The sequence below is a fragment of the Gossypium hirsutum genome, chromosome D05, assembly GCF_007990345.1.
Source record: "Gossypium hirsutum isolate 1008001.06 chromosome D05, Gossypium_hirsutum_v2.1, whole genome shotgun sequence".
Lineage (NCBI taxonomy): Eukaryota > Viridiplantae > Streptophyta > Magnoliopsida > Malvales > Malvaceae > Gossypium > Gossypium hirsutum.
Window position 1 is genome coordinate 52,978,936 of NC_053441.1, and position 72,089 is coordinate 53,051,024.

The 72,089-nt window shown below is 34.4% G+C and overlaps 2 protein-coding genes and 1 non-coding gene across 3 annotated transcripts; 2 read left to right on the forward strand and 1 right to left on the reverse strand.

The window, feature by feature from the left end:
- Nucleotides 1-3,811: 3,811 nt before the first annotated feature.
- On the reverse strand, nucleotides 3,812-6,565 carry LOC107902950 (receptor-like protein 6). Its single transcript, XM_016829049.2, has one exon. It carries the CDS (start codon nucleotides 6,563-6,565, stop codon nucleotides 3,812-3,814), a length of 2,754 nt encoding a protein of 917 aa, XP_016684538.2.
- A 5,808-nt stretch (nucleotides 6,566-12,373) lies between these two features.
- On the forward strand, nucleotides 12,374-12,480 carry LOC121218007 (small nucleolar RNA R71). The gene has a single exon (XR_005914280.1). It is a non-coding gene; the product is annotated as a small nucleolar RNA R71 (small nucleolar RNA).
- A 14,893-nt stretch (nucleotides 12,481-27,373) lies between these two features.
- LOC107903829 (photosystem II 10 kDa polypeptide, chloroplastic) lies at nucleotides 27,374-29,569 on the forward strand. Its single transcript, XM_041092145.1, has 5 exons — nucleotides 27,374-27,798; nucleotides 28,755-28,813; nucleotides 29,003-29,058; nucleotides 29,201-29,253; nucleotides 29,350-29,569. Exons 1-5 carry the CDS (start codon nucleotides 27,642-27,644, stop codon nucleotides 29,442-29,444), a joined length of 420 nt encoding a protein of 139 aa, XP_040948079.1. The 5' UTR covers nucleotides 27,374-27,641; the 3' UTR covers nucleotides 29,445-29,569.
- Nucleotides 29,570-72,089: the final 42,520 nt, after the last annotated feature.

The window sequence follows — 72,089 nt, forward strand, 5'->3', positions numbered from 1 at the left end:
TTTATTTACTTGTGATGTTTAAAGTGTGACTCGTATACTTCCATGTAAGTAAAAGCTTGAGTTCAAATAGATAAGGAATCGAAAGCTTATGTGTTGGGTATACAACATTTGTAGTATGTAACGTCATTCACAAGAGTGGAATTCATAGCTTGAGATGTGGGTAAATGATATCCTCTCATTGGCATTACATGGTTGATGAAAAGTAAATATGGTCACGGGTCGTTCGTCTTTGTGATGAATGACTTGATTACTATTTGATAGTAATTGACTTTTCATGAAGGAAGATGTTATAGTTACCATGAGATAAAATATGATCATATTGGGAGAACAGATTTATCCCAAACAGATTGAGTTGCTTTCATAATGGTATGCCATTGGGGAGAGCTCAGTCACGATACTATAGTGTAATGACTTCGTGACTAAATGAGTTTATAATTAATAAACGAAAAGCTGGAACTTAATTATAAATCATTTGAGCCCTAATCACATATGTCTAATCTATCTCTCTGCTAGCTCATTCAAACCAAAATTTAATTGCATGTTGAATGAAATGAACAAAAATAGACAGAAATGGTAAAAATGGAGAAATGACAAACATTTGGAAATGAATGTGATTTTCTCCAAAATGAAATGAAAATGATGCGGAAATGAATTTATGGTTTTCGAATTAAATGAAGTTCGAAAATAAAAATAAATCATTTGGTATAATGAATCCGTTGAATATAGAAATATTAAATATATTCTCTTATAGATTATTTTACAATAAAGTCATGATGATTTTAACGGAATTAGAATTGGGTTGAAAAAATTATTTAATTAGGAAATTAATTTATTTAAATTAATTTAAGATTTTATTTTGGGAAATAGAAAAACAAGTATTGGGTTGGATCGAATTATAAAGTACCGGGTTAAATTCATGAAGTACTTGTAATTGGACCTGATATTGGAAAGGTCCAAAAGCCCGTCATGTTTAAAGTAAGGGACAACAAACCCTAGATTGTTTAACTAGGGTTGTCACCCCACCTAATCCTAGTTAGACTAGGAGTTCGTTTTTCTATTTGAAATAGACTTCTACAATTCAACAATGGTTTTACCTCTTCTCCCTATCAATAGATGGCACTTGTAGGGCGAAATATACAACTTTAAATGTTGTTATTCTACCTGAAAATAGTAAGAGTTTATTCTCTAAGTATTAATTCTATTTTCTGAAATAATAATTTTGTCGGTTTCCATTGAGAGAAGTTTTTCTTTCACATTGAAAGTAAAGAAAACTATTTTTGGTTTTGTGTTTGATTCGAATCGTTCGAATCCACACTCAAAGTAGCTAATGGTACAAAAATAGTGAAGGTCGTTCGGTTAAAAGTTAGAAACGACAATGATCCATCTAGCCAAAAACACAGATGCGATTTCAGTAAATGGTTTATTGTTATATATATCACAAACCAGCTTAATTTTAAAAATTTTTATTTTCCACTATACAAGAAAATCATTTTCAAACTGGATTTGTTTCCAACACTCCTAACCACTAATTATTCTAGAAATTCATGCGATGTCTGTTCCCAATTATCCATTTATATCCTTGATTCAACACACTACAAATCTTCAAGAGGCCATGCCAAGTAGATGACACATTCGCCTTCAAATCGACCTCCATAAAGGAGTATTACGTATGCATTTTTTCTTGAAATCTTGACACCAAAGTGCATTGTGGTTCACATGTAAGCGCCAATTAGCCTTGGCGAGCATTGCAAAATTAGTAAGTCTCGTTTTCCTCAACCCCAAACCACCTATACTTTCTTGACCAAGTGCTTATAAATACTACTGCTCTTCAGTTTCTACCTAAATTGAAAGTTTTTAATCTACCTCATCTCTACTCAGATCACCATCCCATTCTCTTTAATACGGATGCTGGTTGTGTCCCACCAACAGATAAAAGATCCTTTTGCTTTGAAGCGGCATGGTTGACTCATGCATATTTTTCAAGGGTTTTTTAGTAGGGTTGGTCTTCTACGGCTACTTCGATGGAGAGTGCAATCAACGGGGTCACTGATGTAGTTAAATTATGGAAGGACTCTGCTTTTGGTAATATCTTTCGATGAAAACGTACTTTAATTCTTCGTTTGCAAAGTTGAGCTAGGAATGAATACCAAAAAATGCTAAATCAGGAGGAGCTTTTATGACTACAAAAGTCTCGGTTGGATTGGATAGTACATCGTAAGAGTAATATAAAAATTTTTCATCTGACAACCATTATCCGTCGTAATAGATGCAGGGTGACTGGCTTTTTTATTGAGAATCAACGGGTTACAAACCAAGCAACAATTCATTGCCATGTGGTTGGATTGTTTGAAAAGCTTTTTCAGGCAATGAAAAAGCTTATGCTTACGATTACATTCAATTTTTATTATTACGAACATTATTATCTGAACTAATATAATCTTTTATATGGTACAGCTAAATAAAAAAAAATATAATAATAATTTAAAAATAATGTGATGCAGTATCCATATTAGGATCACATGTGAACCATCCAGACTGAGATTATCTAGCCACAGATTATGTTGGAATCCAGTTTATGCTAGTCATCCAATAGTGCATATATAGGGACTGTTATGTTTTCGTATATCTCAAAATTTGTTTCCTCTTCACAAATGGTGCTATTATCCTATAGTTGCACCATTCGTCAAACTTTACCCACTTCCCAATATATTTGGTCAATGTAGGTATATCAACGTTTGTAATCTACCAACTTTTTCCTGTTGTGGAACCGACCGATGCATCGGTTCGGATTATGGCAAATAATCATTCAATCGAATTTTATAATTTTTAAAATTTTATAAATTATTAATAATTTATTTAAATAAAATTGGACAACTAGTCTAATAGAGAATTGATGACTCAACTGATTCAACTACTGATCGATTTCAAAAACATTGCATAAAAACGAAATTATCTAGATCAAATTTCACTAGTTTAGAACCATAAATTGATTGAATTTTTAAAAAAAAATTATAAAGCATATCATTTTAGAAAAAGGATCGTTTCTGTCCCTTTCTAATAGGAGAATGACAAATTAGATTCTTCCCCCTGATTTTTAGTATTTTTAGTTAGATTTGAATTTTTTCAGGAAGAAAAAGCTGAAAATCAAGAAGAAAAAGCTGAAAATTAAGAAGAAAAATCTGATTTGTTATTCTCTTATTGGAAATGGATGGGATGACATGGAATTACAGTTTTATACAATCTTCTCTCATCGTTTTATATACTTTTTTAGTTTTTATTAATTCAAAAATAAATGTTGATTTTTATATAAAATATATTAAAAATTAATATGAATAATACAAAAACAACTAGATTGGAGTTTAGAGTTTGATTCTAATTCATCTTGGATAATAATATAATGTTTTTTTTTGCTCAAATAATATAATGTGTATGGTTGTTCAGTTTTTGGTTTATATCATACTAAAAGTGTGTTTAGATGGGTGGTGCATTTACTTGTATTTTACTGTAAATATAGCGGTAGCAGTGAAATTAAATTTTATAACAATACTGTAGTGCGAGACAAAAAATAAACTAAAAGCACCAAACTGCACCTTAACTCCCATCCAATTGAATCTTAAAAGTAGGTTGTATGGCTTTGGAATGAATATTTTTGTTTACTGCAATAATTAAAATCCAAATTTTACGGTAATGTGGAGAAACAAGACAAGTTTAAATTTTTATTGAAAATCATGCATGAAACTTCGCTGAGAACTAGAATATATGGAAAATATTATGGAAAAGGTGCTGGAAACAAACCCTATATCATCCACTGCTAATTCTTTCTCCTTCCATTTCGACGGATCCTTCTTCTCTTTTGTGGGTTTCGCTTGATCATCTTCACTAGCCAACGAGGTCTCCCAGTTGTGAAAACTATGTATCCCATACTCAATCCAAGCACTAGTCCACTTCCATAACCCATTGCTGCAATTTTCCAAATACTTGTTTCAGATTCATCAGCAACTGTTGATGGAGGTGATTCTGGTTCCTGATCGTTGCCACATTTCTTTGACAATGGAAATCCACATAGTCCGGAGTTGCCATCGAAGGAATCATTTGAGAAAGTATCGAAATGATTAGCTAATGGTATATGCCCCTCAAGATTGTTATTAGAAAGATTCAATGCTCCAAGAAATGTCAAGTCAGTTAACTGCACTGGAATTCTTCCTTGAAGCTTGTTTGACGAGAGATCCAATGATTCAAGTGCTGCCATTTTTCCAAGTGATGGTGGGATATTACCTGCTAAGCTATTGTGTGAGAAGTTGAGCACTATGACTGAGTTGAGTTCTCCAAGTTCTTTAGGAATCGACTCCTTGAAATGGTTGCTTGAAAAATCAATAACTGTGAAAGAAGTTAAAATTCTCTCAAGTTTGAAATCCGACCCTTTCATTGTTACAATTACAGAGTCTTGATAATAATATTCTCCCATGTACTTTGGACCACTTTTGTCTACCTGAATATCTTTCATTGATTTTAAATTTTCAAATAGCTCTGGTGGGATGTGACCAGTGAACTCATTTTGAGAGAGATCAATCATTCGAAGGCTACTGAAGGTAAATGATCCATTGAAATTTTGCGTGTCACCATGGAATCTATTAGATCGAAGGACAAGAACTTGCAGATTAGGAAGCGTACCTAACCAATAAGGAAATGTATCATTTATGTTGTTGTTGCCCAAATCTAAAACTTCCAAACTGTAGCAGTTCGTTAATGATTGTGGAATTGATCCTTCAAGTTGGTTGTCATTGAGGTTAAGTGTTCTCAATGAACTATATCTGACGTATGTTGTTGGAATTTTTCCGCAAAAGTAATTCGTTCTCAAATCCATAACTGTGAGACGTCTAAAATTGCCAAGACAGTCTGGAACAATCCCACCCAACTTATTCTTGGATAAGTCAAGTACAACAAGAGAACTCGAATTGCAAATAGTAGGAGGTATTTCTCCAACCAACTCATTGTCTGAGATTAAGAAATAAAGCAATGACTGTGGTAAAGCTGGAAGTGGTCCTTGAAGTGAATTTGAACGAAGATCGAGAGCTGATAGATGCTTCCCAGGAACTTGCTCTATGCCAGTCATGAAGTTCATATACAAGTTCAAAGTAATCAAGCTCTCCCATCCTTCGGCTTCCCATTTTGTAATGGAACCATGAATTTGGTTATTAGAAAGATCTAAAACTTGCAAGTACTTGGATGCATTCAAGAAGCTTGGGAAACGTTGCATGTTGCAAGAAGAGAAATGAAACTCAATTACCATGGGCAGGGTAGAATTGGAACCATTATTGCAGCTAGTTAATGATAGTAAGCTGTTATGTGAAAGATCAAGTAAACTTAGATTCCTAAGCTTCACAAGCTCGGATGACTTGATATTGCCACTCAAGTTATTTGATGAAATGTAAAGATCAATAAGGTTCACAAGGTCAAAGAAAGAACCTGGAATTGGTCCTTGGATTTCATTCTCTGACAAATCGACATATTGGACTAGATTAGGCTCTTGCATTGGGTCAATGGGACCATTAAGTTTGTTAGAGTTGAGGTCCAACCAATTCAAAGATGGTAGACTAAACAACCAACCTGGTACTCTGCCATTAAGCAAGTTTGCATTTAAGTGGAGTTCTCTTAGATATGGAAGTCCACGTACGTTGTTGGGAAGGGTACCCTGAAGGAAATTGGAAGAGAAGTCCATGAAAGTAAGGCCGGTGAGGTTAAATGTTGATGATGGCAAGAACCCACTGAAATTGTTATGGGAAAAATCCATGGAACTTAGATCGTTTAAGTTCCCAAAAACATCTGGAATTTGCCCTTGGAACATGTTGCCTGAGATATCCAAGAAGGTGATTTTTGTGAGGTTTCCAAGTGTTGAAGGGATTGACCCCATAAAATCACAACCTCGAAGGTTAAGTGTTTTCAAGTGTTTAAGGTTTCCAATTGAGTCTGGCAACTCTTTTGAAAACCTCGTCTGTGAAACATCCAACACTCTAAGGGGACTACTCCAATTTTTTTCAGGTGGATGACCAATGAGATCGACGTTAAACTGAAGAATGATATTTTCAAGATATGGAAATTGTAAAATTTCAGCTGGAAATTTTCCTTGCAGATGACAGGCAAAGAGACTCAGATGCTTCATTGAGACAGTCAAGTTAAGGAAAGAATAGGGTACAACCAAAGACAAATCCATAAGGTCAAGGATCATATTTTCTAATTTTGTAAGGTTATGGACAAGCATGTTAAAATCATGGCTCCTAAACAAAAGATGATTCAGACCGAGATCAAGCGAAACTAGTTCTGACAAAAGAGAGATTTCAGGTGGGACAAAACCAGTGAGTCCTATGCCAGAGAGATTGAGATATGTTAGACTTTTCAACTTACTAAACTCATACGGGATTTCAGAGTCGTCGAAATCATTGCCGGCAAGGTTGAGCCATTGGAGGTTTTGAAGTGAGAAGAGGGCACTGTTTGATTGGAGAGAACCAACCAGACCACTCCAACTGAGATCAAGGCCAATCACGTTTCCTTCCTTGTGATCACACATCACACCATCCCATTTGCAACAGTCAGTACCTTCATCCCAAGATTTTGTCTTAAAAGTTATGTTTTGAAAAGGATAGGTTTTATCAAGGGAAATGGAGAGGTTGCTCTTGAATCTTAGTAATGAAGAACTCTGTTCGGGGCGACATAAATGCGATGGAGGAAGAGATAAAGAAAGGGATAACAATGGGGAATTGAAGAAGGAAAAAAGGAAGAAGAGGACTAAATATAACCACATTGACCAACAACCCATGCTTCTTTTATGAACCCAAAAGAAGATACACAAGAAATTGGTTATGGAGTTGCTTATATAAGTTTCAACAGGAAGCATTTACCATCAAAGCAAGTCACTCCCAATTTGTTCCACTTATCAACTCGTTGATTACCCTTTTTTTCTCTCTCTCTTTTACTTGTACACATCCATCAATGGCCGGCAATTTAGCTAATCACTACCAATCTGAGAAGTTAGTTGGTTGTCTTTTTGCCTAGATTTTTCCCTCTAGATTACTTGCAAGTTCTCCTTACTGACCATAAAGGAATATGAAATTATGCACGAAGCTGTTACACAAACTTTTTGTTAAAATAATATAAACAAAACTTGATAATTTTATTTGTATTAAATTTATATTTGATGTATTGAGAATATATAAACTTATATATTATTAATGGTCACATAATATCCAATAAAATTATTTGCGGAAATGTGGAAATGTAAATGAAATGAATACCCTTTTTCTTGTTATAAGAAAAGAATAGAGTATTAAGATTTCAACATTCAATGAGCTGGGTTTTGTTTTACTTGTTGAGTATGATTGTATAAGCCAACATAATAAGGTCAAATTTTCACACAAAATAGAAAATTAATTATCAAAATTTTCCAATGGCTGAGACTTAAAAGCCCATGTAGCCAGTTTTTTTAATAAAAAAAAACACAACAAATAATTCAGGGATTTTATCACAATTATATAAACAACCTCCCCACATTTAAGATGTACATTGTCCTCAATGTACAAACAAATATAAACACATAATAAACACAATATCATAAGAGAGGGAGAAAACTGAAATTACATTGAATATGAATGAAATCGCCATAATAGTGAAAACTAGAATTGTAGGCAAAATCTAAATGTAGTGCATGGTTCCGAGCAAACTAATAAAAACATAAACACAAATAATGAAGAAGATTAAGAGGTTACAAATTCAAATAAAAGCAACCATCAAAATAAAAACTTGGTTCAAAAGAAAATAAACTAAAGAAGCCTAAAAAAATAAAAACAAAACACTGAAAAATAAAAAAGAAAAAGAAAAAGAAAACTACAAGAACATAAAGAAAGCATATAAAACAAAACAAATCAACAATCGTCATCGTGCAATACGTCGGATTCGTGAAGTGCAGGCTTAGTAGATAAAATACAGAGATGCTGATAGATCTGTTGTAAAGTAGCATCAATACTATCGAATCACTCAAAACAATGCTGCTCAAAACAAGTAAACCTTTCGGAGAGGTCCGTTAGTGTAACAGTAGTGGCAAGAGTAGGGTGACTTAGAGGTGGATGATGAGGTGGATCATCATAGTGAAAAAAAACATCATCAAAGAAGTCTTCATGCTCATCATGAGGGTCAATATGAGACAATCTGTATCTAGGAGGACCCACTCCATGCTTTTGCTTGATCATCCTCATATGACTCATAATAGATAATCCCTGTGGGACCATCTGTCCAACCAATATGAAGGAGGAGGACAGCTCCAGAGTATCAAGGAGGCCAAAATGGCGTGCTAGACAAGTCACATAAGGGCCTAAGTAGATAGGACCCTTCCTACTACACTCTGTCTGGTGGCTACAAGCAAGGGCGATGAAGTAAACAAGATCAAAGATGCATCACGCCACCATGCTCCAAAGGAAGTACGCATCGAATGTACCAATAACCCCGGTGCTCTCCCTCCGACTAGCCACCGTGTGGGCCAAGATTGCATGGATATAGCGTAAGGCTCGAAGTAGTGAAGTCACCTTCGATCGACTCGGGTCATAATAGATGTGTTAGTATAAGGTAAGGAAGTCCTCGGCATTCATGAACTCCTTAGAATAGAGTCCAAGGGAAACTCTAAATTCTGTGACGCTCAGATAACGAGTCATACCACCTAGTCAAAAGAAAATAGTACGCGACTCATCGTGGCTCGACATCACATGTTGCAGAATGAATGTCGAACAAAAATCTAGTGTCAGCTTCGAGTAGGTAGGCTCGACGATAGAGAAGAAACAGTCCCATAGATATGCAGCAATCAGTGTTCATACACTATCAGTCAAGTGGATCTGATCTAGGGCCGTCTAATCAATACAATGACCCAATCCCAACGGTTGTTGTTTGAGATGCTGATATAGGTCCTCGTGAGGACTCTGTGAAAACCATAGAGAAGGATGACGTGCATCGAAAGATGGGCCCGAGAAGGAGGTTGCATCCGGAGTTTTTCGTTTTTTTGAAGCAAGTATGCCACACTTAGTCTTATCGCGTTTGTTTGTCATTGTATTGGAAAGAACAGATAACCAAACAACTATTTTAGCATCAAAGAAAAAGCATGGATCGACACGATGAACTTAGCCATATCGAATATCGAAGCTAACGAAAGTTAAAATCTAAGAACATGAATCTTAAAAATAATAATTGAATGCAAGCTTAAAATAAAGTAAGCAGTAATAACAAAATAATAATAATACTAGAAATAATAATTAGAATAGAACCGAATAATAGTAATAACTAACAAAGAGGAACATAACTAAAATAATTAATAATAATAATAATAACAATAAGAACAGTAAGAATAACATTACAGGTAATAGTAATAACCATAATAATAAGAATAATAATAAGGACTAAAAATAAAATAAAATAAAATAAAATAAACAAAAATAAAATAAAAGTAAGGAGGGGCAAACGGTGAGGAACCGATGGAGGGCGATGGCGGTGACCGGAGTTATGGCAAAGGAAAGGACGACGGGGAAAAGTCGGCGATGGGGACGTGCGAGATAGGGAATAGGCTTGGCGAAGGGAAAGAACGATGGAGATGAGGGTGTTCGCGCGGATGGCAGCTGGAGTTGTCCATGAAGAGGAGAAAAGGAAATGGGAGATTGGGGGTGTTGGTTGGGGTTTTAGGATAAAAAAGGGACACGATCGTGTTCAAGCCTGTATTGGGCTACACGGCTGCGTCCCACACCCGTGTGATGCTCCTTCAGCCCATTTTTCATTTAAAATTTAAGCCTAGTGTTAACAAGGCCTGCGACACACTCGTGTGTCTAGAACGTGTGTCACACATGGCTATGTGCCAGGCCGTGTGTGATCATCCTTTGCTTCTCCCACGCTCGTGTATGAGGCTATGTCAGACACATGGTCTCACGAACACCCGTGTGACAAGCTGTGTGTCACACACGGCCGTGTCAATAGCCTGTGTAACTCACTATTTCTTAAAATTAAATTGAAAATCTATTCTTGTATTCACACAGCCATGGACACACCCGTGTATCTAAGTCATGTGTGCCACACGACCGTGTTACAATCTAAATTGGAAAAATTAAGTCCCAAGACACGCCAGTGTGTCTAGGCTGTGTCTTCAAACTATGTAAGTCTTTGTTAATATGTGTCACAAAAAGTTTGAAAAAACAATAGCTCCAGTATGTACACAGCCTGGGACACGCCCGTGTGTCCAGGCCGTGTGGCTCAATTTTTTTATAGAAAATTAACATGTAATAAAATTAAAAGAATTAAAAAATATAAACACTTGGGTTGCCTTCCGATAAACGCTTATTTAGAGTTTAAGCTCGACTTTACCTTTTAGGCTAACGGTTACGGTGGAGCTTGGAGCCGAAGTTTCTCTGTATCATTTTCAGTTTTATCACCGAAATAAGGTTTGAGTTGAGTACTATTTACCTTAAATGTACCAAATTCAGAATGTGTTACCCAACTATATCGTATACAAAAGTGTTTAGTACCACAAACGAGTTCGATCCTCTTAACTCAAGTTTCGAAGGGAAAATTCGTGGATCCGATTTGTCTAGCAGTACTTTGTCCCTAACCTTAAATTGGTTTGTTCTCATCACATGCACATGCACATGCACATCATGGTATTGCTTTGTTTCTTCATCGTGTTTTCTTGGTTTCTCCTCAACATGCACTTGTCATTCATCTAGTTCGTTGAGTTGCACCATTCGCTCTTCATTTGTTGCTCGATTTCTGTCACCTTGACTGAAACCTGGCTCCAACACGTTTTCATGAGGAATTTCCTGCAAAGAATGTTGAGCCACATGCTTACTAACATTAACAGAACGATTAGTGTCATCTCGCTTACTAGAGACTCTTACAAAATCCCGTGCTTGAAGAGTAAACTTTTCGTCACCTACACGAAGAACAAGTTCACCAGTACCAACATCGATAATAGTTCTAATAGTGGCTAAAAATGGTCGACATAAGATCATAGGTACCTCACTATCCTCATCCATGTCTAAAACAACAAAATCAATAGAGAATATAAATTTATCGATTTTCACAAGTACATCCTCAATAATACATCCTAGTGTGTTTACGTTTCCCAAGACCAAGTTGTTTAAATATTTTGTAAGACATGACATTTATACTAACCCCTAAATCAGCCAAAGCCTTTTCAATATTTAAGCTACTAATGAGACAAGGAATAGTGAAACTCCCTATATCTTTAAGTTTGTTGGGTAGTTTGTTTTATAAAATGACTGAGCAAACTGTATTTAGCTCCACATTCGATGAGTCATCTAACTTCATTTTATTTGTTAACAGCTCCCTTAAGAACTTGACGTAATTTGGCATCTACGAAAAAGCTTCAACAAACGGTAAGTTAATTTGTAATATTTTAAAGAGTTTAAGAAATTTACCAAATTGTCGTTCCGGTGGTCTCTCTTCAACGTGTTTGGATATGAAATTGAAGGTTTGTATTCTCTAACAATCAATTTTTTTCTCTTTTTTATCTTTTTCAACCTCATCATTCTTTATCACAACTTCTTGCTTCAATTTCTGTTCAAGCTTGACTAGCCCTTCCACATCTTGAACAGTAATTGCGTGGAGCTGTTCCATTGGGTTAGTTTCATTATTGCTAGGCAAGCTACCTTGTGGTCTTTTTGGGACTAATTTAGTAAGCTGTCCTTTTTTATTTTCAAGTCCTTGAATTGATGCTTGTTGATTTTTCAGTGCTGCCTCAGTGTTTTGGAAAACGAGTTTCTGACATCGAGATAAATTTTGCCAACATCTCTTCAAGGTTTAGCTTCTTCTCTTGCTAATAAGATTGTTGAAAATCCAGAGGGGGTTGTGTTCTCTGATTTCCTTGAACACCGTAAGAAAAATTGGGATGGTTCCTCCAACATGTATTATAGTTATTACTATAAGGGTTATTTTGAGGTCTAGAATTGTTACCCATATAGTTGACTTGTTCATTCTTCGTGCTAAAACCAAAAGGTAAACATTCTGAATTAATTATTACACCTCCTTTTGCATTGCATTGCATCACTAGATTCACCTTCGTAGAAAAATATAGACCGTCAATTTTCTTATTTAATGCTTTCACTTGACTCGACAATATAGTAACTGCATCTAGATTAAAAATACCAGCTACTTTCATCGGCTTTATTTTCATGACTTTCTAATGATAATTATTTAGTGACATCTCCTCAATAAACTCATAAGTCGCCTCAGGTGTTTTGTTATTCAATGTTCTAGCAGTTGTTGCATCAATTAACTACCTAGTTGAGGGATTCAAACTGTTGTAGAAGGTTTGAATTGCAACCATAAAGGTAACCCATGATGAGGACACCTTCTCAATAGATCATTGTATCTCTCTCATGCATCATATAATGTCTCCAAGTCGATTTGGGTAAAAGAAGAGATGTCGTTCCTCAACTTAGCTATTTTAGCCAGTGAGAAATACTTCAAGAGAAACTTATTGGACATTTGAGCTCATGTAGTAATAGAACCACATGGTAAAGAATTTAAACATTGTTTTGTCTTGCTCCTCAATGAGAATGGGAAAAATCGTAAGTGAATAGTGTCATTGGTGGCACTATTAATCTTGAAACTGCCACAAATCTCTAGAAAATTGGCTAGGTGAGTATTTGGATATTTATCTTGCAAACCATTGAACTAAACATACTGTTGTACCATCTGAATAGTGTTCAACTTCAGTTTGAAATTGTTTGCAGCAATAGTAGGTCTCACAATACTTGATTCAGCCCCAATCAGAGTGGGCTTGGCATAATCGTACATAGTACGAGGAACAAGATCTGTAGGAGGAAGCTGAATATTTTGATTATCACCTATCTCCACAGTAATATTGTTGTCCTCTTGTTCGTCTACTATATTTTTTTGACTTTGCCTTGCTTCTTTAACCTCTTTACGATTTTTGCGAGCAATACTTTCAATCTCACGGTTAAAAAGCAATGGTCCCGACAGGTTTCCTCTAGTCATAAACTAAAAGAACCTGCCAAAAGCAAACAAAAGAAAAATTAAAATGTAAAAATTAAATTAAAAATAAAAAAATGGATTAATTAATAGAAATAAAATTTTCCTAATATTTCAGTCCCTGGTAACGGTGCCAAAAAATTGATAGTCACAAAACTAACTAAAAATACGACAAAGGCAAGTGCACCTATCGATAAATAGTATAGCTACGGTGAGTAAAGATATCGTATCAACTAGGACTAAAAGTACTAGTAATTACCGTTTTCCTATTATTTAGCCGACAAATTGGAGTGATTGGTTTAAACTAAAATCTACTAAATTAATTAAGTAAAGAACTCAACAAAGAATAAATTAGGAATTTAATTGAATAATATCCAAGAAGCTAAACAATACCAAGGAAAGAATCCTCCTAGACTTCATCTATCATTATGAATCTGAATTAAACGATTTGCTCAATTGGTATCTTGATCCGTAGAAATCCCTAAATTATGTTAATATACCTTTCAAGACTAAGAGCAACTGACTCTAAGTTAATTAATTGAAATTTCTTTCTAATTAAAACTCATATTATCACATTAACTCAATTTATGGATTCCCCTATTAGATTTGATTCTAATTCGATAGATTTATGTAATCCTATTTCTAGGATTGCATGAAACTATACTCAATTATGCTAGATCTACTCTTAAATAAGGACTTTTCCTCCTCTGATTTAAGCAAATTAAACATGAATTAATATTCAGAAAATATTAAAACAAGAAATAATCACACATAACTAAGAACAAGATTCAAGTATTTATCGCGTAAAACAGAAATCAAATATTAGAATTCATCATAGGGTTTATCTTCCCTGGGTATCTAGAGAATTAGTTCATTATTGTAAATAAAAACATCTCAAAGTTAATATAACCCAAAGAGATAAAGAAACTCATAAAAAACTTCAAAAAGATTAAAAAGAGGTATTAAATCTTGATGGAAATTTACTTTAGAGTCGACTTCAATGATATTCTTCAAGTTGTTTTCTTCAATACTTTTTTATGGCTCCCTATTCTCTTCTTCAATTTGGTATTTATAGGTCTTAGAAAGCCCAAAAAGAGTATAAATTGTGTTTTTCCACGTGTTTGGAATGTGACTTGTGAAATCGACATGGTCTGGCACATGGCCATGTGTATAGCCCGTGTGGCTCACACAGCCATGTGTTCAGCCCGTGTGGGAAGGCCCAGCCCGTGTGCCTCATGAAATCTACTCCAATTGTTCAATGTTCGCTCTTTTTTGGCTCTTTTTTCTCCTAAATGCTCTTCTAAGTATAGAAACATGAGGTTAAAAGATTCAGAGCATAAATTTCTCCAATTTGCATAAATGACCATCCAAAAACACATCAAGAATGAGATTAAAAGACGTTAATTTTATCACTTATCATAGGTCACGAATCTAGTTAATATTAGTTGTCAGTTACAGATGTAGATATACCGAAAACAACATTCAGAAATTGATAAGAGTAGTATGATTTTCTAGTTATGCTTTTTGAATTAACTAATTCCTCACATCATTTGAAGATCCGATGAATTGGATTCCCTTTAGTAACATTTTGACGGATTCATAAATATTCTATATTTATCTAATGAAATAGATTGTATTTTTCTGAATAATCCTAACTTAAAGTTAAAACGAGACATTCTAACTGAAGATCTCAGTAGAAGTGTTGAACCAGGTCATTCTACTAATATCATCGAAGATAATAGTTAGAGTATATTTCAATGCTCGGATGTCAATAATTGGAATAGTCTTGTTATGTATCAAACTTTTAGCTTTCAAGAGGGGATAAATAGTGATAGGAGTGTATATAGTGGAAGACCAAGTTTAGCATTACGTAACAGTTCTCATTACTGAGATGATATTGAATTATGTCAGCTTAGTTATTACAGACTCAAGAGCAAAATCGTTATTCTTCAGAGAATTTATGGGATGCAAAGAAAAGACTCGAATTTGTTAGCTAAACAAGAGCTGATTCAGAATGATCAGATCACCAATTTCAGTATGGATTGTGATAATAGTCTATATTTTTGAAATTGAATGTAGGAGCTAAATAGCTTAAAGATGGTACGAGATATATTACATAAGGTTCTTAGTGGTGTTTAATTAATTTAAACCAGGCAGCAATAGCATGTGAAATAACTTAAGATAAAGTTACTAACGATTGAGAATAAAATGTGGAAATTTCAAAATTTGTACCGAGATGTCCAATATGTCAACAAGTCAAAGATGGGTATCAAGTATTGTATGGAATATTATGGTTTGTTATGAACTTTGAATGGACTAAGAATGAATCATGATAGATTCTGTGTTTGGATTACTTTTGACAGTGAGAAAAAAAGACCTGATCTGAATTGTTACTATCATATTGATGAAATCGACTCATTTTGTTCTGTCATGGCACAAACAGGTAGAAAATCGAAATGAGAAAATCAGGTTCTTAAAAACATAATACAGAGATATATCATCCAAGTCAAGGACAATTGAGGAAATGTTTACCATGGGTTAAATTCATTTTTGATAACTACCATCAGTCTTGTATTAAAATGATGTCATTTGAAACTTTTCACGAATGGGATGTAGAAGCCTATTATGCTAGACAAATAGAGTGACAACTAGTTAATTGGGACCGAGTAACTGGAATTCTTATCATATGAGAAATTTGGAGGACGAAATTTTCTTAAGGGGTAGAGTTGTAATAACCCATTTTCAATAGCATAGGAAACAGTGGTTTCAGGGCCATAAATTCGATGAGTGAATTTGTAAATATTGTTATTGTAACACCCCAATCCCAACCTGGACGTTATGGCCGAATCTGACGATGTCAAAGGGTAGTGCTTTTCGAAAACTATGTCATCACTAAATTCCTTTTCCTATTTAACCATTTTTTCATTACCTTATGTTAATTTCAAATCGTATCGTTTGTTTCCAAAACATTATTCATTTACAAATCGTTATTCAATTTCAAAACGTTTTTTATTGCAGAAGCTTTTAAACAGTTTGCGTATTTGTGGTATTTTTGATAAAACATTAATTTCATTTGAAAACCCGAGTTCTACCTAACACTAGCAGCTTAAATCATAAAACCGTATAAAAACAAAATTTAAACCAAAATCCATAAAGGCCATAAGTACAGCAAAATACTCCCAAATAAAAGGTAATAAATAGTGTAAATGAATTCGTGTGGCCACCAATGAGTCCTCCCCTGCACTCATCCGCCTATATCTGGGGATTAGCTGTACAGATTAAATAGAAGGGGTGAGTTTATGTAAACTTAGTGTGTAATCCCCATACAAATGAACAGACAGTAAATAGATAATCACAGTTTGGGCTTAAGCCCTTTTCAGCATCAGTATCAGTCCAGTTTGGGCCTTAGCCCATCTCAGTACAGTCATACAGTAGGGCTTTAGCCCATCACAGTATCACTAACAATAACAGATATGCAATCACAAAAAAATCCTACCCTTCCAGCCTCTACACACCATCTCCATCCAACCCTTCACTCCATGTGGGGATATAATCAACCCACCCAACCCTACACTCTATGGTAGTACCGGAAGCAGCACAAATTAGTAATTTGCAACTAAGCTGCCAGTATGTTAGGCTTAAGAGCCTTTTAGTACACTTCCTCCATATATAATAATCCCCAACCCAATGTAATGTAATATACAGATATGGCATGCTATAACATAATATCATGCATGTAAATTGAGCATACAGTATCAAATCAGTGGGACATCATCAGGCTTAACCATATCAGTCATACAGTAATTTCAGTCAATTAGTGGTCTAGATAAGCTTCCCGACCCTACAGTAGGTTCACAGTCGACTTGGGCGACCCGTGCAACCTTATTAGTCAAATAGTGAAAATGGGCCTACGAGCCCATGAAGTTCACCCGTGTGGCCCACATGACCTAAATTGGCCTTGGCCTCGTGATCCATTTTAGTGTAACCCATGCTAGATAACTATTCATATGTGTTTCCACTATTTACTTATATAATCCTTCAAAGCTGTCTACTTGAGTCATTGTTACAAAATTATTTGTATCTTAAGCTACAGAATTCTGAATTAAGATCCATGGATTTCCCTAAAACTAGACTCACATATCTTCTTACCATAAAATTTTTAGAATTTTTGGTTTAGCCAGTAAGTACAGTTTATTCTTTAAATTTTCCCCTACTCTGCTATTTGACAGTTTCGACCTTTCTATACTAAGAATTAATTATCTTCTCGTACAGATTTTGGACGATGTTCCTGTTTGTATATATTGAAAATAGACTCATTCAAGATTTTAAACATATAAAATATAACCCATAATTATTTTTATACAATATTTAATAATTTTTGGAAGTCAAGACAGGGGATTCCAAAATCATTCTGACCCTGTCTCACTAAAACTCCATTATCTCATAATATGAAATTATTTTGCTTACTTAGTTTCTTTTTTGAGAAACTAGACTCAAATATCTTTAGTCCCATATTTTTTTCACCCTCTAGCTCGATTCCTATAATTTATGGTGATTTTTTAAAATTATCCCACTGCTACTGTCTAAACAGCAAGCAATATTAGTTTTTGCCGAATCCTTTATTTTTGTGTTTCGGGTACACACCTGGTATCGATTGATGCTACAACAATCCCCGAGTACTCCAGATCCTATAATTGACCAATTCCACTCAATTTATCACTTAATCAATCGAACTAAAACTAAATCTGAAATGAGAAACGCATCCCTTAAACGATGAAAAGCTTACCCCAGTACGTCGAAATAGTTGGTTACACAATAGCTCGATGAGACCTTTAATCCACGCAAGATGCTGATGCCAAACGTCACAAACCCCCAAATCAAAGTTAGAAAAAAAATCATAAGTTAAAGAGAGCAAAAACTCTACTTACCAGAACGTGCGACGAAAATTAACCCAACGCAATAAAGGTGTGGTAGCCAACAAAAAAACGGAAATAGAAAGAATAATGGAAAGAAAAAATTCAGGTTTGACAATAGAAAAACAAAAGGTGAAGAAGAAAGGGAGAAGAGATGGCGTCAGAAAGGTGGGGAGTTTTGAGAAAATCAAAATTTTACAAAAAGGAAATGATAATGCTCAGAAAACCTAATAACCCCAAAATCCACTCCCCTAAATTCTCTCTACCAAACTCCCACTACTCAGATTTCTAGTACAACTCAAACTCTCCAACTGACGAAGAAATAAAAATATATTTGTCCTTACACTCACGTAGGGATTCGAACTCCTGACCCTCTACAAACCAACACTCCCCTTAACCACCAGACCAGCAGGCACATTCTAGTAAGTACTTACAAATTTTTAATTAAAAGCATACTACCCAGAAATAGGGGTTAAGTCAGAAAATACTAGAATTTGCCAAAGTCAGGGCTTGAACTCAAGACCTCCTAGACTCACCCAAATCACTTAACCACAAATGCCAGTACACAATTGTGTCACATTTTCACAATAAAAAAGTAAGAATTTTGGGGCGTTACAGTTATTCAATATTTACAAGTCAAATATAGTACTATAATAAATTTTTATTTGATAGTTTATGTTATTTAAATGAGTAATTAAGTTCAAGTGGTAAATCTTTAAAGTTAAGTAGTTTTTGAAAAAGAGGTATCAGGACATCATTTCTATAAACCGAGCTCGTAAATATTTTATTAAATATTTATGGAGTGTTATTAGGGTCATATTAAAATTTGGATAAGAAATTTTAATGTTTAGATAGTTAATTAAAGAAAAAGGACTAAATTGTAAAAGTTACAAAAGTTTATCGCTATAGACTTATTTGTATTAAATGGGTGAAAAAGCATGAAGTAAGGGCCTTAAGTAGTAAATTTACCAAATTTAACTATAGTGGATGATCATGGGTTGGCATTTGATGAAATTTTCTTTAATTTTAAAGGTTAATTTGGTAATTGGGTAAATTAAAAATAAAATAAAAGATGATAAGTGAAATATCATCATCTTCAACCTTTTTTTTGGTGTTTACAAAATCAAATGAAGCCATAGCTATGGAGAGCTTTCGACCAAGTTTGATTTCCATTTCATGGTATGCAATTTTACCCATTTTTTCATAATTTTTATGTTTTTGAGTTCGTATTAGCTTAACCTAGCTAGCCCGAGGATTAATTCATAAAACTGCCATGAATAAATATTATGAATGTGTTTTGAAACTAATTGGTAGAATATTAAGCTTGGTTGTTAGATAAACATATTTTGTTAAAGGATTTTTAATGATTTTGAAAGTTAGGGATTAAAATGTTTAAAGAGTAAAATTCATGGGATTTAATGTGAAATATTGATAAAAATGGACAGGATACAAAGCCTAATAAATTCGTCTAGCATGTTTGGTAACTAAAATTGGTACATTTGCAGGTTATGAGTTTAGGGACTAAATTGCATAAAAGGAAAAATATTGGGGAAATTTTGTAAATTGACATTAAAATGGGTTATAGACTTGAATTAATTATTTAAAATTATTTGAATTGTTTAATTAAAAGAATTATATTATTTAGTTCAAGAGATGCTACTATTGGATTTAAATCAAAGAAAAAACTATAGTTTTAGATTAGTTGTCGAATCCATTTTAGTAACCATTTCAGTTAAGGTAAGTTCGTAGTCCTTGAACTCGAACTCTATTTATTTATGTAGTTTAACCAATTTATCTATTACATGGATATTTAATTATATTCATATACGTAATTTGTTTATTTTGGATTGAATGAAGAAATATTAAATTGTGTATGTATATATGATCATGGAATGGATCAAAGATTGTCTTATAGTTATTTGTTGCAAACGATTGAATTATAAAATAATGAAATTTGGATTTTGCAATTGCGTATGTGAACGTTGGTTTATATGACTAGCGCTGCATGCAAATCTTTGTCGATTTATTCAACTACAGCTGGGCACACAATTAATATTGTCAGTTAATTTGACTAGCTCTAGGTGCAAATCTTTGTCAATTTATTCGACTAGTGCTGGGCACATAATTAATATCATCAGTTAATATGTGTAGTGCTAGGCGTAAATCTTTGTCAATTTATTCGACTAGTGTTGGGCACACAATTAATATTGTCAGTTAATCTGACTATCATTTTGTGCAAATCTTTGTCAATTTATTCGACTAGTGCAGGGCACATCTAATGTCAGTTTATTTGACTAGTGCTGGGCGCAAAACTTTGTTACAGTTTATCCATCAAGCACCGAGTGCCAATAACATGTTGGTCAATATTAATAATGTTTAATCGATCCCTTGAATTTGGTTGGTAAATGAGAGATAGCTTGAATTGTATATGGAATGTTCTTGAGGAACCTATGGTACATTATGTGGTAATAACCATTACAAGTTAGGTATTTGAATTAATGGATTATTAAACACAAATGTAGTTATTTGAGTTATGAAATTATTTAGTATTTGATCATTCTTTTTGTGTGCAGGTTAGGTACCTATATTTTGACTATCGACTCAGTATCCAACAACATTCCCTAACTCAACGTTGGTGATGTATTTCTTTTTGTGTCTTGGCATGTACCTAGGATGATAATGTTTGAGTCAAGATCTTTTGGTCTATAGTTGAATTGAGTGAAGGTTTCTTATATTGAATGTCATGTAGACTTTTGAATTATACTTTGCCTTGGAACAAATGCTTGTATATAGTTCGTGAATTAAATAAGTATGTTTCATGAGCTTGATTCTTTTGGATGTATATAATTGTTGATGTGAATAGGCAAATATTATGTTCAATGGCAACTTAATGAGAATGGTTATATTTGGCTATTTTGGTGGATGTTTGGGTAGGAAAATGTGGTTAAGGTCATATGTTCTTTTAACTTGTTTATTTGAATGATTAATCTTTGTTTGAGGTGCCTTCGAATGACATATTGGTTAGGTATAGGATGGACAAAATATTAGCATGTGATTGATGATTTGAATGTTATTTTGAACCTAGGAAATTATCTAGATATGATATGTCTTTTTGTACAAGGAATGATGTATATAATGGCTTTATTTAAGGGTTAAATACGCTGCACACAGCTTGGGACATGACCCACTCACACAGACGTGTGTCTTATTGTCTTAAGGTACAGGTTTCACACAGCCCGTGACAGGGTCATGTGTCTTAAAAAGGTTTGTTACAAGTCTGAGACACAGCCAGTGACACAGTCGTGTGACCCAACATCGAATGTACACATGAGTAGGCACATGGCTTATGACACGACCGTGTGACCTTAATTCGAATATCCACATGGGTAGACACACGGGCATGGACATAGTCGTGTGTTTAGACTTCGAATGTCCATACGGTCTGGGCCGTGACACATGGTTTGGCCATACGGGTGTGTGTCCCCTATTTTTAAAATTTTCAACTTTTTCCTAATTTTTCTATTTTGTTTTGAATTGAACCCAGAATGTTCTCAAACTATTTTTAGGGCCTCGTAAGCTCATATTAAGGCCCGTAATTGTATATTTATTATAAATGGAATGTGATTTGATTATTTGTAATTATAGTTGAATATTTTTTAGTTAGTAATGTTAAAGGTTAAAATGTTAACGTAATACTCCAGAATTCAATTCGGTGACAAATACAGGTTAGGGGTGTTACACAACATCTGGCTTAACAAATTCTGTAACTTGACTTTCTTACAGACTTAGACACTACCAACTTATACTTACATTGCTACTATTCAATCTTATTCATTTTCAAGATTAACATCGGTTCCAGAATCTAGAATCTCAATAATATCCCTTATCGTACTAGGACTAAGTCTTTATAAACTTTCTACCTTAGTAAGCATAATAGTTATTTACAAATTATAATTTGAAACTTTATCACATATACACTAATTTATTACTTGAGGGGTGGCCTCTAAGGGTGCCCCTCTACATGCATGGTATGGATATAACATCGTTTGCACGAGCTTGCCAGTGTCTGGCTAGGTCTCTCCACACAACCCTTGACCCTGCAGACAAGGCAAAACAATCGTAAGTTCAGATGCATTTAGTGAGACTCTGTACAATAGTACTCATAGAAAACTAATAATTTTTCGGGTAAATTAGATTTAATGTGTCGAGATAGAACTCCCTAAGTAACTTATGGGATTCTACAGGTTTGACATGGCTTTGCCGATGTCTTTATGTGTTTTTAAGTAACTGCAGGTGGACATGTCGACTAGTGTAACTGTAATCATACTTTTCCACACACCCTTTATCTAGGACTTGACCCTGCCTGACTTCAGTTCATATTTCCAATTCTACCTTTTTTATTTGGCTCATCATAAGGTAACCATATATACGAATACCTTAATTGGTGATTGCAATTGATGGGCTATTAGATGTCTCATCATAATTGTGGGTTTCCTACCGTGCTCCCCTCATTCCACACTAAACTCGACATAAATCTGTTGGTTTACCCCCCAACAATGAGTTTCTTATGAACATAACTTGTGTGTGAATCCCTCTTTAGGGGAAGGCCCATTACTGATGTCCTCATTGGAAGCCTTGAATATGAGATTTAATTGGTGGATAGGTACCTCTCTTTCTTAGCGAACTCATGCCTACAAGTTAGTCCCTTAGGACTTCCCTATTTCAGACCATTCTACCAAGATGTTTCCAATAACAAATAGTTTCCCTTGCGGACTACCTCTTCCTTAAGTTGATTCTTGGTGGACTTCTACGTTTATTAGTCCCAGGTGGACTATCCCGTGCCAAAAAGTCTTAACGAATATCTTATTTCTTTGTAACTCCCTAGCAGACTTTATTGATCATTTAGTTCCGGGTTGATGTTCCCTTCAACGTAGTCCTTTGGCGGGCTACCCACTTTTCTAGCTAACTTTTTGTCGATTTCCAGTTAAAATTTCAAATATGATAATTCATTTCATAAATGCTTATCTAATGATGGTTCTACGTCAACTCTAACAGAATTTTAATGGAAAATACTTACTCACAATTACCTTGAAGGAAATACCCCTTCCTTTCACATATACGCGTTTAAAACGCTTCTACCAATTCCTTTTTTTTTTCTCATTTTGGCATATGCTCTATTTAGTACGCTAACTCATGTTTCTAGATGAACCATAGTCATCTTATCAAATTACTCGCCACGAGATTCATATAGTAACCTCCCTTTTTATACCTTGTTAGGCTTCTCTGTTCCCTATCTTGGCGGTCTCTATCTTTTCCATACTGAGTACTTGTTCGCCACTGGATGCTGCCATGGCTAACCATGGACTTTTGATTTCGAAGAATCTGTAAACGTCATTTGAGGTGTCGCCCCTTTTGAGGTGTCGCTCCGTAGGACTTGTACACTATTTAAATGGTGTTGCCCTGAAGGACCAGTCAATAATTGTCATCATGGTGTCGCTCCATAGAGTTGATAGAGCGTCGTCATAGTATCGCTTTAGCGAGCGAGTAGATAACTATTCCTTGATGCCGCCACATTCCCTTGTATCCCATAACACTCTACCCATTCCTCCCTTATGCCAATTTCTCCTATCTTCATCTACCCCGTCACGGTAATTCCCTCCCTACTCCATATTTCAAAAAAAAAAGTGTAATTCATGCATAACATTCTAGATACTATTACACTAAACAGTGGACCACACTTTGACACAACAATACACTATTTTATCATATAGAACATACTTGCAGACTTTCATGAATTCATACAACCTTAAACATGCATATCATGCTCATCCACTATGATCATATATGACCATAAATTTTAAGTAGAACTCAAAACAGATGTAGACACAAATCACACAAGCAGCACTCATCCATCAATCATCCAAAAGTATAGTACAGAGACACGTTAAATCCTTCGTACTCGCAAGCTTAGCTTTCCAAATGTCAAAGCCTTCATCGTCTTGACAGCTAAACACGACAACCCAAAATATACCAGTTAAATTGAAGGTATTCAAACCTTAAACCTTAAAGCATTTTGATTTGATTTTCAAATTATTCATTTGATTCTTTATTATATTAATCATATGAATAGATTTACACTGTAGGTCTTATATTAATTATATGAATAAATTATATTTGTAGGTCATTTAACTATATTTAAGTTTCTTTTTAGTCACCTAATTATAAAATGTTACAAAATGATCATCTAATTAATTATGTTTAGATTTTTTTGGTCTAGTTTCGTTAACTTCTACTAAGTAATTGAGGTTGATGTAACAATTTTAAAATTAATATTGTGAAAATAGAATGTCAACAATGACAATGAATAGCAAAGAAAGAGAGAAAAATAGAACACACAGAATTTTACGTGAAAATCCTTTTGGGAAAAACCACGAGCAAAAGAGAAGAAAATTCATTATGTCGAATTCGAATGATATAAGAGGAGAGACGATTACGTCTATTTATAGGTTTAAAAACCTTATTCTAATCAAAGTCAAATAGAAGTAATGCAGTAAGATTAAAACACATTACTCAATCAACATCAAATAAAGGAAGTAAACCCCCGGTTGCGACCCCTGCACCTCCAACCCTTGGCCTTCACTCTCGTAGATCCCCCATCTCGCCACTTGTATTTGTTTTAACAAGAATTTGCGTCACACAACTTCTAACAAATATAATAACAAATTTAACATTCAATACTGCAAATGATCATTATTCTAAAAAAAACTTAACCTTCAATACTGCAAATGATCTCAATTTTGTTTTGATTCTAAATTAACTTGGCTTTTTTTTCTTTCTTAAACAAAAAAAAAGTCAATTTTCTTTTTTAAGTAACCCAACAAAAATTTGAATCCTACAAATTTAAAATGCTAGAAGCCATTCGTATCACCTCAATTACTAGAAAACCAAATTTGCTTTGGCAGAAAAAAAAAAGGTTGGCAAAGTTGATGTTTTCTGTAGGAGAAAATGATAGATGGCGGTGGAATATTGACTTGATCCGTTTGATTGGGAGGTTAATCAATGGAATGACTTCTAACGGTGTGTTGCAAAGTTACTCCTCGAGTAAAGCGGAGTGTGATGGAGTGAGTTGGGTTGAAATTAGTTACAAGAGTTATACCGTTAAATCTTTTATTGCCATGTCAAATGAGGGTTGTTGGGCTAGAGTTGGATCGTGGAAACAGACGTAGACCAATTTGGCTCCATTTAAAGTCAATATTTTTGTGTGATTAACTAGGGTGCGGTAAAAGTAATATGAGTATTATTGTACTAAGTGTTGGATTATATTTTATTTCTTTTATTTTAAAATTGGTAAATTAGTCTTTATATATTCAATCAAATAGTAAATTAGTTCTTTTTATTAAAAATCGCATCCATTCCTACAGTTGAAAACTAACATGCATGACAGAATAATTATACAATTAGATATAACATATAACGTATATCTCATTCTGATGCACACGAACTAAATTTTAGTTGCAAAAATAGATGAAACTTTAAATAGAATAACTAGTTTACTCTTTAATTTTAGCAGAGAAAACAAAATTTAATCTAGCTATTAGTGTAGACACCTTTCCGGTACTTTTACCATTAGGGTGTATTAATTGGGGATAAGACGGGTTGTTCTTACTGTAGTAATGCATCATTTTTCTCTTTAGTTTTTTTCACGTGGTGCTATATATGAGGGAAGTGTTGCTTGTTTTGGCAGGTTGCATTGGTTGTGCCTCCTAATCCTCTTATTCTTTTCAAGCATGGCAATGTGCCTTAGCACCCAATGATTCAATTGGGTATTGTTATATAGGGACGATATTCTCTACAATAAAAAAGTTTTGATAAATCCCAAGTTCTTGATTTGTGTAAGCAGAGGTTGGCTTGGTGGGTTAATAATCGTTAATGCAAAATGGAATGAGGCAAGTCGTTGAGGATGCCTGTGTTATCTTTGTTGGTTCAATTTGGAGATATACAAAATAAAATGATTGTGGAGTGTGGTGATAATAGTGATGTTGTTGAATGGTTGCGTGAAATCAAAGCTCCAGGCATCAGGTCAAATGAATGTAGTGTTGTCCATGTTCCAACAAGTGTAAATACTACAGTAGATTGACTCGCAAAAGGATGAGCTATGAAGATTAATTCTGATGCTATATAGTATTTGTGTATATTTGGCTATATAATGTGTTTTCTGGTGGCTTTGGATGCTAGGCTGTTAGTTTTGGTTATTTCATCTGCTGGATGGTTTATTTTGCTCTAACCATGCTGTTGCCCTGTCCTGTGTTGAAGTAGGTTGAAGGCTGTTTTGATTTTCTCTTGTTGATTTGGGCAACCTTAGTGGTCCTGTTACTTTTATTTTGCACATTTTCGTATATTATGACTATTAAAAATTTATTTTCATCCCAGCAATTGGATATTTAAGTTGGTATTTAAAATTCACTTGGACTGCCACTTTGACTGCTGTTAGGAGTAATGGAGTTTACCGATAGAGTGACTACTTCGTAATAAAATTATAATATAACTGAATAAAACATAACATTTTAAATATAAGTGATTAAAATATAATTTAAGATAAATAAAAGTGACTATTTTTACAGTTTACCCTTTGATTTATATAAATATATTTAAAGAAAAAAAATCCTGAGCCTTAGACTTAGTGCTCCTTTGGATTGAGGCAGTGAGGTAGTGAGGCACGTTTGAAAGAAAAAGATGGTGCCAAACTCACTGCATTTGTGTTTGGTTGAGGTATCAGTGCAGTGAGGTTGCTTTTCAACCACACTGATCAGCTGATTTTCAGCTGGAGCAAATAGCAGCAGTTAGAGGCTTTCAGTGCAGTTGACATTATAACAGACCAAAATAGCCTTCCATCATCCTTACTGTGAATTACACGTTTATCTGTTTTATTATTATTCTTTTTCGGCATAATAACCTTTTTAGTCCTCCAACTTTAGAAGAAAATTTATTTGAGTATTTTAATTTATAGTTTTTGTTAAATCATTCTAAAATAGATAAAAAATTAGCATTTGTTAATTTTATTTGACAGAAACATGAAGAAATTGTATTGTAGATAGATTTTTAAGCAATAAATGTGAACCAATGGTTCTTGCAGATTTTTCATTCTATTATATATCAATTCTAATCTGATGTCCTTAATAGTCATTTTTCATTCTCACCTCACCGCTACAGCTGCGTTTGAATCCAAACACACACTCCACCATTGTTTCTAATCTCACCGCTACAGTACCCAATCTCACCGCTACAATAACTAATCTTACCGCCACCGCTGTTTTTAACCTCATCGGAGGTAAACACACCGCCCATCCAAACTAGCCCTTAGATTGTGGTGCCAGAATAATCTGAATATACGTACACCAAAGAAAAAAATCTGAAGAAGTTGTGAAGACAAAATAAGGAAATAATACAAGTGGACGTGGCAACAAATGGTAAAGGGGTTGAGCCAATGAAATCGTGTTAATCCTGATAATGTTGTCAGCTTGTGGACGTTCATATCCAGATATCAACCACATATGCATCTCCGCGTGTCAACGCCACAAACACTATCTTCAGATTCTCTATCCTATTATTATCTTCATTTACATATAGAAAGCACAGGCAAACCCACTGTTTTAGAGTTGCAGAAGAACTAATTCCCCAAAATTTGTTTCAGTAATGGCTGCCTCAGTTATGGCTTCTTCAGTTACCCTCAAGCCTTCATTCAATGTTGAGAAACCTGGTGTAAGAGGGGTTCCTTCCCTTGCTAGGTCCCCTTCTTCTTTCAAGGTTGAAGCCAGTGGTGGCAAGAAGATCAAGACCGACAAGCCTTACGGTATTTATTGCAGCTTTTTTTTTTTCGATCTGAAGTTATGGAAATTAGATCTTGAGCATTGAATAACAAATCCAATATGACAAATAGGATTTGTTTATAAAGAGTGATGATGATCCTTAGCGTGTCAATTTTTAACTAGAATTTTTACTATTAGTTAATTTTAGACGGAACCGATCATCCTATATATAAATTAGCTTAGGATATGTCTGACCGGAACTATGGGTAAACTAATTTATATTTTTGGTCATTTAACTTTAAAAATTATAAAATAATTATTGAATTATCTGAAAGTTTTCATTTAAGTCATTTAACTATTAAAATTAATATTATATGGTCATTTTTTTAACCGTTTGCACTAATCAAAGGCTATCTTTCTTTCTTTCTTTTTTTTTCTATAATTTAATTTTTTTCATAAAATATCTTTAAATATCATGAATCTATAAATTAAAATTTAAACAGTTTTCTTTACATAAATCACGGTCTCATTTAAAAAGGTGTTAAACTTTAAAATATAAGCCTCTTTACAAAAAGTAACAATTAAGGATTGACAATATATATGTGAAAGTTATTCAAGTTTAATTTAAAAAAAATATAAAATTTTAACAACTTCGATTAGCCAACATCTTGAGTTCAAGTATTTTAGTACTTAAATTTTGAGTAACTTATAAGCATAATCATTTTTTTTTTACAATTCCTAAATTATAAACACACTTCATCCAACATTTAATTCATTTGAATCAACAACTTCCAAATTGATGCAAAAACCAACTGTTCCAACTAAACTAATAACATGAGATTCAAGTTTTTTGTTTTACTATATAAATGGAGCCAACCGACCCAAACTTATTTTGAATTGGACTTGAATTGAAATTACAGTCTGTCAAATTTAAGCTCAATCTTATTATGAAATGATTTAACTATAAATTTTTAATATTGGATCGTGAATGTTTTCATAGGAATCAATGGTGGTATGAGCTTGAGGGATGGTGTTGATGCCTCTGGAAGGAAGGGTAAGGTTGGTATCGTTTACATTTCTTTGTTTTCCTTTCTAGCTTCATTCGGACAAAAAAACAGTTCAAAAAACATACGAATAAATTCAAAATTTATTGTTTTTCCTTATATTTTTGCACAAATTTTTTGATAATAATTTATATTGTGTATATCTAGATTGAAGTTGAGAATTTCTCCTTGAAATTTGATGTAGGGAAAGGGTGTTTACCAATATGTTGACAAATATGGTGCTAACGTCGATGGGTACAGGTAATGGTCTTAGAGAATTTATTGGTTTACAAGTTAAGAGACTTAACGGTACATGTAAATTAATTTCGTTTTCTTTTATAAGCTATGGTTACCAGTTGAACTGCAGTCCTAATATAATTTTTTTGTGATGATTGAAACACAGTCCTATCTACAACACCAACGACTGGTCTCCCAGTGGTGATGTTTATGTTGGCGGTACGTGTATATTAAAACAACTCAACTTTGGTTTATATATTAAAAACACTAAATTTGGTAAATATGTGATTTAATTTTAAACATGGTCGCATGCAGGTACTACCGGATTGGCAATCTGGGCGGTTACCCTAGCTGGAATTCTTGCCGGTGGTGCACTTCTTGTTTACAATACAAGTGCTTTGGCACAGTAGATGTCTCTAAAGTGATCCTTGCACTTGGTTGCATTATAGGCTGTCCGATGTAATTGTTGTAATCAAAGAACCATCCAACAACTACTTTGCATATCTTTATGTAGAATATTTTGCCTTGGACTGAATTGAGACCTTTGTATTATAACTTAATAATGTGCTTTGTTTTGTTCTTTAAAAAAACAAAAACAAAATTGGCTGAAATATCTTTGTGCACGTCATGAATATGATATATAACTAACATGGAGAAGGGAACTATGTCTAGTGCATAATAACTAGTAGTTTAAAAGAAAAATGGAAAGACATCAAATTCAACTCTCACCTCCACAATTGGAGGAAAAAAAAATCTTACATTGGGGTCGAGGTTGGGAGAATGGCATCATTGGATTCTGCTGCTCCCTCCACTGCTCTATCCACCGGGGAGAAGGAGAAGTCCTTTGTAGCACAATAAGGGTGAATGTCAATGTTGAGTTTTTGACAACAACCAAGTATCAAAAAAAAAAAAAAAGGTGTTGAAAGAAGAAAAATAGAAGCTAAAATGATTCAGATGAGAGGAAAAACTGAAAATTTTCTCATTTCCATTTTTATTCAAAATACATTACTTAAAACAGCTCCCTTAATCTTGGGACAATACAAACATTGATTGTGCTTTTGTATAAGCGGTAAAATCAGCTTAATGATAACCTAAGCACCGACTAAATCAGCTAAATAAGTGACTTTCCTTAATAATAACAAAATTACATTCCAACTAACATAATTAACTTGTTACATACACAACTAACTAAGTCATAAAACAAAAAATAAAAGGCTTCATGTTGTTGCATTGCAAGCCAACTTTCAACACTCCTTGGCTTCTATGCAGTAAACTCCAATACTGTTCCTTAAACACTCAAACCTTGCATTAGCGAGTGGCTTGGTTAAAATGTTTGCAAGCTGAACCTCCAAACTGTAATGAATCAAATTGACTTCCCTTGATAGTTCTACCTCCCTTGCAAAATGATACTTGACCTTGAAGTGTTTGGTCTTTCCATGAAACACAGGATTTTTGGCAATAGCAACAGCTAACTGGTTGTCCACCTTGATTTCTGTTGCTTCCCCTTGATCATCATTCAAGTCACTCAAAAGCTTTCTAAGCCAAATGGCTTGATTAACAACAGTAGCAACTGCAATGTACTTTGCTTCTACAGTGGATTGTGCTAAAAAACTCCTGAGTCTAAGGTAAAAAGGTTACCTGATGTGCTCTTCATATCATCAATAGAACCTGCCCAACCACTGTCTGAGTAACCAACCAGCTTCAATTCTTCAGCTTTCTCAAATTTCACCCCAAGGTTGAGAGTTCCTTTGACATATCTTAGAACTCTTTTAACTGCTTTGAAGTGAGCAGTATTGCTGTAGTGCATAAACCTGGATAAAAGGTTTACTGCGAACATAAGATCAGGCCTTGTTGCTATCAAATATAACAGAAAACCTACAAGACTTCTATAACCCTTCTCATCCACTCTTTCATAATCACTCTTGCTGGAAAGCTTTTCACCTTGTGCCACAAGAGTACTAGCAGGTTTGTAGTTTGTCATGCAAAACTTGCTTAAGATCTTCAAAGAAAATGCATGTTGGCTTATAAAAAGGCGATGCTCATTCTGATTCACTTTCATGCCAAGAAAGTAAGTCATCAAGCCTAGATCAGCCATCTCAAAAACATCTTACATCTATTTTTTGAACTCTTCAATCAGTTCGCTTTTGCTACTAGTAACCAACAAATCATCCACATATAAGGATATAATCAATAAGGTCTCATTCTCAGCCCTTTTGACATAAAGAGTAGGTTCACTGACACTTTTCTCAAATCCAAGTTTTGACAGATATGTGTCAATTCTATCATACCAAGCCCTTGGAGCCTATTTTAGGCCATATAATGCCTTTTTAAGCTTGTAAACCGTATGTTATTCACCAAATACTTTGAACCCATCTGGCTGCTCAACAAAGATTTCCTCCTTGAGAAAACCATTCAAGAAGGTAGATTTGATATTCAGCTGGTGTGATTTCCATTGCTTTTGAGCAGTTAAGGCAAATAGCAACTTTATGGTGTCCAACCTTGCAACTGGTGCAAAGGTCTCTGAGAAGTCAACACCATATTGTTGGTTGTATCCCTTCAAAACCAGCCTAGCTTTGTGCTTGTTTAGTTGTCCATCTACATTGTTCTTGGTCCTGAACACCCATTTTACACCTATAAATTTTCTTTGCACTAGCCCATCAACCAGCTCCCATGTATCATTCTTGTTAATAATTTCCATTTCTGCCTACATTGCTTTTTTCCAGTAATCCTCATTTGCAGCTTCATCAAAGTTGTAAGGCTCAACAATGGTCATATCACATCATTGGTAGATGTTTGTGATAGACCTTATAGCCCTAACAGGCACATCATCAATTTCTTCATCAATGTGAGCTTTATTTTTAACTGGTTACAAATTATGATCTTGCTGGTCTTGCTCAGACAAGCTTGCACTTGTTCCATTCCATTTCCAACTAACCCTTCATTGATCTTCACATCTCTGCTCACAACTATTTTCTTGGTTAAAGGATCAAAGACCCTGTATCCTTTCTTTGTGTCGTTGTAACCAACGAATACTTCAGGCATAGACCTCCCTTCCAACTTGGTTCTCTTTTCAGCTGGCATAAGTGTGTAGCATATGCAACCAAACACTTACAAGTGAGGGACAGTAGGCTTGTGTCCAAACCAAGCTTCAAATGGTGTTTTGCCTTTAAATGCATTTGTTAACAAGCTATTGAGTAAATACACTGAGGTATTTACTTTCTTAGCCCAAAAAATGTTAGGCATTTTTCCTTCAAACAACAAACACCTGGCCATATCAAGGACAGTTCTATTCTTTCTCTCACAAACACCATTTTGTTGTGGTGTGTACATAGTGGTTAACTGATGCAGAATTCCAGCTTCATCACAAATCTTCTAAAACTTTTGTGACACATACTTAGTGCCATTGTCTGATCTCATGGCCTTTAACTTGCAGCTTGCTTGATTCTCAACCAGGGCCTTAAACTTGCAAAAGGCATCAACCACATTTGACTTATGCCTCAGAAATTTTACCCAATAGAATCTGGTAAATCATCAATGAGCAGCACAAAATACTTGTTGTCATTTAGTGAAGAGGTCTTCATAGGTTCACAAATATCAGTATGGACTAGTTGAAGCCTCTCTTGAGCTCTCCATGCTTTGTTAACTGGAAAAGGTAGTCTGGTCTTCTTGCCAAACTGACAGACCTCACAAACTTTATTTTTTAGCTCAGTCTTGAACATGTTTTCAACTAGACTCATATTATACAGCAAACCAAGTGACTTGTAGTTCATATGCCCCAACCTATTGTGCCATAAACATGATTCATCAGTCAGAGTAGTGTAAGCCTTTACTTCTAACTGATCCACATCTAAAGTAAAAGATCTATCATGCATAGCTATTGTCACTAGCTATTAACCAAAAAGATCTTTAATCACACAAGTTTTATCTTCAAAGATAAGAGAGTAACCCTTTTCTAACAACTGACCAACACTAAGTAAATTCTGGTCAATATCAGGTACAAAAAGGACTTCTGAATTTTTTTTTGTTACTTGATTGAGTGCAGATCACAACTTTGCCCTTGCCTTTGGCCTCAATGAACTCACCATTCCCAATTTTGACCTTGGACACAATGCTAACATCGAGTTCCCTAAACATGCCTTCATCTGATACCATGTGTTGAGTGCAGCCACTATCAATTAGCTAGTCCTTTTTTACTTTGCTTGAACTTGCAACATAAGAAGCTATAAAAACATGCTTCTCTTGAGCTTGAACATCCTCAGCAACTTAAGCTTGGTTCTACTACTGTGGTTGTGTTTTTGCCTTGTTTTTACAGACTTTTTCCATGTGACGAAGTTGCTTGCAACTTCTACACTGAATGCTAGGCCTGTACCAGCAGTACTTTTCTAAATGAGTGGACTTCTTGCAGTGAGTGCATGGTAGAAACTTCTTTTTGGCAGCATCCTGATTTGGCTTTCTTTCTTTTCAGACCAAGGTTTCTTACCATTGTAGCTTGAGCTTGAGCTCGAGTTTGAGCTTTCTTTGCTTCTAGCCTGAAAGACTCCTTTAGGGTACTCCTCCAACCTGTTGGCCCTCCTTTGCTCTTGTGCATAAAGAGCATCTATCAGCTCTGTTAGAGATATAGTTCATAGTTCTCTAGAGTCCTCCAGAGAAGAAATTTTTGACTCATACTTCTTTGGAAGGGTTGTAATAACCTTTTCAACTATCCTCCTATCACTAAAATCATTTCCAAATAGTCTAATATTATTGACAGTGGCCATTATCCTATCACAGTATAACTTGATGGATTCAAACTATTTCAGTAATACCCCAAAATTTTTTACAGTAAGATATTATCTTTGATATAATAAAATAAGGAAATAAAACGACAAAAAGGAAAAATTTTGGAGTTATGTCAACATTGAGAAGTATATTATGACATATTAGTTCAAGAAAGGATTAAATCGCAAAAGTGAGAAAAGTTTTGTTTCCCAATAGTAAATACTCAAAATTTGAAGGGTTAAAGTGTAAATATGAAAAAGTTGAAGGACCAATGGTGTAAATATTTTAAGGGTGGAATGATCTAGAAACTAAGGAAAATGGATGGATTAGGACCAAATTGAAAAAGGTGAAGAATTTTAAAGGATTAAATCGTAATTTTACCAAATTAAGTAATGACTCCATGATGGAATTTTAAAAGATCATAAAGGGCAAAATGGTCAATTAGAAGAGAGAGAAATCTAGAAGATAATGATGATGTTGGAGATATTTTAGATTAATTAAATAAATATTAGTTTATTAATATTTTAATTTGATTTTTAAATAATATTTTATTATTTTATTATTATTTTATTTAGTATATATATATGGAAGGAAAGATGAAGAATCATCATCTTCTCCCATGCATTCCAACGTATGAAGAGGAACGAACGAAAGAAACTTTCTTTTCTTTACAATTTGGTCCTTTCACCAAAAAATTACTATTTTCATCTAAAAATCAAAAGAATTTCTATATCCATCAAGAGAGAAAGATAACAAGGAGACTATGGGGAGCTAGAATATCAAGTTAAAGATTGAAATCAATATGACAAGGTAAGAACATCAAGATTTTAATATATTTTTAAGTTTGATATTATTGAAAAAGTATGGAAATGATGTTAATGTAAAGTTTTTGTATATATGGTCCTATGTTCTTGATATGTTAGTGAAGAGAAAGTAAGAGAAGGTGATGAGAAATAGTGTAGAGAAAGAAAATAAGGGTGTTATAAACATGGTAATAAACATCTTGCACTAAAACAGTTTTGGACAGCAACAGTAGGTTAATTTTGAAAAATCACCATAAATTATGGGAATCGAATTAGATGATAAAAAAATATGGAATTAAAGCTTATTAAGTCTAGTTTCTCATAGAAGAAACAGTGTAAGTAATGAGATTGTAAATCATGAGATATAATAAATTTTGTGAGACAAAGTCAGAATGAATTTGGGTTCCCCTATTTTGATTTTGGAAAATCATAAAAAATTGAATAAAAATAATTAGAGGCTTAAATTTATATTTTTAAAATCCTGAATGAATCTATTTTCAATAAAAACAAACGGGACCATCATATGAATTTTGTACAAAGAGATGACTTTAGAGAATAAACTGTACTTATTGCCGAAACCAAAAATTTTGAAAATTTAATGGTAAGAATATATGTGAGTCTAGTTTCAGGGAAAATCAGCAGATCATAATTTGGAGTTTTGTAGCTCAAGATAAAAATAATTTAGTGACTATGACTCAAATGGAGAGCTTTGAATAAATTTACAAGTAAATAGTGAAATCATAGATAATGTTACTTATAAGCAAGTTATATAAGTTAAGGATGAGAAATGGAGAGGAGGAGAAATATATATATATATATGAATGAATATTCAGGTAGCATGGATAGTTTGCACGTTTTAGGCTCAGGGACTAAATGGATTAAAAGTAAAACTTTATGGGTAATTTTGTAAAAATGTAAAAAATGATCAAATTGCATGAAATGGATTGTTTATTTATTTAAATTACAAAATTGAATGAAATTAGAACAAGATCGGGTGAAAACATGTTTTAGGGATTAAATTGAAAAGTGTTGAAATTATGAAAAATTCCAATATTTTATAGAATTCATGGGCTGTTATCAATATGTATCGGAATAATTAGGCTTAAAATAAGGATTTAAATTACAATAATTTATTTTTCTGAGCCTAAGGATTACAATCGTCATTAATTAAAAGCTTAGGGGCAAAATGGTAATCTTACCTAGAGCATTAATTGAATGTATCAGAATATGAAATGAATGAAAACGATGATTAAATTTATTTATAAAGATCTGAATGACTCAAAAACGAGACTTGAACGTGGAAAAGAAAAAAAACATCGAATTAGTGAAATTGTAAACACGAACAAGTAACGAGGTAAGTTTGTGTAACTTGAATTATGTTCTTAAATGCTTGAAATGTTTGTTATTAATGAGAATATGATTTGAATGTTCATTGTATGAAAATTGATGAAACATTGATATATTTGATATAAAGGGGAAGAAATCCCGGTGGAATGGAAGGAAAATTTGATGGATCTCTAAAAAGGAATTGACGGTAAAAAGGATCTAGCCCGGACGGGTGATGCTATCTGGATATAGCCCTCCCGAAGAATATGTGGAAAATGGATTTAGCCCGGACGGGTAATCCGAATTAGGGTCTGAATTTAGCCTAGACTGGTAATTCAGATCCAAGCTCATTAGAGTAATTGTCATTGCAGGGGATTTAGCCTGGACTGGTAATCCCGACAATACTCTATGAGTTTATATTACAGGGGATTTAGCCTGGACTGGTAATCCCGCTGTAAGAAATGAAGTTCGCGGGAGTGTGCTCTCTGAATTGAAAAATGTGCGCACATGAATATGAATTCACGGACCCGAATTTGTACACTAAAGTGTACCCCTGAAAATCCATCAAAATTTCGAGAAATCAACAGGATAAAAATAGAAAATGATAAGTACTTAAAATCATGAAATTATACTTGAAATACATAGAAATGATAATTATTTGATATACTGAAATATGACATGGAAAATACATGTATGTGAAACTTGCCTGATAATTATAAATATTTAAGATTATGAACTGCTACTGGAATAAATATACATTGAACTTATAAAAATAATGGTACATGAAATATTGTCATAATGAATTGAATGATTTATATTTAAGAAGAAACAACAAGAAAATGATATGTATCATGACATGTAAATATGAGACTATCTTTGATACGTTGATACAAGGAAAATTATGTGTATTAAGACGAGTAATAAATTTAAGTGAGACATGACGAGAAAATAAGTTTTTCAATATTATAGTATGCTGACCAATGTTGTTGCTTGAAGTTTTGGCAATAGCCAAATTACTGTTGAATGATAATATGTTTAATTATAAGGTGCATTAGAATGGTAAGTGCTTAGATGAAAATATAATTGAGCTTATGAAAGAGTGGAAAGGTTTCAGTTATGCAATTTCTTATGAAAAGATTTGTTATGTGATACGCCCGTATGAATCTTGCACCTAATTCGGAAATAAAAAAAATCTAAAATCTATATGTATATATTTAGGATTTTGCGAAAAATTCCCTATGATTCTGATTTAGTCCCAGTAGGTTCCTAATGAATGTTTTGGGCTTCGAGGGCCCAATAGAGGGACGTTATGATTATTTTCAGAATATGAATAATAAATAACTTAGAATTATTGAAATGTTTAATAAAATTCGATAATGCCTCGTGCCCTATTCCGAAAACGGATACGGGTAGCGGGTGTTACACTTTCATTTTTAGATTTTCGAAGTCCCTCCTTAAGTTGATCAACTGCTACTACTTGGTTTTGTCTGACCCCTGAAACTCTTACTTAAGCTTGTCCTAAGCCTGCTTTGGAGAGTCACAGGCGATTATCCTTGTGAAGATTACATCTAAGACTCCATTTTGTAGACAGGACATTGCCTTATACTTCTTGGCACAGTCCTCATTGTACTGACTAATCTGAGCTATTGTAGGATTAGCTCTCAAAGGTGGTGGCTCTGTATCAGCTTGAACCACACTCCAAAGGTCATGAGCCTATAGGTATGTCTTCATTTTCACAGTCCAAATGTTGTAGTTTTCACCATCAAAGGCAGGTGGTGCGGGTGGTGAGAAGATCATACTTTTGTAGCAACAAAAAAAACAACAACAAAGCTTCTATTTCTTTTCTTTCAAACAAATAAGCAACACACAACAAAAGGCCCTCAAAGATGACAGGCTTTGATACTGTTTGTTGAGTTTTTGATAGCAACGAAAGATCAAAACAAAAAAAGTGTTGAAAGAAGAAAAAAAGAAGCTAAAATGATTCAGATGAGAGGAAAAACTGAAAATTTTCTCATATCCATTTTTGTTCAAAATACATTACTTAAAATAGCTCCCTTAATTTTGGGACAATACAAACGTTGCTTGTGCTTTTGTATAAGCTGTAAAATCATCTTAATAATAACCTAAGCACCTACTAAATCAGCTAAATAGGTGACTTTCCTTAAGAACACCAAAATTACATTCCAACTTACACAATTAACTTGTTACATACACAACTAACTAAGTCATAAAACAAAAAGTAAAAGGCTTCATGCTGCTGCATTGCAAGCCAACTTTCAACAGTTAATGACCAAGATCTACCGGATTCTAATCGTATTATTTCCTACAAAGATACCTTCATTGGAAGAGAATTTGGTGACTACCAACAAACCCTAATGAACAGCTTGGAAGACATGGATGAGGAAGTTGATGATAACCTCTCTCAAGAACTTGACCAACTCATTGACGAGGAAGGGGTGACATCTCCTAGTCTTTCGAAGAATGAAAAACACCGTATTTGAGCAAAATGGGAAAAGCCCTAATCATTAAAACTTTAGGTAAAATCCTAGGATACCAATATCTATTGTTTAAACTTAATATGTGTGACAGCCCTAAATTGACCCTAGTTGGAAAGTGGTTTCGGGACCACTAAACCGAGTCACAAAAATAATTAGATGTTATATTCTATGTTTATTTCATGTGAAAGTGCATGTGTGAAAATTTCATGCTTTGATTTTGCCAATTGTGAGTGAAATTATGAAATATGACTCATGTGAAAATTTTTGCAAATGCTATGGGCTAATTTATAGTGGCCAAATAACTTATAGTATGAAATAGGTGGATTTGCATGTCAAATTTCCCACCTTAAAACATAGTGGCCGGCCATGATGGGCATGATAAGCATTTGTGCAAATTTTTTTATATTGGAATTATGGCATAAGTATGGCACAAATAAAAAAATGTTATTTTGTGTCATAAAATGTTAGTAATAAAATAAATAAAAGAGAGAATAAAAGAAAAGTAATGAAAAAAAAAAGAAGGGATCATCATTCATGTTCTTGCTAGCCAAATCTAAAGAAAAAAAAATTTGTTCATCTTTTATCATCCTTGGCCGAAAATGCTAAGAAGAAGGGGGAAGGGGAAGTAAAACATTCGGCCACTCCTTCTAGTCTTGAATAAGGTATGTAATTCATGGTAGCTTTTGGAAATTGTTGAATGTATTAAGCTAGTTACTAAGTCCCTTAGTTAGCCCATGTTCAAATCTTGAATCTTGTTGGTAACATGAGCAATCGGCCATGAGAAAATGTTCAAGAAATGGTTGTTGTTCATGTTATTTGGATGAGAAACGAGTTAAAATGGTCTTGGTGTAGTTGCCGAATTTGAATTAGGAAGTTATTGAGTAATGTTTATACCTTAAGTGATAGAATAGAGTGAATGCTTGGAATGTGATATGTGTGAATTATATGTTAAATTAAGGTTTGCTAAGCTAGCTATTAAGGTGAAATGCAAATGTTAGTATTTGATTTGGTAATAATCTGCTTGGGGACAGCAGCAGTAAGGTGATTTTGGAAAATCGTCATAATTTGTAGGAGTTGAATTAGAAGCTGAGTAAATTATGTCATTAAAGCTTGAAGAGTCTATTTTCTTACAAAAGAAACTATAAAAACAAAAGAGTTACCGATCTTGAGATATTTGAAGTATTGTGGGGCTGAGTCAAAACGACTACTAGATTCCCTGTTCTGTTTTTAGAAAATCATTATAAATTGTACAAAAATGATTATAAGATAAAATTTATATGCTTAGACTCCTTAATGAGTCTAGTTTCAAATGAAATCAAATACAACACATTTTGAATTCTGTAAAATGAGAAATTTGATTCGTAGTGAAGAGTGGTCAGATTAGTCAAACAGTGAAACAGGGGAAACTTTAAGAAAAATCTGGTATTGATTGGCCAAGCCTAAAATTCTGAAAATTTTATGGATGGAAGATATACGAGTCTATATTCAGGGAAAATTAACGGAAAGTGATTTGGAGTTTTGTAGCTCCAGTTATAAATAATTTAGTGACTACTGCTCAGGAAAAATCGCTCGTAGTGAATATGTGATTTTGTTGTAAACATTAATGAAAATTTGCTAATGAATTATTTATTGATTTTTATAAAGCTTACTATAATCTATGTGTGTGAAAGTCGAATCAATATATATATTATTCTGAAAGTAATACTTGAATAGTCGATTAATGACTATTTTAAAATTTGTTGAACTTAAGCTCAAGAGCAAAGGGGAACTAAATCCGATAAAGGGAAGGAAAAAGTAATTGAATAGCCATTGAAGTCGTTCGACAACATCCGAGGTAAGTCTTCGAGTAATGACCCCACTTGAATTATATTGAAATGATTAGTCATACTATGATGGATAGCCGATTGTGCATAGAGACTATGTTATAAAGCCAAATGAAAGCATGCTCTTTGTGTGTGGCTATTGAGCCGAAAATTGGAAAGGTTTAATAAATGTTTTGTGTTTGAGCCTTAGTAACGAAAATAAGATATGGATGTGTTATGATTATTGATATATGTGTGCATGAGCATTTGTATATATAACCGGGCTAAGACCCGAAGGCATTTGTGCGAGTTGATATATCCGGGCTAAGACCCGCAGGCATTTGTGCGAGTTGATATATCCGGGCTAAGACCCGCAGGCATTTGTGCAAGTTGATATATCCGGGCTAAGACCCGAAGGCAATTGTGCAAGTTGATATATCCGGGCTAAGACCCGAAGGCATTCGTGCGAGTTGCTATGCCCGGGCTAAGACCCGAAGGCAATTGTGCTTGTGGTAATATCCGGCTAAATTCTGAAGAAACTTGGGCATGAATGTGAGCGTTTTGTGCTGTAATAAATTCAATTAATACGCTCAACAAACCCAAAGGATAAGGTATGTTTGCATGTGCTTCGGAAAAGTCGATTCGTTTTAAGTAGTATTCGTTCAATCGACTAACGAACTTTTGGGCTTTTATATGGGTTGATACCTTGTGTATATATGTTGACGAATTGTGAAGTAAGCATGATTATGAGAATGTGTATTAATAAAGTGATTCATTTAGTTATGTGAATGTAATACTTTAGTCAAAGCCGAATTCATTACTTGAAACTTACTAAGCTTTAAAATGCTTACCCCGTTGCTTTGGCTCTCTGTTTTCTAGATTTTGTTCGTTAGCTATCGGATTCGGGATCATCGAAGTCGAAGTCATCCACACTATCAAAGCTCTTTTGGTGCTCTTTTAGTTGAACTCTAGATATGGCATGTATAGGACTACCCCTTGTTGTTTTAAGCACTTTTTGTGATGTGTGTGTGTACAGCCATGCGAAAATGGCTTGTAGAAGTGGAGTATGGCATTAGACCATTTGTGTTTATGTATGTATATATGGTTTCATGATGTGACTATGGTTTGGAATGGAAGTGTTGGGCAAATGATCAGCCATTGGAATGGCTAAATATGATCATATGTGGACCTATGTATGACAAGACCCTAGTTGGTCCATGGTAACCACGAAATAGGTAAAGTTTACCTTGAAAACAGATGCTGACAGCAGCAGTGGTGTGGATTTGAAAAATCACAAAAATTTGTAGGAATGGAATTAAATAGTGAATAAATTATGTAATCGAACCTTGATGAATCTATTTTCATATGAAAGTAACGAAACAATCATATGAACAGTATATTAAGAGATATTAAAGTTCTCGTGAAACAGGGCCAGAACGGTTTCTGGATCTTCTGTTTCGACTTTGAAAACTTACCATAAATTAACCAGAGATAATTAGGAGTTATACCACATATGTATAGATTCCTCTCTGAGTCTAGTTTCTATAGAAACAAACGGCATCAGTATTGGAGCCCTGTACAAGGAGATATCCAAGTCCTAATGCGCAAAGGTCAGGGTAGTCGATCCCTGTAACATGGGAGACTTTGACTAATAAACTGTACTAATTGGCGTGACCAAAAATTTTAGAAAAAAATATGTAGATGGGCATGTGAGTCTAGTTTCAGGGAAAAATCACAAAACTGATTTTCGAGTTGTGAAACTCAAGATATGATTTTTAAAGCGACTATTACGCAGATTGGCAGTGTCTGGAAAATTTTTAAAAGTCTGTTAACACCTCGTGTTCGACTCCGGTGACGGTCTCGGGTTCGGGGTGTTACACTTTGATTGGTATCAGAGCCACGGTTTAGTCGATTCTAGGACTACCGTAATGCGTTGGGTCTAGCTATACATGCCATTTTATGTGATTATTTGATAGTGTGGATATTTCTGACATTTGCAAATGTATTCATTTATAGTAATGGATCCCGATCCCGACCGAGAGGTAGCTGATGATCTTGAGAGTGTAGCGCCTGCTCCCGCACAAGGGACAGCGCCGGCGGACTCTCAACCTAATGCTAGTAACCCGAATGATGAAGCTAGACAAGCTTTCTATAGCGTGATGAATGATTGGTTCAACCAATACATTCGAACTAATACGGCTGTTCCACAACCTCCATTCCCGACAAATACCACCCCCGCACCTACAATACCTCCGGTAATTGACCAAATAAGGTCAAATAAGCCCCCAGTTGACAGAATCCGAAAACATGGGGCTACTGAATTTAAGGCTACGGATAGCGATGATGCCGAGCAAGCTGAACTTTGGTTGGACAACACTATCCGGGTACTCGATGAGCTATCTTGTACACCTGATGAATGCCTAAAGTGTACTATCTCCTTGTTACGCGATTCTGCCTACTATTGGTGGAGTACTCTGACTTCTGTTGTGCCTCGAGAGCAAGTAACTTGGGAGTTTTTCCAAACTGAGTTTCGGAGAAAGTATATCAGTCAGAGATTTGTTGATCAAAAATGGAAGGAATTTCTTGAGCTTAAGCAAGGTTCTATGTCAGTTACTGATTACGAGCGAAAATTTGTTAGACTTAGTAGATACGCTCGGGAATGTGTTTCGTCCGAGGCTATCATGTGTAAACGCTTCGAGGATGGGCTGAATGAAGATATAAAAATGTTCGTTGGCATTCTTGAAATACGAGAGTTCGTAGTACTTGTCGAGCGAGCTTGTAAAGCTGAAGAGCTTAGAAAAGAAAAACAAAAAGTTGATGTGGGAACAGGGGAGTTTCGTAAAAGATCCTCGGGAAAGTCTCTTCAACAGGCATCGAAGAAATTTCGAGATGATGTGGGCCGGTTTAGAGGCACTTCGGGCCTTTTTAGACGAGATCGTGATCGACCCCCTGTGGGTACCCGAGGCACTTCGATCGCTAGTGTTGGGAATGAACGTCGAGACAAAACAGAATGTCGATATTGCGGTAAATGGCATTCGGGGAGTTGTAGATTCCATGACCGCTCCTGTTACAAGTGTGGATAGTTGACCACTTCATCAAAGATTGCCCGAGGTTGTCTGAACAGAATGTAAATCAGAATGGGAAACCGGGTGCTACCACTGCTCGAGGTAGACCATCTAAAATACGGGCAATGCTAGTGGTGGTCAGAGAGGATCTAGAGATGCTACGACCGGATCCGAGGCTCGTGCGCCTGCTAGAGCTTATGCTATACGTGCCCGCGAGGATGCTTCTTCGCCTGATGTTATTACCGGTACTTTCACTCTCTTTGATACTAATGTAATTGCTTTGATTGACCCCGGTTCTACTCATTCTTACATATGTGAAACCTTAGCATCCAGTAAGACTTTACCTATTGAGTCTACTGAGTTCGTAATTCGGGTGTCAAATCCCTTGGGTCGTTACGTGCTTGTCGACAAAGTGTGTAAGAAATGTCCCCTAGTGATTCGAGGTTCCTGTTTTCCGGCGGACTTGATGCTTTTGCCGTTTGATGAATTTGATGTTATTCTCGGGTTGGATTGGTTGACCGTGCATGATGCGGTTGTGAATTGCAAAAGCAAGACTATTGATTTGAGGTGCACAAATAACGAAGTAATCCGAGTTGAGTCTACAGACTTGGATGGGTTGCCAGTTGTAATATCCTCAATGTTGGCCCAGAAATATGTAAGAAAAGGGTGCGAAGCATACCTTGCGTATGTACTTGATGACAAAGAATTAGAAAAGAAACCCGAATCTGTGCCGGTGGTTTGTGAATACCTAGATGTTTTTCCTGAAGAATTATCGGGTTTACCACCTATTCGGGAGGTAGAGTTTGGTATTGAGCTTGTACCTGGGACTACGCCGATTTCGATAGCTCCGTATCGTATGGCACCAACCGAGTTAAAAGAGTTGAAAGCTCAGTTGCAAGAATTGACGGATAGAGGTTTTGCTCGACCAAGTTTCTCACCTTAGGGTGCACCAGTATTGTTCGTGAAAAAGAAGGACGGAACCATGAGGTTGTGCATTGACTATCGTCAACTGAATAAAGTGACGATAAAGAATAAATATCCGTTACCGCGTATTGATGATTTGTTTGATCAACTAAAGGGAGCCTCAGTGTTCTCAAAAATAGATTTGAGATCGGGTTATTATCAGTTGCGGGTTCGAGATTCGGATGCACCCAAAACTGCTTTCAGAACGAGGTACGGTCACTACGAATTCTTAGTGATGCCGTTTGGGCTTACTAATGCCCCTGCGGTATTTATGGATTTGATGAATCGGATCTTCAGACCATATTTGGATCGGTTCGTAGTTGTGTTCATTGATGACATCTTGGTCTATTCAAGAGATGAGACCGAACATGCTGAGCACCTGAGACTAGTGTTGCAAATGTTGCGGGATAAGCAGTTATATGCTAAGTTCAGTAAGTGTGAGTTCTGGTTAAGAGAGGTTAGCTTCTTGGGTCATGTGGTATCCGCATCGGGTATTCGAGTTGACCCGAGCAAAATTTCAGCCATACTTAACTGGAAGCCTCCAAGAAATATTACTGAAGTTCAGAGCTTTTTGGGACTCGCCGGTTATTACCGACGATTTGTCAAAGGTTTCTCGATGATAGCCACACCAATGACGAAGCTACTTCAAAAGGATGTTAAGTTCGAATGGACGGAGAAATGTCAGAAAAGTTTTGATCAACTAAAAACTTATTTGACTGAAGCTCCAATTTTAGTGCAACCCGAATCAGGCAAAGAGTTTGTCATTTATAGTGACGCATCCCTACTTGGGCTGGGCTGCGTATTGATGCAAGAAGGTCGAGTGGTGGCCTATGCGTCGAGATAATTAAAGCCACACTAGAAAAATTATCCGACTCATGATCTTGAACTAGCTGCCATCGTGTTTGCTTTAAAAATATGGCGACATTACCTATTTGGTGAAAAGTGCCATGTATTTTCGGATCACAAAAGTCTCAAATATTTGATGACTCAGCGAGACTTGAATCTGCGACAAAGATGTTGGCTTGAGTTGTTGAAAGATTACGAGCTTGTCATTGATTACCACCCGGGAAAGGCTAATGTGGTTGCGGACGCCTTAAGCCGGAAGTCATTGTTTGCTTTACGAGCGATGAATGTGCATTTGTCTGTTCTACCCGACAATGTGTTAGTAGCTGAATTAAAAGCCAAACCATTATTGACTCATCAAATTCGTGAAGCTCAGAAAGTCGATGATGAATTGGTTGCAAAACGGGCTGAGTGTGTTCCGAACAAGGAATCGGAGTTTCAAATTGATGATGATGATTGTTTGAGGTTCAGAAGTCGTTTGTGTGTTCCAAGGAATTCGGAACTCATTTCGATGATTCTGAACGAAGCCCATTGTAGCCGAATGTCAATTCACCCGGGGAGTACGAAAATGTACAATGATTTGAAACGTCGATTTTGGTGGCATGGTATGAAACGAGACATCTCCGACTTTGTTTCGAGATGTTTAATATGTCAACAAGTGAAAGCGGAACATCAAGTGCCTTCAGGATTACTTCAGCCAATCATGATACCCGAGTGGAAATGGGATCGAGTCACAATGGACTTTGTGTCCGGACTGCCATTGTCAGCAAGTAAGAAGGATGCGATTTGGGTTGTTGTTGATAGACTGACTAAGTCGGCTCACTTTATCCCCGTGCGTACGGATTTTTCATTGGATAGACTAGCTGAATTGTACGTTTCTCAGATTGTGAGATTACACGGGGTACCTATTTCTATCGTGTCGGATAGAGATCCGAGATTCACCTCACGATTTTGGAAGAAATTGCAAGAAGCTTTGGGTACCAAGCTGCATTTTAGCACTTCTTTTCACCCCCAAACCGATGGTCAATCCGAGCGGATAATTCAGATACTTGAGGATATGTTGAGATGTTGCATCCTCGAGTTCAGTAGTTCATGGGAACGGTATTTACCTTTGATTGAATTCGCTTACAATAATAGTTTTCAATCAAGTATTAAGATGGCACCTTACGAGGCTTTGTACGGCCGTAAATGTCGTACACCATTGTTTGGACCGAGCTCGGTGAAAGTAAAATTTTCGGAGTTGATTTGATTAAAGATGCCGAACAAAAAGTAAAGGTAATCCGGGAAAGTCTGAAGGTAGCCACAGATCGTCAGGAATCGTATGCGGATTTGAAACGAAAGGACATTGAATATCAGGTGGGAGATAAAGTGTTCCTTAAAGTTTCGCCTTGGAAAAAGATACTCAGATTTGGCCGTAAGGGCAAATTGAGTCCGAGGTTCATTGGGCCGTACGAAATATCCGAAAGAATTGGTCCAGTTGCATATAGGTTGCTTTTACCCCCTGAACTTGAAAGGATCCACAACGTTTTTCATGTTTCGATGCTTCGACGTTATAGATCTGATCCTTCGCACGTAATAAGTCCCTCCGAGGTTGAAATTCAAGCCGATATGAGTTATGAAGAAGAACCGATTCGTATCCTGGCCCGTGAAGTGAAGGAGTTACGAAACAAAAGGGTTCCTTTAGTAAAAGTGTTATGGCTTAAGCATGGGATGGAAGAAGCTACTTGGGAACCCAAGAACTCTATGAAAGAACGATACCCAAACCTATTTACCGGTAAGATTTTCGGGGACGAAAATTTCTTAAGTGGGGGAGAGTTGTGACAGCCCTAAATTGACCCTAGTCGGAAAGTGGTTTCGGGACCACTAAACCGAGTCACAAAAATAATTAGATGTTATATTCTATGTTTATTTCATGTGAAAGTGCATGTGTGAAAATTTCATGCTTTGATTTTGCCAATTGTGAGTGAAATTATGAAATATGACTCATGTGAAAATTTTTGCAAATGCTATGGGCTAATTTATAGTGGCCAAATAACTTATAGTATGAAATAGGTGGATTTGCATGTCAAATTTCCCACCTTAAAACATAGTGGCCGGCCATGATGGGCATGATAAGCATTTGTGCAAATTTTTTTATATTGGAATTATGGCATAAGTATGGCACAAATAAAAAAATGTTATTTTGTGTCATAAAATGTTAGTAATAAAATAAATAAAAGAGAGAATAAAAGAAAAGTAATGAAAAAAAAAAAGGGATCATCATTCATGTTCTTGCTAGCCAAATCTAAAGAAAAAAAAAATGTTCATCTTTTATCATCCTTGGCCGAAAATGCTAAGAAGAAGGGGGAAGGGGAAGTAAAACATTCGGCCACTCCTTCTAGTCTTGAATAAGGTATGTAATTCATGGTAGCTTTTGGAAATTGTTGGATGTATTAAGCTAGTTACTAAGTCCCTTAGTTAGCCCATGTTCAAATCTTGAATCTTGTTGGTAACATGAGCAATCGGCCATGAGAAAATGTTCAAGAAATGGTTGTTGTTCATGTTATTTGGATGAGAAACGAGTTAAAATGGTCTTGGTGTAGTTGCCGAATTTGAATTAGGAAGTTATTGAGTAATGTTTATACCTTAAGTGATAGAATAGAGTGAATGCTTGGAATGTGATATGTGTGAATTATATGTTAAATTAAGGTTTGCTAAGCTAGCTATTAAGGTGAAATGCAAATGTTAGTATTTGATTTGGTAATAATCTGCTTGGGGACAGCAGCAGTAAGGTGATTTTGGAAAGTCGCCATAATTTGTAGGAGTTGAATTAGAAGCTGAGTAAATTATGTCATTAAAGCTTGAAGAGTCTATTTTCTTACAAAAGAAACTATAAAAACAAAAGAGTTACCGATCTTGAGATATTTGAAGTATTGTGGGGCTGAGTCAAAACGACTACTAGATTCCCTGTTCTGTTTTTAGAAAATCATTATAAATTGTACAAAAATGATTATAAGATAAAATTTATATGCTTAGACTCCTTAATGAGTCTAGTTTCAAATGAAATCAAATACAACACATTTTGAATTCTGTAAAATGAGAAATTTGATTCGTAGTGAAGAGTGGTCAGATTAGTCAAACAGTGAAACAGGGGAAACTTTAAGAAAAATCTGGTATTGATTGGCCAAGCCTAAAATTCTGAAAATTTTATGGATGGAAGATATACGAGTCTATATTCAGGTAAAATTAACGGCAAGTGATTTGGAGTTTTGTAGCTCCAGTTATAAATAATTTAGTGACTACTGCTCAGGAAAAACAGCTCGTAGTGAATATGTGATTTTGTTGTAAACATTAATGAAAATTTTCTAATGAATTATTTATTGATTTTTATAAAGCTTACTATAATCTATGTGTGTGAAAGTCGAATCAATATATATATATATTATTCTGAAAGTAATACTTGAATAGTCGATTAATGACTATTTTAAAATTTGTTGAACTTAAGCTCAAGAGCAAAGGGGAACTAAATCCGATAAAGGGAAGGAAAAAGTAATTGAATAGCCATTGAAGTCGTTCGACAACATCCGAGGTAAGTCTTCGAGTAATGACCCCACTTGAATTATATTGAAATGATTAGTCATACTATGATGGATAGCCGATTGTGCATAGAGACTATGTTATAAAGCCAAATGAAATCATGCTCTTTGTGTGTGGCTATTGAGCCGAAAATTGGAAAGGTTTAATAAATGTTTTGTGTTTGAGCCTTAGTAACGAAAATAAGATATGGATGTGTTATGATTATTGATATATGTGTGCATGAGCATTTGTATATATAACCGGGCTAAGACCCGAAGGCATTTGTGCGAGTTGATATATCCGGGCTAAGACCCGCAGGCATTTGTGCGAGTTGATATATCCGGGCTAAGACTCGCAGGCATTTGTGCAAGTTGGTATATCCGGGCTAAGACCCGAAGGCAATTGTGCAAGTTGATATATCCGGGCTAAGACCCGAAGGCATTCGTGCGAGTTGCTATGCCCGGGCTAAGACCCGAAGGCAATTGTGCTTGTGGTAATATCCGGCTAAATTCCGAAGAAACTTGGGCATGAATGTGAGCGTTTTGTGCTGTAATAAATTCAATTAATACGCTCAACAAACCCAAAGGATAAGGTATGTTTGCATGTGCTTCGGAAAAGTCGATTCGTTTTAAGTAGTATTCGTTCAATCGACTAACGAACTTTTGGGCTTTTATATGGGTTGATACCTTGTGTATATATGTTGACGAATTGTGAAGTAAGCATGATTATGAGAATGTGTATTAATAAAGTGATTCATTTAGTTATGTGAATGTAATACTTTAGTCAAAGCCGAATTCATTACTTGAAACTTACTAAGCTTTAAAATGCTTACCCCGTTGCTTTGGCTCTCTGTTTTATAGATTTTGTTCGTTAGCTATCGGATTCGTGATCATCGAAGTCGAAGTCATCCACACTATCAAAGCTCTTTTGGTACTCTTTTAGTTGAACTCTGGATATGGCATGTATAGGACTACCCCTTGTTGTTTTAAGCACTTTTTGTGATGTGTGTGTGTACAGCCATGCGAAAATGGCTTGTAGAAGTGGAGTATGGCATTAGACCATTTGTGTTTATGTATGTATATATGGTTTCATGATGTGACTATGGTTTGGAATGGAAGTGTTGGGCAAATGATCAGCCATTGGAATGGCTAAATATGATCATATGTGGACCTATGTATGACAAGACCCTAGTTGGTCCATGGTAACCACGAAATAGGTAAAGTTTACCTTGAAAACAGATGCTGACAGCAGCAGTGGTGTGGATTTGAAAAATCACAAAAATTTGTAGGAATGGAATTAAATAGTGAATAAATTATGTAATCGAACCTTGATGAATCTATTTTCATATGAAAGTAACGAAACAATCATATGAACAGTATATTAAGAGATATTAAAGTTCTCGTGAAACAGGGCCAGAACGGTTTCTGGATCTCCTGTTTCGACTTTGAAAACTTACCATAAATTAACCAGAGATAATTAGGAGTCATACCATATATGTATAGATTCCTCTCTGAGTCTAGTTTGTATAGAAACAAACGCCATCAGTATTGGAGCCCTGTACAAGGAGATATCCAAGTCGTAATGCGTAAAGGTCAGGGTAGTCGATCCCTGTAACATGGGAGACTTTGACTAATAAACTGTACTAATTGGCGCGACCAAAAATTTTAGAAAAAATATGTAGATGGGCATGTGAGTCTAGTTTCAGGGAAAAATCACGAAACTGATTTTCGAGTTGTGAAACTCAAGATATGATTTTTAAAGCGACTATTACGCAGATTGGCAGTGTCTGGAAAATTTTTAAAAGTCTGTTAACACCTCGTGTTCGACTCCGGTGACGGTCTCGGGTTCGGGGTGTTACAATATGTTACAGATCATTGCAATTGATTGATCTAGGGTATCGATTCTTTGTGGTAAAGTTCCTTTGTTCGGACGATTAGGAAGCTGTCATTAAGGGAGAGCCTTGATTCATTCATGGGTCTTTCCTTACCATGAGATGATGGCAATCGAATTTTCTAGCTTCTCAAGCATTTTTCATCTTAGATGCGGTATGAGTGATGCTGCCGGAACTTCCCATTGAGTACTACAATGTGGAAATTCTGGCAAAAATTGGTCTGTATGGACACTTTTCTCCGTATCGATAATGCTGCAAGTTCAGAAACAAGGGGTAAATACGTAAAATTTTGCATTCACGTTAAAAGACCCACTGAAGAAGTGGCTCATTTTAGATAAGAGAAAACAATTGCTTCAGTATGAGGGCCTCGAGTGCTTTTGTTTCTTTTATGGTAAGATTGGGCACCGTCGTGAGAGTTTCCCAACTCGACCTGTTGATGGTAAGGTTAATGAACAGGCCGATAGCCCCTGCACCCCTAATTTAATTGATTCTCATCAATTGAACAACACAACCCTGTTAACTCCAATCAGTTGGTTTCAGATGAGTTTTTAGTCCCTAGTTGCTTGTTCCAAAGCGCAAAGCTGTAAGGAGAGGTTCAGTCCCCAAAACTAAAGGCATTGTTGATGCTAGTAATGGATCAGTTTCATCTCTTAAAGTTGGTACTCCAACTCCCAAAATCACCCAAAATAAGCGGCCTACATCATCTGTGTCGGTTGCTCCATCATCCAAGGCTGGGAATATAGCTCATTCCATCATTACATTTAAGAAATATTAGACTTTTGCTGACATGCCAACTGTTCCATTTATTACTGCTGCTGTTTCAAGCGGTGCAGCTGCTAATGCTGCCCTCCCTAGCAGACCTGCGATTAGTAAAATAAACATGGCTGCAGACTTGCAATCTAACACGCATGACAAGCTTGTCAATTCAGTTCCTACTTTTGGGTTAGCTGCCATGAATAAGCCTAGTGAAGCTACAGCTTCATGTTAATTGGTATCAGAGCTATTTTCTTGAGGGATCTGTGAGGTTATTTGCATGTTAAAATGGAAGGAGGGTCTAGTTTTTTAGTTGCTGCACCACCAGTCTTCGATGGAGACAATTATCAGATGTGGACAGTTCGCATGGAGACTTACCTGGAGGCTTTGGATCTTTGGGAACCTCTAGAAGAGGATTACGAGGTCCCACCTCTTCCAGCAAATCCTACTGTGGCACAGATTAAAGCACAAAAGGAAAATAAGACAAGGAAATCAAAGGCAAAAGCTTGCTTATTTGCAACTGTGTCTCAAATGATTTTCACACGAATAATGTCTCTGAAATCAGGAAAGGAAATCTGGGATTACCTCAAGGCTGAGTATGAAGGAGATAAGAGGATTCGTTGAATGAAAGTCCTGAATCTAATCAGGGATTTCGAGTTACAGAAGATGAAGGAGTCTGAGTCAGTGAAAGAATATTCTGACAGACTTCTTAGCATTGCCAACAAGGTGAGATTGCTTGGTTCTGAGTTGAACGACTCTAGAATCGTAGAAAAGCTGCTGGTCACTGTTCCAGAGAAGTTTGAAGCCACCATTACTACTTTGGAGAACACCAAGGACCTGTCAAAGATCTCTCTTGCAGAGCTCTTGAATGCTTTACAAGCACAAGAGCAAAGAAGATCCATGAGGCAAGAGAGAGTGATAGAAGGGGCCTTACCTGTCAAGCATCAAGACAACAACAGGTATAAAAAGAAGAAAATTTTAAGAACCAGTCGACGAGTGAAGAAAATTCATCAGGCAATTATTAGAAGAGCAAAATAGGAGGTGTCAAGAAATCCTACCCACCTTGTCATCATTGTGAGAAGAAAGGTCATCCACCATTCAAATGTTGGAAAAGACCTGTCGCCAAATGCTCCAAATGCAATCAACTTGGACATGAAGCAGTGATTTGCAAGGTCAAAGGCCAGGTGCAAGAAGTAGATGCATAGGTAGCTGATCAAGAAGAAGAAGATCAATTGTTCGTGGTTACTTGTTTCTCAGGCAGAGAATCAAGTGAGAGCTGGTTGATTGATAGTGAGTGCACAAATCACATGACATATGACAAGGAGCTCTTCGAGGAATTAAGAAACACTGAAGTCAAAAGAGTGAGGATTAGAAATGGTGAGTAATTAGAAGTCAAGGGAAAAGGCACAATAGCTATTTCAAGCTATGAAGGTACAAAATTCATTTCAGATGTTTTGTTTGTACCTAAAATTGATCAAAATCTCTTAAGTGTTGGTCAGTTACTGGATAAAGGCTATAAAGTTCTATTTGAGAATAAGCAGTGCTTGATCAGAGATGCTAATGGCAGAGACTTGTTCAATGTCAAAATGAAGGGAAAAAGTTTTGCTCTTAATCCAATGGAAAATGAGCAAATGGCTTTTAAATCCAGAGTTAGTGCTACTGAGACTTGGTACAAAAGACTTGGGCACTTTCACCATCGGGGATTGCTTCAAATACAGTCGAAGAAGTTGGTGGAAGGACTTACAGACATTGATGATAATCTACCTCTATTACATAGCCTTTATCGATGATCTAACAAGAATGTGTTGATTTTTTGGTTGAAGCAAAAATCAGAAGTTGCTAGTGTGTTTTGGAAATTCAAAGCTAGAGTTGAGAATGAAAGTGGATGCATGATTCAGATTTTAAGATCTGATAATGGCAAGGAGTACACTTCAGAAACCTTTAATAGGATTTGTGAAGAGGCTGGAATTGAGCATCAGTTGACGGCGCCATACACTCCACAACAAAATGGAGTCAGTGAAAGGAGGAACAGATTCATAATGGAGATGACTAGTTGTATGCTTCATGAGAAGAATCTTCCAAAAGGCTTTTGGGGAGAAGCTGCAAACATTGTTGTGTTCTTGCAAAATCGGATTTCAACAAAAGCTGTGAAGGATCAGACGCCAGTTGAAGCTTGATATGGTTACAAACCTTCTTTAAAGTTTCTTAGAGTGTTTGGCTGCTTGTGTTTCACTTACATTCCACAGGTCAAGCGTGATAAGCTTGACAAAAAGGCAGAACCTGGCATTTTTGTTGGGTATAACACTGTATGTAAAGCTTACAGAGTCTTTCAACCACACACTAGACGTGTTATTGTGAGCAGAGATGTTTATTTTGTTGAAAATGAGCAATGGAATTGGGAAGACTCGACCAAGACGAACCAAACTTCTAGTGCACCAAATCATTTTACCATTAGCAGCACGCTAGAAGAGCCTAAAGATGAAAGGTAAGATGTCTTGGCTGATGATGCACCTGTCAGAGGTACAAGGCTGCTCTCCGACATTTACCAAAGATGTAACACGGCTATTTGTGAGCCTGCAGGGTATCATGATGCAAAAAAAACAGTCAACATTGGATGGCTGCAATGACGGAGGAGCTTGCGATGATTGAGAAAAACAAAACTTGGGAGTTGGTTGATCGACCTCTGGACAGAAAGATAATTGGAGTTTGCAGCATCTAAACAGGGAGGAGTGTTGAGATTATATGTTTAAGATTGCTGCCATTTAATTTTCTGTACTAAGTTTGAATAATTCTCCTTGACTTTAGGAGATTAGATTTTTGATTTGTTTGCTATTTTGTTACCAGATTTTTTAGCAGATTTTTAGAACTTTTTTTTCTATTTTTAGCTTGAACTTTTGTATATAAATAGTTGAGGTGCAAATCATTTAATATATTCCAGTCTTCAATTATTTTTCTACTTAAAACTTCCCGTCTCTTCTTTCTGCTTCAAATCTCTCGATCAACCATCAAAGTTTGAGTTCTAAACACCAACAATATTCCTTTTCAAAAGAAGTCACGTCTTTTGAAGCTTCAACACTCAACTTTCCTTTGCCTATGTTTGGTTCTATAACCGCTCCACCTTCTGCTTCCCTATCAACTTTTGCTTTTAAGTTGCACCCCTCTTCAAATAACGGCTCTCAAAATACTGAGATTTCGGACAACAATGGCGTCAAGGGACAACAAAGAGGAAAGTCGACTAAGGAGGTTAGCACGAAATGCAGTTTCATGGCGAAAAGCTCCGGGCACCAGCAGAGAACTAGCATAGAATCAAAGGAGAAATACCTACCCTTTCCACTCGGAGTCAATGAACTGTCGGATACACGGATCTCACTTCTAAGATTCACCGATAAGATCCCGGCTGGGGTGAAGGGCGAAAGACTTTTTGAAAGAGTGGGAATCGTTTTTTTTTTATATTTTTACAATAACAAAAATCTAATATCATTATGTTAATAATGTATATTTTTATAATTTTCAAAGAAATAAATTAATTTTATATTATTATTTTAAGGGTTAAAATGTAATTTTATTATTAATAATTTAAATTTTTATAAATTATAAAGGAGTCTCATGATTTCGCCAGTTATCCCTAGCCAACACTTCTTTTTCTATTTGTTTTTATAGTATTATATTCATATATTTTGTTATAGTGTTTTTGTAGGTACCTTTCCATCCGGCTTGGAACACGACAATGTCAATGTCTATAAAACAATAAGGGTTTGACCTTTTCAAGAAAGGTTTTTTATTTGTGTTTTAATGTTTTTACATTGAGGGCAATGTAAGTTCTAAACTGTGGGGAGTACATAGGAGTAGTTTATGTTTTTATTTTTTATTGATATGAGATAAATTTATTATATTTAAAGAAAATTAATTAGATTACTTAGCTAAATTGTATAATAAATTAGAAATACCTATGTAAGAATATTTGATATTATGCCATATGAGATATAAACATTATAGACATTTGTAAATACATGAATGATTATTTTGATTATTATTCTTTGGTTTAATTCAAAGTATGAAAGAAATTGTGTATTGTAGGATGCTTAGGGATGACCTAAGGCATTGTTTGAATAGTCAAATCTCAAAAGACCATGCCCTAATGCTATGAATCCCTAGTCTCCTTATTTGAGCTTAATAACTCCTTTTGATGAACAAACTGTATCGAAACCATAGCCGAAATTAAATTAAAAATTACTTGAACTTTTCCTTTATCTTTGGTCCATTATTACATTATGAAATAGATGCCAACCCATAGATATTGAGGGTTTAGGTAGAGACATCTGGAGGTTTTAAAAGAAAATTGAGTGGAAAAAGTAAGAAACGATACAATATTGTGAGTATAAGACTCTTACAAGATTGTGCTTAAAATGAAAAAATATATAGTTGAGTGAATAAAAGCATTGTGAGGGTTAAAAGCAAAGCAAGTGAAATAAAAGTAGAGAACGAGTTAAAAGCAATATACGTGAAAAAGATTAAATTAGTTAGAAGGTGATCAAAGAAAAATCATTGATATATTTAGGCAAATTTTCATTCATATTGAACTAGACTTGCTAAGCTCACTATATTGATGAATATTGTGATGTATCTTCATAACTTACAATTGGAGAAATAAGGAAGATGAGAAAAGAAGAAATAAGAGGGTAACCCTGAAAGAAAAAAAATTGGGGGATGAAAGTCAACAATTCCATGTGCCTAACTATTTCTAGTGTTTTGACCATTTTGAGCCATGTTTTCTTTGAAGTCATACAGTCCTAAGCTTTAGAACGTTATAAGCCTAGAAGACCTTTGTGACTTAAGCATTCTCATTACATAATTTTCCATAATTGCTAATAATTAAATTTAATGAATGTTATTGATTCGCATGATTGTATCTGCTATATATCTAGATAATTAAGATTGATGATAATATAATTAAACATTTGTTCATAGGAATTACTTCTAAGGTTGTTAGTAAGTTAACTTTGTAAACTAATCATAATTTACTTTAAAAAATTTTCAAGTTATCGAGTTATCAAGATTAAGTTGCATGCGAGGTAAGAATCAACACAACTTTAATGTTTGCAAACCATATTCTTAATAGCTAATATAATCCGAGGGATGTCTTTTTGCATGCTATGTGTCTAGACTTGTTTTGGTTGAGGACAAGTCAAAGTTTAAGTGTGGGGGTGTGATCTACCATGATCAAGGCTATTATTTGCATCCATTTTCACATAATGCTAGCTTGTTTAATAGTGAAACTATGTCACTTTGGTAGTTATTTATGTTTTTACATTCATAATAGATAATTTATGTTTTTCTATAGTTTTTATGATATTTTGAGATCTAAATAAGGTTATGTGGTTATATAGGATGGATTAGGAGCTAAATAGGCAACTTTTGGATGAAACAATTGCCAATTTCGTAACATTAAGCAATGGAAGTCGCGACATCGAAGACAGAAGCAAAAACAAGGTCTTAAGATAAATTTGCCTTCGATGTCGTGACACTGGTCTTAGAGTGTTGCGACACCGACTGATGTTGCAACACGGGACTCGGATGTTGCAACACTATTTCTGCGCAGCCCAAAATTTCTACATTCTCGAGTTAAGATTTTTAGGGGCAATAGGGTTCTTTTTACAGCTTAAAACCCTTATTGCCATTATAAACAAAGGGCACTTTAGTCCTTTGATTTTGGACTATATAAGAAACATTATAACCATATTAAGGGGAGTTTAATAGATTACACAAATTAGATTTTAGAATTTATTTTTCTTTTCATTTTTGCTTTAGTTTCTTTCATGTTCGTGTAATCGAAAGATCCTATTTTGAAGTGAGACTATCGTGAGCGGAGATTATTCCATAACTACTATTTTGCATCAATTAATCCATGAGCGTTCTCAATCTCTTCTTTTATTCTATTTATATATATTTCTTTAACTTTATTAATTGAATGTTTGATTAAATATTAGAATGAGTTTATGTTTTATACACATCTCGCATGTTTCAACTATTTAACCTTATTAATTGATTATGTGACTAATAACCTAAAATCGGGTATTTGTTCAAGAGTACTTAGTATACTAAGGTTTAAAATTTGAGTGTTTAGCATTGCTGTCAAAATGTGCTTTTGAGAAATAAAATGTCCATTTTAGACATGTTATTATCAAGTAACAAATATGCATTTAAATAATATTTAAATTAGTTAATATTATTATATTTTAGTAAGAATATAAAAAAATTATTATAACTTGTTGTTAATATTTTAATATATGAAATATAAATTTTAAATATTTTTAAGCAATAAATATTAATTATTTTTAAAATTTAATTAGAATATTTAAACTATGTTTTAAATATTTAAATATAACGATTAAATATTTGTAATTAGTATTTTAAAAATATTTTTTATTTTTAATTAATGATTTTAACACATTTGTAATTAAGCACGAAGAAAAAAAAGGAAAATACTATGTTATTGGAGGGCTGAAAAAGTAATTAAGCACCAAAAGTGCTTTTGAGAGAGAAAAAGCTAAAAATTTCAGCCAAAAGCAGCTTGTTCTTCACAGCTTTTCTTCCAAAAATACTTTTGGAGTCAGAAGTGTTTTTTTTAAGCAACGAAAAACTGGCCCTAAGAAGTGACACCCCTTGTAGAACATCTAGGTAGATGAGACTAAGAGGATATCCTATTGAGTAGAACTTGTGCTGAACGATGAGACCGACAGGGTGTCTGTAGGCCTAAGTGAGACCGAGAAGGTATCTTAGGTGGTAATTCTTAGTGAAGAGACTAAGATTGACAACCCTAGTAAGACCTCTAAGGATGGTAAATACTTAATCATGGGTAATTATTGATTTGGTTAATAATTAGGCAACACAATTGATTCTAGGCTAACTAGCTCGCGTAGTTGAAATTAAAAATAGGTCAAACCAATAACTTCACCTAGGGTTAGATTTAGTTTTAGTTTAATTAAATTAATTTATCATTATTACCTGCTTTGGAATTTACACTACTAATTCATGACTCGATTAGAGTAGTAATTAATTTTGGTATTTAATTTAATAGTAATTTTCTCCAATCTGTAACCCTTAAGTACGATCCTTAAAATACTTACTAATTGTTTTGTTGTAAAAAAACTATATTACAACCTGACCTGTTTGCTTGAAGAAATTGTGTCTTACTCGTTTTTCATATATTTAACAAGTACACAGTTTTGGCATTCAATATTATCACACAATTCAATTCAGTACATACCCTCAAGCACATTCACAACCACAATCCAATTCGTTTTTCAAACATATATATTCATATCATACACATGTCTTACTCAACTTCCATAACACATATCACATTTCAAGATAATTCATATCATCTCTCATTTTATTCAATTGGTCCATGTCTCTATACTCAATCATAAGCATAACAATTCAATTCAATTAACCATTGATAACTCACACCATTATTATATAATGCAAAATAACATGAATATGCAGTAATTAAACTGGTCTCGAATCATAACAAATACAAATTGGGGTCTCGTGTCACTCGTCAACCACCCTTGCTTTTTTTTCCCTTTCGACGACCCAACATCGATGTTAACTACGAATAATAATTCAATAATAACGTAATATCAAATTTCATCCAAATCACATTCAAATAATAAACCAATCTTATTTTTCAATTTAACCAATTTAGTCCCTAAACCTGAAACAAGCATAACTTTCAATTCCTAGCTTTAGATTAAAATTTGATTTCACGTTTATACATTAGGGACCTTCTACTTCCTATTCTTACTGAAATTTTATTATAGTTTTGCATTTTATGAAATTTGGTCCCTAATGTACGAAACTAACAATTAAGCTTTACAATTTTGTCCTTTTCATAATATAAGCTTAATTTCTATCAATTTCACACCTAATTCTTCAAGAAATAAATAATGGAAACTTTCCAAAACTTTAACAATTTTACAAATTAGTACATGGGCTAGTTTAATCAAGCTCATATAACCTCAAATCTATCAAAATTAAAAGAAAATAACTAAACTTTCATACCTAATTGTATAGTCGAAAGCTTGGAAAACCTTAAGCTTTCTTTTCTTTTATTCTTTCTTTGGTTGTCACGGCTTGAAAATGAAGATGACAACATCTTCTCTTTCTTTCCATTATAATTATTATTTATTGTCACACCCGGAAATATTAAAGATAGTGCAATGGTGTTTTTGGGTATTAAATTGAAAATTTTTCTAATCTGACGGGTTCCTTTTTTGTAAAAATGAGCAAGTGACAGGCTGATTGAGAAAAGGTTGGATTTCAACCTTAGTCTAATTGTTTTTGTGCTAGAAAGTTTCTTAGCGGGAGATATGATGATTAAGGTTATTCTAGGTGGCTGTTCAATTGGTGTTGGTGAATAGCATACGAGAGGACTATATATATATAGGAGAGGTGTTATTCTCCAAGATTATTCTCTCATTTTCTGTTCTTTCTTCATCTTTTCTCTGGTTTTCCATGGAAATAGAAGGCTTAAGGAACGTTTGTGCATTGAGGGAAGAGATTGAGATTTGAGACTTAGAAACTAGAAATCTCGTAAGCTAGTAAGCTTTCTAACTTCTTTGTATTAACAGATTTAAGAAAAAGGAAGGAAGTTAAGGATTTTTGTTAACTATTGATTCTGTTTTATACTGGGAAGGGTGGCAAGTAATCTTTTAAATGTACTCTGCATACAAAGGAAGGAAGTTTTAGGGGTAATTTAGGAATTTTAGTCTTAGAGTGTTTGGAATTTTGTGACATGGTATATCTGTAATATTTTTGACTATGGTTTTTAGAAAATCAAATTAATTTTTGAAAATTTGTTTTAGAAACCTTTAGTTTTAGAAAAGGGACTGATTTGTAATAGGGTCAAAATTGTGAGCATTTATGCCGCAGTTCTACCAAATTTTAAAATTGAACCTAATATCTTCCCTCATCAATCGTTTTCACGTTAGTTTTCTCTTTTGCATTGTTTGTGTCGTCCTTTGTTTGAAAAAGCTTCTCCCAATTGATTTTTTATTTCAAAACTCCGTACTCTTGAATTCTTTCACTTTCACGACATTAAACCTTCATAAATTTTCAAGAAAACACTCCAAAATCTTATTGATTTCATCATCTTCTTTACTTGTGGGTTTTCAAATTTGTATCAAAAACTTTTTTATTCTTCCATCAAAAGTAACCATTCACTTTCTTATTATTTTTAATGTTATTAGGCCTTTGAAACTAAGTTTTGAGTTATTACATTGCATGTTTTAAATAAAAGCCAAAAATAGAGTTGTTAATGGTAAATTTCAGATTTTTGAGAAAAAATGTGATTTCAAATTGTTAATCAATACGTTTAGACATTATTAAGAGGTTTTTAAACTTGCTTTGAAGTTTTGTTAAAAATTTCTTGAGTTTTAATGAATTTTTGGAAAATAGCCAAAAACATGTCGAAAAAGTCGCAACCGTGAACTGAGTAGATTAACGTAGTTTAAGGGTTGAGAATTAGTCGTAGGCAAATTATAAGATGAATGGAATTGGTTTTAGGCAAAAAGACTAGGTATAGACCGAGATATTCAAATTTAAAGTTTGCTATGTTAAAGGTTTTGGTTACATGAGAACTTAGTTTAGGCTGATGTTTTTGATTGCTTGTGGCTAGTCCTTAGTTGATTTTTGAACGTATTGTTGTGTGCATTATTATGTTGAAGCTTGGGATTCACTAGGACCATCTACGAGTTAGGAAAGGCTAGTTTGAGCTTTCGGCTTTTCGGCGAAATCATCAAAATCCCCGACAAACTTCCAACCGGAATGAGCTTCTGATTATCTAAAATCATCATGAAAATAACAAAAAGTAAGCATTTAATGCTTAGCAAGTTCGTAATTCATAAACAATGCTTATCGTTTTAATGTATAAGCTTAAAAGCAATTAATGAACTAATCCAATATAGCTTGGCACAAGCCTAAGCACCAACAACAACTCACATCATTGATTAGCACATAACTTAGCCAAATTCATCACACAACAATAAGCTTTCATGTACTTAACATACAAGCATTCATACTATTATGAACATAGCTAGTAAACTTTAATCACCAACATCTAATACCTTTTTCATGCTTTCATGGCATTACTAATCAAAGCATTTATCGTTCCTTACTTTTTTTTATACTTGCTGAGGTCGGCCGTAGCTCTCTAGTCAAGGGTTCTCATCATATCTTTTAACAGTTGAATTATCGTGGATGGTTTATACAATTTATTGATTTATAGTTTCATTGTAACACACCTAACCCCTCTCTGTTATCAGATTAGGGTCACGAGCATTACTAGCAAATCAAATCAATTAATCATAATAATTAAAATGCAAGCTAACTATTAATTTTATAAAATACAGGGGCAGGTCACGACAATCTACTACTTTCATACTAGATTCTTATACAATCAAATAACGAATCATGCTATTTCATTCAAAATCATAGTAAAATTTACCCATATAGTCTTAAATACTAGTTTATAGGACCTTAAAAATAGTCTAAGAACAAACAGGGGCTTATTTGAAACGATTTTGAAAGTTTAGGGCAAATTTCAAAAAACTACCTAAAAAAAAGGTCACACGGCCGTGTGGAACACCCCTAGACCGTGTGACTTTCGAAGTTGAGACACATTGCCGTGTCCCAGCCCATGTCTCTACCCGTGTAATTTATGACTTGAAACACACAATCGTGTCTCAGCCTGTATCTTTGCTCATGTGACTCACTGACTTGGGTCACATGGTCGTGTCGCAAGCCGTGTGTCAGCTCATGTGGAAACTACACTTATATAGTAATACAACACGCTCAGGGCACACGACTGTGTGACAGATCGTGTCTCAGGGCGTATGCACCTAAATGTACCTTAAAACTCAAGCTTACCAAATTATGATTACTTGGACACTAAGAAACTCAATTACCACCAATTTAACCTATCCAAAACACAACTAAACATGCTTAAAATATACCAAAACTATCATCTAATGTGCCTAATCAATGTACCCTCATTGGTACTACATTTTATATGTTCAAACATATCAACAAATCATCAACCACATGTTCAAGTACATATGAATGGTATTTCATATATATATATAGCATTTGGTAATTCAACTCATACAATGGCATGATTCATCCTTTTTATCAATACTTGAATACATTTCAAAATTCACTTTTCATTTCACCATTTCATATTTCATTCCTCATCTCATATTCATTTCTTAAATTAGCCATCTCAATATCAAATACATGAATTTATTATTTAATTTCCCCTATTAACATAACTCAGACTCGAACAGATACACGGATCCAACCAACACACCAGTTTGGCACATTGTGTCTCATTTGTTAAGCGGAAGCAACTTGGCACACAATGCCTCATCAACCCAAAGTCGAAGAAATCCTTGAACTCTGCCTATCCTATGGCTGGCCATCTATATACGAATTAGCCCAAAATAGTTCATAGGGTTTCGTTACACTTGTCAGTACATCACATATCCCAATTTCATATATATACATTATCATATATATTCAATTCAATATTCACATAAGCAACACATTTCATAATATACAAAATTAGTCCATTCCAATCAACTATGGATTCAATTTAATCCCAAAGTACAAGAGGACTCACCTCAAATTTTTACCATACATAACAATGCAATATGCAATAGTTTATAACTTAATTCAAATTATAGAAATACAAACCGAATATTCCAAGCTACTCGAAGCCAACCTTGTCTTTCCCTTTCTTACTCGAGGATTCTAGGACGACGTTCGCAATTTAAGTTTGAAAGTTACAAAACCCCTAGTGTCGTAAGCTTCTCGTTTTTTCTTTCGTTCTTTTCTTTTTGCGTGCATTCCTCCCTTTCCACTTTCTTATCATTTCTTTTATTATGTTTTCATTTATTTGTTTAGATTATAATTATTGTATAATTTATATACATACATTAATTTTTCATCATATTTATTTATTATAACATATATATAATAAGTGAACATATATAAATATATATTCATCATTAATGATGTCCACTTCAACAAAAACAAAAATTAATGTATATTTACTATTTTAGTCCCTTTAATTTATTTAAATCTATAATCCAAATTTTAACCCTTACGCGATTTAGTCCTTGTTCCTTAATAGCTCCTAATTCATGCAAAATTACTTATCAAAAATTTAATTCGTGTCAAATATGACTTTGTAAATATTTAATAAAAATGTTTACAGGTCCGGTTTGAAGAAATAGAGTTCTAGAAATACACTTTTCGACACCCTTAACTATCGGGTCTTTACATGCGTGTTCGACTACACTATTCAGTTCATTATTTGATAAACCTTGGCTGGGAAAAATAATTTTTAATGAAGTCGTCATTTACATGATCCGCTAGATGTTATGTTTGGTATGATATGTTGTGTCATCAATAAAATGATCAATTGAATGCTTCGTATATGTCTGTCATAATTATGATTGATATGCAGAGTATGGATGTTTGTTTTAGTAGATGAATGATGAAGAAATGTCACGTTGTGCACTTTGTTGTACGTGTTATTTGACTATGCAGAGGTTTAGGTGGATAGTACAGAGAATGTATATGCATAGTTTTCGACTTTGCAGAGGTTTAGTTGAATTGTATAGAGATACGTTCACAAATGAATATGATAACCCCATGTAGGTTCTATGTATGCAAAGGACCCTGAGAGTCTAAGGCTTTAAGTTGTATATCTGAAATGAAAGTCCATAGCCATGGTGTTATCTTATATGTGGAAAGCCCGTCAGGATTAACGGATAGATGGAGATCCATCAAGACTATCTGACAAATATGAATTTGAAATGAAAGAATCCACTCTTATGAATCCACCAATTGGTGAACTGCTATTATGGGTAGGCCCCTATGCACGAGCCAACAATTATTGTGAGGTGGATACAAGTTATGATGATCTGCCAGATCTGTTCTCAAAACTTCGTGTTCAAACTAGATATGGGATTAGAACTTATGATTGTAGAAGAATTGTTTGCATATTTGGATTCCATTTCGTGACAAAGTTCTTCTATTATGAATTTTCAAAGTATGAATCCACCGTTTAAGTATATAAGTACGAAAGTATCCGCATATGTCACTTTACAAGAAGGTAATCGCATAAGCTTTCTTCCAAGAAACCATGGTAATAATTACTGTGAGCTAAGGGACTATGTAGACCATCTTTTATGTGAAATCTATAAAGGTAATCCATCAAAGAAGTGTAAGCAATTATGAACTTGCTTATACGATTATAAGCCCGTGAGACCGCATGAATAGAATTGCTATAAGAGAGTACACATATAAAGGTTATTTAGATGCTATATTCCTTACAAATTCTCTGAAGTCGGCTACCCAATGCTATTACTCCACAAGCTGGTTAGCTAAACTAATTTGTAATTGTTCAAATGGTGAACCAAGTAATAAGTCATCAGTCATTAAATTGTTATAATCATATAATAGATAATATTCTACAAGGGTCCTACAAGAGAAGCTATAAAAGGAGGGAAATATCACAGATAATGTATTGAATAACAAGTTAAAGTTAATAGTTTTTGCAATACTATCCTAGTTCGAAAGAAATCACAGGATCATGAAGCACAAACGTAATTGTGTTGTAACAGTACTAGGTATGGACAACTCACTAAGTTTAGTTTAACTTACTTGGGTTTTTATTGTGCTTTTCAAGTATAAAGGTAAATGCGTGGATTACAGGAGAGACCCAGACAAAACTCACTAGGACCGACGTGCTAGTAATTGTTGTTGTATCATGCATATAATGGGGCATCCTTTGAGGTTACACCCTAGGGATTGAAATATTTGTAACCAGATATGAACCTTAGTAAATTTTCATCCAACCAATATTGTAAATTTCCTAGAAGTTGGTATGTTGATTAGTCAGCTAGGAATTATATCTGAATTAATCTTCATGGTAATTCATCTAATTATCTGAGAGTTAAATCTTACTTACTATTCAATTTTGGTTATTATTGGTAATATTTTATTTTCTATTTTAAACTTGTGAAAGTTATGTCGATCTGCTTGTGACACTATAACCCGAATTCAACGATTGGGTCAATTATAGGGTGTTACATTTATACTTAAATTAATATGTTTTAATCTTAATTAATTAACATAAATATTTAATTTCTTAATTTAATTAAAAAAAACATCATGTCATCCACTAACACATAATTAAAAATGGTTTATTAACCATTTTGGCCCTTTGAAAAATTGCTATCTAAGTCCGTAAGCCTTTTGTCAATAAAAAATATATAGAGATTGGAGTTTTACAATTTAGTCCATAGGCCTTAATTAACTACAATTTTGACTAAACTAATTAACCAAATTTCAATTAATTTATAAATTAACTTTGTAAATACCACCATTTGAAATTTACAGGCTCGATTTAGAGAAATGTAACATCCCGAAATAGGGCCCAAATGGAACAGTGGTTGCGAAACCACGAAATTGGGATAAAAAATTTTATTCTGATTAATTTTTATGATTTATCGATTGATTGGATGCATATGTTAGAATATCGATAAGAAATTTCAGCGATTGCATGTCTGAATTGCACATTAGGGTTTAATTGCAAAATTAGGTAAATATGAGTTTTAGATGATAAAGGATTTAATAGAAATGAATAATTGAAGTAGAGGTCCTTAAATGGTAATAAGACCATTAGATTTTCATGGACATAAATGGGCATGTGTAGAAAAAAATAACTAAAGTTTTAATTAAGGGCATTTTAGTCCTTTGGTAATAAAAAGAATTAAAATGGAAAAAGATGGCAAAATGTGCTCATCTTCTTCCATTGGGCCGAAACTTTAAGAGACACCATATCTAGGGTTCCTTCACTTTCTCAAACTCATAGTAAGTGCATCCAAGCCCCGTTTTTATTTTTTTTATGTTTTTGGAGTCCTCTAGCTCGATTTAGCTTATTCTACCATTAATTTATGTTAGGGTTCATATTTGGAAAAATACCAATAGGTGAAATGTGTTTATTTTGATGTTTTATGGTAGAATATGAAGTTTGAAATTATGTTAAACAACTTTTGCTAGGCGATTTTAAGTGAAAACGAGTAAAATGACATAATCGATAAAAATACCTAATGTTCATAAGTAAATGTTAGAGTGGGAATTTGATGTTGCCATAGAAGGGAAAGATGTTTAGCATACCTTAAAACACAAGAATAAGGGATGAAGTTTAATTTTCGAGCTTTGGGGAAAATGTGTAAATATGCAAAAGTTTAGGGGCAAAATTGTAATTTTTCCAAAGTTCGAGTCAAGGGCTGTTTTGATGAATGTAAGTAGTAAATAAGCTAAATTTACTATTATAGATCAAGTGGAACGAAATCCGGAGTTAGACCGGGGAATAAAAAAGGTTGAGGACTAAGTTGCTAAATTTGATCGTATTTTGTACCGAGTTAAGTTTACGATAAATAAATGCAACATTTCAATAATTATTATTAATGTTGTTATTTTCTAGAAATTATGTACTTATTTCATGAAATTATTTAATGTTGACTCAAGTATGAGATGATAGAGAATCAGTGTTAAAAAATTTCGTTGAAATACTAGGAATGTATTGAACACAAATGTCATGACATTAGAGGAATGAGATCCCATGTAAGACCATGTCTGGGACATGGCATTGGCATTATTGAGGTTATGAGAGGTCCCACGTAAGACCATGTCTGGGACATGGCATTAGCACCGATATGAGAACTCCCATGTAAGACCATATTTGGGATATGGCATTGGCAGTACAGGAAACATCCCATGTAAGACCATGTCTGGGACATGGATTTGACATGTTATTACCAGATAAGAGACTTGAGTATCCTTAGTATTTCAAGTGGTTTAACGGGCTAGTAAACAGACTATGTTACATGAATGTTCAGGTAAAAGCATAATAAACAATTTTAGGTGAGTTATAAGAGTTATGAATATCTAAGTTATCAGTTGAGAAAATAATTTTAGCAAGGGAGGAGTAAGTTATAATTATGAGTTATTTAAGTAAGTAAGTAAGTAAACAAGTAAGAGAGTAAGTAAAGAAGAAAGTAAAGATCATGATACATGATGATAATTTATGAGTAAAATTATTTATGATAAATGTTATTATTTATTTGCTTGTAAACTTACTAAGCTTTATGCTTACCCCCCCTTATTTTCCTTCTTTTTATAGTATTTCCAAGCCAATTCAGGGATCGTAAGGGCGTCAGAGATTTTTTCACACTATCAACAGACCATTTCGGTATTTTGAGATTCAAAACGTTTTAAGTTATGGCATGTATAGGGACTTAATCATTTTTGTGTGTGTGTCCTTATGATATGGCTAATGAATAGCATGTAAGTACATCGATAATGATTAGCTATTGAAATGGCTATTTAAGAACATGTTTTGGTGTTATGTATGCCTCAATGATAGTTAATACAAAGAAATTATAAAAGAGTAAAAATTTGCAATTGAATAGTTTTTAGACAGCAGCATTGACGTGATTTTGAAAAATCACCAAGGATAGTAGAAATGGAAATAGAGAGTGAATGAGATATAGAATTAAATCTTATCGAGTCTATTTTCACGTGAAAGAAATGGTGTAGGCAAAGGAATTTTATATTATGAGATATTTGCATTTTAATGAGATAGAGTCAGAATGGTTTTTGAAGTCCCCTGTTCTGACTTTAGAAAATCATTAAAAATGTACAAAAAGAATTAAGAGTCATAATTTATATTTCTAGTTCCTTAGTGAGTCTATTTTCAATAGAAACAAGCAGAAGCACCATATGAAGCCCGTACAATTAGATAATTAATTTTTAGTGAAGAGAGGTAGAACTGTCGAGTAGTGAAATAAGGGTGACTTTAATAAATAAACTATACTATTTGGTTAACCCAAAAATTTTGGAAATTTTATGGTAAGAAGATATGTGAGTCTGGTTTTGAGAAAAATTTACGGATCTAAATTTTGAGTTTTGCAACTTGAGTTATAATTAAATTAGTGACTATCGCACAAGTGGATAGTTTTATTGTGAATAATGGAATAAATTATTTTGATTTATTTAAGTATTCGAAAAAAATTTTAATGTTCCCGGTTTAGACTCGAACCATTTCTATTGCAGGTTTTAAGGGTCTCAAGGGTCCTTTTTAGGGAAATATTGATTGAATGTGAGTGAATTAATTTTAAAAGAAAATTTTTATACTCCGAATTAGTAAGTTAAGTTAGTTAACACCTCGTGCTCGACTCCGACAACGGTCTCGGACATTTATTGGTATTAGAGTGAGATTTTAGTTGGTTCTCGGAATATTCAGTATGAATAAGAGTCTAGCGATACATGCCATACTTGTATTTTGATAGTGTGACGACTCTTGATGATTCTGAAATGTTTTTCTTTTATAGTTATGGATCCCAAACGAGCTAGTGCAGATGATGTAGAGAGTAATGCGCCCGCTCCCGTAGAAGGGACGGTGCCACCAGATAGTAGTGAAAGGCCCGTTACAGTTAGTTAGGAAGGAGGGGCTCGAGAAGCCTTCTTCCAAGCTATGAATGGATGGTTTACCGAGTTCGTTCGTATGAATCCAGCTGTTAGACCTCCACCCCCTCATGATTCTCGGATCCCCCATGTAGCTCCCCCAGTCACAGGTACAGTTATAAGAGAAAGGCCACTAGTTGATAAGATTAGAAAACAAGGGGCTGAAAAGTTTCAAGCTACTAAAGATGATGATGTAGAGAGAGCAAAATTTTGGCTCGAGAATACTATCAGAGTCTTTGATGAGTTATCCTATACACCTTAGGAATGCATGAAGTGTGTTGTCTCACTCCTTAGAGATTTGACCTATAATTGGTGGAAGACTCTTGTGTCAGTTGTACCAAGCGAAAGAGTTACTTGGGATTTCTTTCAGGAGGAGTTTCGTAAAAAGTATATCAGCCAGAGATTTATTGACCAGAAAAGAAAGGAGTTCCTTAAGTTAAAGCAGGATAAGAATACTGTAACCGAGTATGAACATGAATTTGTTAGACTCAACAATTATGCTCGAGAGCGTGTGTCTACAGAGGCTATCATGTGCAAAAGATTTGAGGATGGGCTCAATGATGATATCTGACTATCAGTACACGTTCTAGAGATAAAAGAGTTTGTTGTTCTAGTTGAAAGAGCCTGTAAGGCAAAGGAGTTGTTAAAAGAAAAGAAAAGGGCAAAGCTGAAATTGAGGTTCAAGACACGAAGAAAAGGTAGATGAGCAGATCATTTCAGTCTACATCCAAGAGGCCTAAAGAGTTCTCTATTAGATCAATGTTTTTAGCCGAGTATCCTAGTCGAAAAGGAGGTAGAAGATTTGTGGGTTCAAGAGCTCAGACTACTATAGTCGCAAGTGTGGGTAGTACTCGACCACCTAAACCAAAGTGTATGTAACACCCCCTACCCGTATTCGTTGTCGGAATAGGGCACGAGACATTACTGGAGTTTACTTAACATTTTCAATAATGCTGAATCATTTATTATTCATATTCTGAAAATAATCATAACGCCTCTCTATTGGGATCTCAAAGCCCAAAACATTTATTAGGAACCTACTGGGATTAAATCAGAATCATAGGGAATTTTTCGCAGAATCCTAAATATATATATAGATTTTAGATTTTTTTTGAATTAGGTGCAGGGTTCATACGGGTGTATCACATAACAAATCTTTTCATAAGAAATTGCATAACTGAAACCTTTTCATTCTTTCATAAGCTCAATTATATTTTCATCTAAGCACTTAACATTCCAATGCCCCTTATAATTAAACATATTACCATTCAACAGTAATTTGGCACTTGCCTAAACTTCAAGCAACAACATTGGTTAGCGTACTTTAATATTGACAAACTTATTTTCTTGCCATGTCTCACTTAAATTTATTACTCGTCTTAATACAAATAATTTTCCTTGTATCAACGTATCAAAGATAGTCTCGTATTTACATGTCATGATACATATCATTTTCTTGTTGTTTATTCTTAAATATAAATTATTCAATTCATTATGAAAATATTTCATGTACCATAATTTTTTTATAAGTTCAATGTACATTTATTCCAGTAGTAGTTCATAATCTTGAATATGCATAATTATCAGGCAAGTTTCACATACATGTATTTTCCATGTCATATTTTAGTATATCAAATAATTATCATTTCTATGTATTTCAAGTTTAATTTCATGATTTTAAGTACTTATCATTTTCTATTTTTATCCCATTGAATTTCTCGGAATTTCAATGGATTTTCAAGGGTACACTTTGGTGTACAAATTCGGGTCCGTCAATTCATATTCATGTGCACACATTTTCCAATTCAGAGAGCACACTCCTGCGAACCTCATTTCTTATAGTGGGATTACCAATCCAGGCTAAATCCCCTGCAAGAGAGCACACTCCCGCGAACCTCATTTCTTACAGCGGGATTACCAGTCCAGGATAAATCCCTTGTAATATAAACTCATAAAGTATTATCGGGATTACCAATCCAGGCTAAATCCCCTACAACGACAATTACTCTAATGAGCTTGGATCTGAATTACTAGTTCAGGCTAAATTCAGACCCTAATTCAGATTACCCGTCCGGGCTAAATCCATTTTCCACATATTCTTCGGGAGAACTATATCAGGATAGGATCACCCGTTTGGGCTAGATCCTTTTTACCATCAATTCCTTTTCAGAGATCCATCAAATTTTCTTTCCATTCAACCGAGATTTTTTTCCTTTTTATCAAATATATCAATGTTTCATCCATTTTCATACAATGAACATTCAAATCATATCCATATCAATAACATACATTTCAAGCATTTAAGAATATAATTCAAGTTACACGAACTTACCGGGCTAAATTACAGAAATATCAAAATTCAGGGACATTTTGGTAATTTTCCATTTTTCTCAAATTTCCACCCAAATCATGATCTAAATTAATATTTCATTCAATTTATTAATTTAAATGAGAAAAAAATTAATTTCATGCAATTTGGTCATTTTTGACAGTTTTACAAAATTACCCAAATTACCCTTAAAATTTTACTTTTATTCGATTTAGTCCCCGAACCTAAAACTTGTAAATTAGCTATTTTACAGTAAACTTATATTAGCTGAATATTCACATATATTATTTTTCCTCCTCCACACCATTCCACATCCTTGATATATATATTACCACTATTTACTTGTTTACTCATAACAAGATGTTCACTTCAGTCATAGTCACTAAATTAATTATATCTTAAGCTACAGAACTCTGAATTGAGATACATAAATTTTATCTGAAACTAGACTAACATATCTTCTTACCATAAAATTTTCAAAATTTTTTGTTCATCCAATAAGTACAGTTTATTCTTTAAAGTCATCCATGTTCTGCTATTTGGCAGTTTCAACCCTTCTTCACTAAAAATTAATTATCTCCTTGTACAAGATTCGGATGACGTTCTCATTTGTTCCTTTTGAAAATAGACTTATTAAGTATTCTAAACATATAAATTATAACTCATAATAATTTTTTAAAAACTTTTAATGATTTTCCAAAGTCAGAACAGGGGAACCCGACTTCATTCTGACCTTGTATCACAAAATTTATTATATCTCATAATTTACAATTCCATTGACTACACCGTTTCTTTTATGAGAAACTATACTTAATAAGATTTAATTCCATATTTTTTTCATCCTCTAACTAAATTTCCATTATTTATG

What these genes read in the sequence shown, in the direction of transcription:
- LOC107902950 (XM_016829049.2), bottom strand. Translation starts at nt 6,565, where the DNA reads ATGTGTGATCACAAGGAAGGAAACGTGATTGGCCTTGATCTCAGTTGG.
- LOC107903829 (XM_041092145.1), top strand. Translation starts at nt 27,642, where the DNA reads ATGGCTGCCTCAGTTATGGCTTCTTCAGTTACCCTCAAGCCTTCATTC. An exon ending in GCTAACGTCGATGGGTACAG is followed by an intron (nt 29,059 to 29,200) that starts GTAATGGTCTTA and finishes ATTGAAACACAG; the next exon opens with TCCTATCTACAACACCAACG. An exon ending in TGGTGATGTTTATGTTGGCG is followed by an intron (nt 29,254 to 29,349) that starts GTACGTGTATAT and finishes GGTCGCATGCAG; the next exon opens with GTACTACCGGATTGGCAATC.